The 71,357-nt window shown below is 49.0% G+C and overlaps 2 protein-coding genes across 4 annotated transcripts; one reads left to right on the forward strand and one right to left on the reverse strand.

Annotated features, from left to right (window-relative positions):
• Nucleotides 1–3,354: 3,354 nt before the first annotated feature.
• On the forward strand, nucleotides 3,355–59,412 carry LOC147096959 (uncharacterized). 3 transcript variants are annotated; one of them, XM_085972650.1, is made up of 9 exons: nucleotides 3,355–3,697; nucleotides 6,708–6,798; nucleotides 27,107–27,232; nucleotides 27,447–27,596; nucleotides 29,203–29,296; nucleotides 50,522–50,694; nucleotides 52,691–52,710; nucleotides 55,101–55,263; nucleotides 58,405–59,412. In XM_085972650.1, exons 1-9 carry the CDS (start codon nucleotides 3,668–3,670, stop codon nucleotides 58,476–58,478), a joined length of 921 nt encoding a protein of 306 aa, XP_085828776.1. In that variant the 5' UTR covers nucleotides 3,355–3,667; the 3' UTR covers nucleotides 58,479–59,412. The 3 variants fall into 3 exon arrangements, with proteins under 3 accessions (XP_085828776.1, XP_085828777.1, XP_085828778.1); XM_085972651.1 differs by having other exon boundaries at nucleotides 55,104–55,263; XM_085972652.1 differs by lacking the exon at nucleotides 58,405–59,412 and having other exon boundaries at nucleotides 53,505–55,194.
• Nucleotides 59,413–63,692: 4,280 nt separating this feature from the next.
• LOC147096960 (uncharacterized) lies at nucleotides 63,693–67,856 on the reverse strand. The gene is made up of 3 exons (XM_085972653.1): nucleotides 67,356–67,856; nucleotides 65,502–65,597; nucleotides 63,693–64,059 (listed from the first exon to the last, which is right to left on the reverse strand). Exons 1-3 carry the CDS (start codon nucleotides 67,633–67,635, stop codon nucleotides 63,770–63,772), a joined length of 666 nt encoding a protein of 221 aa, XP_085828779.1. The 5' UTR covers nucleotides 67,636–67,856; the 3' UTR covers nucleotides 63,693–63,769.
• Between the last annotated feature and the right edge of the window lie 3,501 nt (nucleotides 67,857–71,357).

Below are 71,357 nucleotides of genomic sequence, written 5' to 3' on the forward strand. Positions count from 1 at the left end.
CCATGGCCTCGCCCCTTCCTATCTCTGTAACCTCCTCCAGCCCCACAACCCCGATATCTCTGCGCTCCTCTAATTCTGGCCTCTTGAGCATCCCTGATTATAATCGCCCCACCATTGGCAGCCGTGCCTTCAGCTGCCTAAGCCCTAAGCTCTGGAATTCCCTCCCTAAACCTCTCCGCCTCTCTACCTCTCTTAGTCCTTTAAAACCTGCCTCTTTGACCAAGCTTTTGGTCACCTGTCAAACCCCAATCATGCCAGGAAGTTGTGCTTTAATGAGTGTGTAGAAATTGTCTTACACACAGATGCTATGCTGTCACCCAGTGGCCAGATTGAAATATCACAACATCAGGTGAAATGGTTCACCTGCACATTGAAGCTAAAATAAATGGGAAACACTATTTTAGCAGTCGTGCAACCACTCAATTGAAATTACTGAAAGAATTGCCTTTCGAATGTGTCAGGAGAGACTAAGGTATAACATTTATCTTCAGTTCCCTTTTTTCCCGCTCTATCCCATTACCGGGGCTAAAAGGGTTATATTATGAGGACAGGTTGCACAGACTCGACTTGTATTCCCTCGAGTACAGAAGATTAAGGCACGATATAATTGAGGTGTCTCAGATGATGAAAGGATTTGATAGGATAGATAGAGAGAAACTATTTCCTCCGGTGGGAGAGTCCAGAACAAGGGGGCTGACCTGTACTTGAACTCTATTTACCCGCCTTGGTTCGATATCCTTTGATACCTTTACCTATCAAAAATCTAGCAATCTCACTTTTAAACTTTCAATTGACCCCCAGCATCCACAGCATTTTTGGGGAAAGTTCCAGATTTCCACCACCCTTTGTGTGAAGAAATGTTTCCTGACATCACCCCTGAACGGCCTGGCTCTAATTTTAAGGTTCTGCCCCCTTGTTCTGGACTCCCCCCACCAGAGGAAATAGTTTCTCTCTATCTACCCGATCAACTCCTTTAATCATATTAAACACCTCGATACGATCACCTCTTAATCTTCTATACTCGAGGGAATACAAGCCTAGTCTGTGCAATCTGTCCTCATAATATAACCACTGGGATTCAGGTAAGGGTCTGTTCTACAGCTGAGGTAAACTTTGAACTGCTGAGAAGCAGGTACGTAAGCTTTGATACTTCGTCCTCTTCACTTGCACAGACAGACGTGCCCAAAAACATGATTTCTTTCATGAACAGGGTACATTAGGAATTCTTATGGCTGAGTCAAGGTCTGTCACGTAACGTTAGGAGCTGTCCCATTATACTCAATTAGTCACATGATGTTACGTTCACCTACAGGCGCAGTTCTTTTGGAACCTTGAGACCACTTACCGTTTTCTTACACATTGTGAGTGTTGAGTGGGATCCAGCATTCATATTTCCTAAACAGTGTAAAGTCCGACTCGCCATCAGCAACCCTGTTAATCTGTAAAGATATTTGTTGACATTAAATCTGTACCTTGCACGGAGACCTGTGAGGTTATTGGTCTTCTCCTCACAGCCAGGTTTCAGAAAGGCCCCACTGAAAGCCAAGCGAGGGGGGTTGACTTTGGGCTGGCCTGACAGCTAATTTGAAGCCATCTACCCTCAGGGACGCCTGCTACAGTTGGGGATGAAGAGGGCTTTTCAATGAACCCGCTTCAGGATGTCACGGAATGACTGATCTGCAAAGAGGTCTCTGTGTGAGGTAAAGATACGACATTTTTATAAAAAAAACACCAACAAAAATTTTCCTGAATATATATTTTGCCATATGAAAGGGGGAATAAAATAATCTCATGCACCCCCCCAGCTTCAATTAACTTATGACTATGAGAGGTGATTGGCAGAATCCTGGGTTGTGCAATGATCCATCTCATACACAGTCATATCAAATTCTACATTTTTGCACTTTGATTTATTTTTAATTTGCATTCAGTTCTGACACCTGTAACTCATTGAAAACAATGAAGTGTGGCAAAACCACTAAGTGACTTACATAATTGTCTGTAACCAATGTTATTACCTTTCAAGTTGGCTCTGGTTAAACAGAGCTAGATCGACAGCATCGCGATCTGACGCGATGACGTCACCACGTGGGTCACGTGACGTCCCCTTCGGCGGGAAACGTGATGACGTCAGAGGTAGAGGGCGGGACCAGCCAGTCCTCGTGTGGATTGAAAGAGAAAAGACCTGTTTTGAGCTTCTCCTGTAGTTTCTTGTTTTGTAAAGTTCTTAGACAATAAATTCAGTTTGTTAACTTCCAGTAAGTTATAGATTCTTTGTTAGGAGTGCAGAGACTCCTACATTGGTGACCCCGATTCCTCGCGATCATTTTTCGCGGTGAACGCCAAACACAGGCCAGTGATGGAGGCCAACGCAGTGGCCTTGAAGCTCCCCCAATTCTGGGAACAACAGGCAGCCGCTTGGTTTGTGCAAGTCGAGGCGCAATTTGAGCTCCGCAACATCGTTCAGGATCAGACCAGATATCTCCACGTGGTCTCCGCCCTCGAGAGCTCGACGGCGTCGAGAATCATCAGCCTGCTGGAGAGTCCTCCGAATGCTGACAAGTATGTCGCCGTCAAGACACGATTGCTGCAGGTATTTGGTCTTACCAAAGCGGAGCGCGCTCGCCATTTACTGACTCTACCAGGGTTAGGAGACTCCAAACCCTCAGAAATGATGAGTCATATGCTGACTCTCCTGGGGTCCGAGCCCCAGTGCTTTCTGTTTCGCGAACTGTTCCTTACTCAGCTCCCCGAGCAAGTACAGGCATCCCTCGCCAGAGCAGAAACCACAGACTGCGTCGCGCTCGCCGAAGAGGCGGATAAGATTTACGCGGTCCGGCAACAATACTGCGCCCTCGCGCAACGCCCCGCCACGAAGAGCCCGGCCCCGGCTCCGACAAAGGCGCCTCCGACGACCGGTTTCTGCTACTACCATGCTCATTTCGGCCCGAAGGCCCACTGCTGCCACTCGCCGTGCACTTTCGTTACCAGACCGTCGAATAGACCGCTGCGAGTCATGCACGCCGGTCCCGGTACTTCCCCCACTGCCGCGATGGCGATCGGTGCTTCCGGGAATTTCGGAGTCAGTCCAACAGACTTGTCCGACCTCCTCGGCGATTGACTCTTTTCGTTAAAGACAATCCTGGGGGGGCGTATGTGGCAAAACCACTAAGTGACTTACATAATTGCCTGTAACCAATGTTATTACCTTTCAAGTTGGCTCTTGTTAAACAGAGCTAGATCGACAGCATCGCGATCTGACGCGATGACGTCATCACATGGGTCACGTGACGTCCCCTTCGGCGGGAAATGTGATGACATCATGACGTCAGAGGTAGAGGGCGGGACCAGCCAGTCCTTGCGTGGATTGAAAGAGAAAAGACCTGTTTTGAGCTTCTCCTGTAGTTTCTTGTTTTGTAAAGTTCTTAGACAATAAATTCAGTTTGTTAACTTCCAGTAAGTTATAGATTCTTTGTTAGGAGTGCAGAGACTCCTACAGAAGTGTCTTTATATTTAAAATCAGTCAGCACACTTTAAAACAAGTATGAATTGGCCCGAGCATGACCCACAGCTACTTCCTCTTTCTTGCTGGTTTTGAAGCCAAATCTGAAAAGTTGCGTAATTGAAAGAATAAACGTTTTGTGCAGCGGGGCTGTTGGTGAAGAAAATGTTTAATCTGCAGATGCTTATCGTTATGGTTTGTAGTGTTTTTCCGAATTCATAAATACGGGCATGGTGTTTGTGTTTGTTTAGATTAATCACAGCCGTGGCAGAATGAGGGAGTTTGTTAATGCAGAAAACCGGCTTCCATTTATTCAACTTACTTTTTACCAGGCAAACTGTTTTGTTCTGATTCTTTCCTGGAAAGTCTCTCAGCATCGCCACTTCAGGACCAGTCCCATAACAAGCTTGCCCTCTTGTCCAGAATCAGCTTTGGGCTGATCTGGGGCTGGAACTGGAGCTGTGGCTAAGGCCTGAGCATGGGGCTGGAGCAAGAGCTGAGGCCGGAACAGTGACGTTTGGAGGGGGACAGATAGGTTAAAGACTTCCGTACTTGTGAAATAGTACAGGAAAGAATCAGAGTCTGGTCCCGGTACTCCAGAAGTCTGAACTGGAGTTTTATTTGTGGATTCGTAACAATGTCAATTTGTAACCTCAAACATACAAAATTTTATTTTATTTTTACATTTGTTCTTGTTCTGGTTTTTGTGGAATCTGTTGCTCTGCATTCTTTTGAGACCGGAGATGAGGTTTTTTTTATTAGTAAAAGAATCAATTAATGGAGTGCATCAAATGTTGTGTTTTTGAAAAATAGAAGGAAAATAATTTGCGTTATTGGAGAATCTGTGCCCAATGTATTGTAAAAAGTGATCATCTCATTGAATTGAGGTGTATAAAATTATGAGGGGCTGAGATAGCGTGGATAGGAAGGACCTATTTCCCTTAGCAGAGGGGTCGATAACCAGGGGGCAGAGATTTAAAGTAATTGGTCAGAGGTTTAGAGGGATCTGAGGAGAAATCTTTTCACCCAGAGATTGGTGGGGGTCTAGAACTCACTGCTTGAAAGGGTGGTAGGGGCAGAGACCCTCACCACATTTAAAAAGTGCTTGGATATGCACCTTGAAGTGCCGTAACCTACAGGGCTACGGACCAAGAGCTGGACTTTGAGATAAGGTTCTTTTTCGGCCGGCACAGACACGATAGGCTGAATGGCCTCCTTCTGTGCTGTAAATTGCTATGATTCTATGATATCAGAGAATGGAGTTGAGACACAGTGAGGCATTAAAAGGTAATAAGATAGATGCTTGAAAAGGTAATGGGTGAACAGGACAGTGGGATTAGACTGGGTGGGATAGTAAAGGGTATGGGTAGTGAGGGGAGAGTGCGATTAGACTGGGTGGGATATTAAAGGGCATGGGGAGTGAGGGGGAGAGTGGGATTAGACTGGGTGGGATATTAAAGGGTGTGGGGTGTGAGGAGAGTGGGATTAGACTGGGTGGGATATTAAAGGGTGTGGGGTGTGAGGAGAGTGGGATTAGACTGGGTGGGATATTAAAGGGTGTGGGGTGTGAGGAGAGTGGGATTAGACTGGGTGGGATATTAAAGGGTATGGGGAGTGAGGAGAGTGGGATTAGACTGGGTGGGATATTAAAGGGTGTGGGGAGTGGGATTAGACTGGGTGGGATATTAAAGGGTGTGGGGAGTGAGCAGGAGAGTGGGATTAGACTGTGTGGGATATTAAAGGGTATGGGGAGTGAGGAGAGTGGGATTAGACTGGGTGGGATATTAAAGGGTATGGGGAGAGTGGGATTAGACTGGGTGGGATATTAAAGGGTATGGGGAGTGAGGGGGAGAGTGGGATTAGACTGGGTGAGATATTAAAGGGTATGGGGAGTGAGGACAGTGGGATTAGACTGGGTGGGATATTAAAGGGTATGGGGAGTGAGGGGGAGAGTGGGATTAGGCTGGGTGGGAGATTAAAGGGTATGGGGAGTGAGGGGGAGAAGGGGATTAGACTGGGTGGGATATTAAAGGGTATGGGGAGTGAGGGGGAGAGTGGGATTAGTCTGGGTGGGATATTAAAGTGTATGGGGAGTGAGGGGGAGAATGGGATTAGACTGGGTGGGATACGAAAGGGTATGGGGAGTGAGGAGAGTGGGATTAGACTGGGTGGGATATTAAAGGGTATGGTGAGTGAGCAGGAGAGTGGGATTAGACTTGGTGGGATATTAAAGGGTATGGGGAGTGAGGAGAGAGTGGGATTAGACTGGGTGGGATATTAAAGGGAATGGGGAGTGAGGGAGAGTGGGATTAGACTTGGTGGGATATTAAAGGGTATGGGGAGTGAGGAGAGAGTGGGATTAGACTGGGTGGGATATTAAAGGGAATGGGGAGTGAGAGGGAGAGTGGGATTAGACTTGGTGGGATATTAAAGGGTATGGGGAGTGAGGGGGAGAGTGGGATTAGACTGGGTGGGATATTAAAGGGTATGGGGAGTGAGGGGAGAGTGGGATTAGACTGGGTGGGATATTAAAGGGTGTGGGGAGTGAGGGGGAGAGTGAGATTAGACTGGGTGGGATATTAAAGGGTATGGGGAATGAGGAGAGTGGGATTAGACTGGGTGGGATATTAAAGGGTTTGGGGAGTGAGGGGGAGAGTGGGATTAGACTGGGTGGGATATTAAAGGGTTTGGGGAGTGAGGAGGAGAGTGGGATTAGACTGGGTGGGATATTAAAGGGTATGGGGAGTGAGGGAGAGAGTGGGATTAGACTGGGTGGGATATTAAAGGGTTTGGGGAGTGAGGAGGAGAGTGGGATTAGACTGGGTGGGATATTAAAGGGTATGGGGAGTGAGAGGGAGAGTGAGATTAGACTGGGTGGGTTATTACAGGGTATGGGGAGTGAGCGGGAGAGTGGGATTAGACTGGGTGGGATATTAAAGGGTTTGGGGAGTGAGGAGAGTGGGATTAGACTGCTGGGATATTAAAGGGTATGGGGAGTGAGGAGAGTGAGATTAGACTGCTGGGATATTACAGCATCATTTCACAAAGGACCCTTCAAGTTAGCAGACAGCCCAGGCCCCAGGGATGAGAGGCTAGTGTCTGGTCACAGCACCATTACTCTTGTGATAATGCTGCAGTTGTAATTTCAGAATGTATATCTAACTGTGCTGAATTGTTAATCATTGATCTCCGTCTTCCTATACAGTTCACCGCTGCTCTGGTCTGTGGGCCCATTGACAATTGCATTGAGAAGCAGTATAAGCATAAAGATATCTGCTGTCCAATATGTAACCCTGGTAAGTCTGAGTTCTAAATCCACTATGTACTGACAGGTGTGAGGGCAGCGGTTGGGTTTTCTGAACTCTGGATGGGAGTTGATTGTATTGTAGGAATGTTTAGTTCCTATCAAAAGACTGAGGTCCACTCAGGCGATCAAATAAACGAGGTTTAATGAAAACTAACAGAGTTTAACGGATAATTACAGGAGAACATCGAATATCGGTCTAGTCAGTTCGGAGGCTCCACGAGGACTGCTTGGGCGGTCCCGTGACTGACGTCATGACGTCATCACGTTTTTCCCGCTTAAAGTGATCACGCTCTGTACATGTAAACAGTGAAAACAAAGATACAGACGCAGGCTGTAGCTAACATATTATTAAAGGGAATTATATACAATTGATCGGAGTCCCTTAGTGGCTCCGCCACATGCGCCCCCCCCCCAGAATTGTCTTTAACAGCAAAAGTAAAGCGGCGAGGAGGCCTGACAAGCCTGCCAGATCGACTTCTGTAGCCTTGAAGTGGAAGCTGATGGACGGTGGGCGAGCTGGCGGGCGGTTGCGTTTGATCTGGCACTGCGACTGTGGGCGGTCGGCCACGTTTCGGCAGTTGTGCGATCTCGACTGGGCGGTCAAGGTCCAAGTGAGCCGGCTTCAACCGGTCAACCGAAATGTGGTCCGGTTTACCTCCGATATCGACCGAAAAAGTTTTGTCTCCTGGCTCTATGATGCGGAAAGGACCAGTGTAAGGGGGTTTGAGCGGATCCCGATGAGCGTCGTGGCGGATAAACACATAGTCGGCGTACTTCAGCTCAGCTGGGACGTGGGAGCTCTGCAAGCCGTGATGCGACGTAGGCACTTGAGCGAAACTTCTGGCTGCCTCCTGGTGGCTGATGAGCTGCTGGGATGCGGACCATGGCTCTGTTGGAGTCGGAAGGAAATCCCCTGGTACGCGTAGCGGCTGGCCAAATACAAGCTCCGCCGAGAACGATTGAAGATCTTCTTTAGGTGCCGTACGAAGACCCAAAAGGACCCATGGAAGCCTGTCCACCCAGCCCGTGCATTGAAGGCTGGCTCGCAGTGCGGCTTTGAGCGACCTGTGGAATCGCTCGCACAGGCTGCTCACCTGTGGATGGTAGGCAGTGGTGCGATGTAGCTTGACCCCGAGCCCCTGAGCCACAGCGTTCCAGAGCTCAGAAGAAAACTGCGGCCCACGATCAGACGAGATGTCCACCGGTACCCCGAAACGGGCGACCCAAGCGGAGATGAATGCCCTGGCGACGTCTGCGGAAGTGGTGGATGACAAAGGAACCACCTCAGGCCATCTAGTGGTGCGGTCCACCATTGTAAGAAGATGAATAAACCCGTGCGAAGGCGGAAATGGCCCCACCAGGTCCACATGCACATGATCAAACCTACGTTCCGGAACAGCGAAAGTGGCCAATGGAGCCTTGACGTGACGCTGCACCTTGGCCTTTTGGCAGACCACGCAGGTGTTGGCCCAGTCGCGGACATCCATGTGCATGCCCCGCCACACGAATTTGGACGACATCAGCCGTTGTGAGGCCTTCATGCCAGGGTGCGACAACCCGTGTATGGCGTCAAAAACTTTTCGGCGCCAGGTGACCGGCACGATAGGGCGAGGATCTCCCACGGAGACATCACAGAGTGGCGTAGTGCCCGCGGCATGGAATTTGACGTCGGCCGCTTGGAGGCTAGAGGGGTTGGTTCTATAAGATTGTACTTCCGGATCCGAGGCTTGATCCGCAGCCATGAGGGCATAGTCGATGGACTGCATGAACGGTCGCACGGGAGAGGCAATCCGCCACCAGGTTGTCCTTACCGGACACATGCTGAATGTCAGTGGTGAATTCTGAAATAAACGTCAACTGACGTTGTTGCCGAGCTGACCACGGTTCGGCGGCCTTGGCCATAGCGAACGTTAGTGGCTTATGGTCCACAAAAGCCGTGAACAGACGGCCCTCTAGCAAGAACCGGAAATGGCGGATGGCCAGAAAAAGGGCCAGCAACTCCCGGTCGAACGTGCTGTACTTCCGTTCGTTTCGCCAGCGGTTGCCACGTCTCATTCACCCACTGTTCCTGCACTGCGCCGATGGCGTAGTCTGACGCGTCGGTGGTAAGGGCGATGGTGGCACCTGGCAGCGGGTGCGCCAGCATGGTTGCGTTGGCTAAGGCACCTTTTGTGTCGACGAACGCCCGGTCCATGTCGACCGTCCAGCTAATCGGATCCTTGCCGGACTTGCCCTTGAGGGCCTCGTACAGGGGTTGCATGAGCAGAGCTGCATTAGGGATGAACCGGTGATAAAAATTTACCATCCCGAGGAACTCCTGCAGGGCCTTGACAGTCTGCGGGCGTGGGAAAGAAGTAACTGCCTCCACCTTCGTTTGCAGGGGAATTGCGCCGTCCGATGTGATGCGGTGGCCTAAGAAATCAATCTGCTGCAGGCCGAACTGGCACTTGGCCGGGTTGATGATCAAGTCGTGTTGACTGAGGCGTCTAAAGAGGGTGCGTAAATGGCAGATGTGCTCCTCTTTATTAGGGCTGGCGATGAGGCTGTCGTCGAGGTAGACGAATAGAAACTTGAGGTCCCGAAGCACGGAGTCCATCAAGCGCTGGAAAGCCTGTGCAGCGTTCTTCAATCCAAACGGCATCCGCAGAAATTCAAACAGGCCGAATGGGGTGATGACTGCAGTTTTCGGGACGTCTTGCGGGTGCACGGGGACCTGGTGGTAACCACGGACAAGGTCGACTTTTGAAAAAAATTGTATTTCCCGCCAAATGGGCAGAGAAATCCTGAATATGAGGGATCGGGTACCGATCAGGAGTAGTGGCATCGTTCAGGCGTCAGTAGTCGCCGCAAGGCCACCATCCGCCGCCAGGTTTCGGAACAATGTGGAGAGGCGAAGACCAGGGACTATTCGACCGGCGAATAATCCCATGCCGCTCCATCGTGTCGAACTCCGCTTTCACAGCCGCGAGCTTGCCAGGTTCAAGGCGCCGGGCCCGTGCGTAGACCGGGGAGCCAGTAGTAGTGATGTGATGTTCGACACCATGTTTCGTGGCCGTGGAAGAGAAAGTGGGTCTGGTGCGGTATGGGAAATCCCCGAGGAGGCGAGTGAAGTCATCCGGAGGTGGGAACGCACAGGCATTACCACGGTGGCACGGGATGGAGTGAAAAGTGGCCGCATTGATCAACCGGCGGTGCCTTACATCCACCAGGAGGCCGTTGGCGCACAAAAAATCCGCCCCGAGGATGGCTTGAGAGACTTTGGCCGTGATGAAATCCCAGTAAAACCGCTGGCCGCCGAAGCACACCTGGACCCGCCGTCGTCCGAATGGCCCCGCCATTAGCCGCCTCGAGGGAGAGGCCGTGCCCCCCGGCTTGTATATCAAGATTTGACGTGGGTAGGATGCTACACTGCGCCCCGGTGTCGCAGAGGAAACGTCGACCAGATAGGGAGTCGGTGATGAAGAGGAGTTTCCCCAAATTACCAATTGCCATCGCAGCCGCGGGGCGCTCGTTATAACCGGTCCTCTTTCGACAGGGTGGCTGCTGTTGTTTTTTTTGAGCGAAAAGCTGCAGGGAGGGCGGCAGCATCTTGCTTTCGCGCCAAAACGGGCGTGGTAGGAGCACAACCCCGCAGGTTGAGCGGCTGGAGCAGCGTCTGTGGGGGATGGGCGCCTCGTGGCAGCGCAGTGCTGCTGCGTCACCGCGAAAATCTTGTCCGCTTCGGCAGCCAACTCTGCGCAGTCGGTGACTTCCGACCTGGCTAGGGCAGCCTGAATTTGCTCCGGTAGCTGGCTGAGGAATAGCTCCCTGAAGAGGAAGCATTCCGGTTCGGGGCCCAGGAGCGTGAGCATTTGGCTCATGAGCTCGGACGGCTTGGAGTCCCCGAGGCCGGGCATAGCGAGCAGCCGGCGGGCGCGCTCCGACTTCGTGAGCCCGAAGACCTGTAACAACCGCGCCTTTATCGTTTCATACTTGCGATCTTCTGGTGGATTACCAAGCAGGCTGACGATCCGCGAGGCTGTGGCGCTGTCGAGGGCGGAGACCACGTAATAGTAACGGGTCTGATCCGCAACGATGTTCCTGATTGTGAACTGGGCTTCAGCCTGGATGAACCACGCGGCTGGCTGTTGCTCCCAGAACTGTGGTAGCTTCAAAGCAACGGCGTTCGATTCCATGTTCAATAACTTCTGCGAAAACCGTTCGCAAAAGTCGGGGTCACCAATGTAGGAATGTCAAGTTCTTATCAAAAGACTGAGGTCCACTCAGGCGATCAAATAAACGAGGTTTAATGAAAACTAACAGAGTTTAATGGATAATTACAGGAGAACATCGAATATAGGTCTAGTCAGTTCGGAGGCTCCATGAGGACTGCTTGGGCGTTCCCGTGGCTGATGTCATGATGTCATCACGTTTTTCCCGCTGGTGGGGGATCACGTGATGAACGGCGTGACGTCATCGCGTTTACCCGCGCTATTAAAGTGATCGCGCTCTGTACATGTAAACAGTGAAAACAAAGATACAGACTCGGGCTGTAGCCAACATATTATTAAAGGGAATTATATACAATTGATCGGAGTCCCTTAGTGGCTCCGCCACAGTATATCGATTTTGAAGGTGGAACCGAGTATCCGAGCAGCATTGGGGAAGGGTTTATTATTGGTGCTCGGGACACTGGTAACACTGACAGGGTGGCATTTACTGCCCACCCCTATGGAAGGTGGCGATGGGCATTGCTAGCTGTTGAGTGGTTTGGCTTGCTAGATCATTATGAGTCGATTGTGTTATGTGGGCCTCCCGTGGCAGTAAATTCCTTGTGTCTGACAATAGAATACAGCTCCTCCTATTTGGAAGGAAGTAACAGTGTTAACTTGACCCTGATTTTGTGTACTGGTATTATAGGCAAAGGAAAAGTATCTTCTAAATTCAAAACCACTAATTACACCCACACTAAATAGGAAAGGAATACGTTAGAATTCCAACGTGTAACACATGTTAGCGAGAGGTTTTCAACCAGACCACTTGTTTCCCCTTCACTAATATCATAAGAACTAAGAAATAGTGCAAGAACAGGAGTTGGCCATTCGGCCCCTCGAGCCCTCAATAAGATCATGGTTGATCTTCTACCTCATCTCCACTTTCCCGCACACTCTCCATATCCCTTGATTCCCTTAATATTCAAAAATCTATCAATCTCTGTCTTGATTATACTCAGTGACTGAGCCTCCACAGCCCTCTGGGGTAGAGAATTCCAAAGATTCACCACCCTCTGAGTGAAGAAATCTCTCCTCATCTCAGACCTAAATGGCCGACCTTTTATTCTGAGACTGTGACCCCTGGTTCTAGACTCCCCAGCCAGGGGAAACATCCTCCCTGCATCTACCCTGTCTAGTCCTGCAAGAATTTTGTATGTTTCAATGAAATCACCTCTCATTCTTCTAAATTCTAGGGAATATAGGCCTAGTCTACTCAATCTCTCCTCATAGGACAATCCCCCCATCCCAGGAACCAGTCTGGTGAACCTTCGTTGCACTTCCTCTATGGCAAGTATATCCTTCCTTAGGTAAGGAGACCAAAACTGTGCACAATACTCCAGGTGTGGTCTCACCAGGGCCCTATGTAAATTCAGTAAGACTTACTTACTCTTATACTCAAATCCTCTTGTAATAAAGGCTCACAAACCATTTGCTTTCCTAATTGCTTGCTGTACCTGCATGTTAATTTTCTGTGATTCGTGTACATGGCATTCAGAGGGACATGGGTGTCCAACATTTTCCAGTCTCCCACCTTTTAAAAATATTCTGCCTTTCTATTTTTCTACCAAAGTGAATAACTTCACATTTCTCCACATTATATTCCATCTGCCACATTCTTGCCCACTCACTTAGTCTATCTATATCCCTTTGCAGCCTCTTTGCGCCCTCCTCACAGCTTACTTTCCCACCTAGCTTTGTATCGTCAGCAGACCTGGATACAGTGCACTCGGTCACCCTAGGCCAGATAAAGCAAAGCTCAACATTGAGTATCATCCCACGGAATGGAAAACCACAGCCTCAGCTGGACGCTGCCACTCGCCATCACAAAGAACGCATGGACATGAGGCTCTGAGGCAGATAACAAGGAAGCAAACACGAGGCTCAGCACTTCTATTTGTACAATATCAGAAAGAGCCCGTGGATTACAGCAACTTGTCATCATGTAGTTAAAATTTCAATTGGTGCATTGACATTACAACTACAGGAGTCAGGGTCTGGCCAGACTCCAGAGAGAAGTGATGCAGAGAGAATGTTTCCACTTGTGGGGAAGAGCATAACTAGAGGCCATCAATATAAGATGATCACCAAGAAATCCAATAGGGAATTCAGGAGAAACTTCTTTACCCAGAGAGTGGTGAGAATGTGGAACTCGCTCCCACAGGGAGTGGTTGAGGCGAATAGTATAGATACATTTAAGGGGAGGCTGGACAAGCAGATGAGGGAGAAGGGAATAGAGGGTTATGCTGATAGATTTAGATGAGGAAAGACGGGAGGAGGCTCGAGTGGAGCATAAACACCGGCATGGACTGGTTGGGCTGAATGGCCTGTTTCTGTGCCGTATATCCTATGCAATTCTCCCTGAAGGCAGTATTCTCACACCACTTCTATTTGATATCACAGAGCTTAAGTCCAATAGTATATGTCAAACTGGGTTTACAAAGTGCTCAGGGTGACCCTTGCAACCCCAAGCACTTTTAAAATCTACCTAAAGATCATTGAAATACTGAGATCATGCAGATACTGCGGCCCACAGCGCTTTACTGCCTGGCCGGAGCTGGAGCTGGAGCTGCAGTGTGAATACACGGCACAATCGCAGCTTCATGGCCACCTCTGGATTCCATTTGGTGCCGAACTGTGTTTTGATAGCTGCCCATAATCTGGAACAGTAATGAACAGCCCTGCCACAGTAAAAATTGATCTGAATACTTTATGTGTACGATTATATTTGTTTAAAAAAAAGTTTGCTGAAACAACTTTCAAGACAAACCTACAATACGTGATGTCAGCCGTGGCTCAGTGGGTAGCACCTTTGCTTCTGTGTCAGGAGGTCGAGGGTTCAAGTTCCTCTCCAGGGACTGGAGCACACAATCCAGGCTGACATTCCAAGACAGTGCTGAGGGAGTGCTGTACCTGTCGGAGGTGCTGTCTTTCGGATGAGACGTTAAACTGAGGCCCCGTCTGCTCTCTCAGGCGGACGTAAAAGATCCCATGGCACTGTTTTGAAGAAGAGCAGGGGAGTTCTCCCCGGTGTCCTGGGGCCAATATTTATCCCTCAATCAACATCACTGAAAAAGATTACTGGTCATTATCACATTGCTGTTTGTGGGAGCTTGCTGTGCACAAATTGGCTGCCACATTTCCTACATTACAACACTTCAAAAAGTACTTCATTGGCTGTAAAGTGCTTTGGGACATCCAGTGGTCGTGAAAGGCACTATAGAAATGGAAAACCTTTTTACCGCACCTTGAGCAACAGGAAGTGAAAAAATCCCTTTGTTTATTAACATTGAATTACCTCCCCATAGCAACAGAAAATTTGAACACAATTGGCTTAGCAAAGCCATGGACATTTGCATCAGATTATGCTAGTTACAAGGGGAAAAAAGTTAAAGTCAGCCATGTTGGAAATAATTTCTGAATGAGGTATTTGAAACGTTGGGGCAATTTTAACCTGACTCGCTCAGCAGAAACCTGGCGGGCGGGCAGTTAAAATCGCCCTGACTCTTACCTGTCCGAAAGCCGCCCTGATCGCAACATCTGCAATTTTAACCTGCTCTTCTGAGCAGGCAGCAAGGACACCCGCCCGGAGCCAACGGGGTCCTTCTTTACACGTGCATGTTGCAGCCCGATGACGTCATTGAGACCCGACTGTAATTTTAACTCCAGCCTGAGTGGGGAATAAGAACATAAGAATTCGGAGCAGGAGTCGGCCATTTGACCCCTCGAGCCTGCTCCGCCATTCAATAAGATTATGGTGATCTCCAACCTCAACTATCCCCATAGGGAACGGTAGCATGGTGGTAATGTCACTGGACTAGTAATCCAGAGGCCTGGACTAATGATCCAGAGACGTGAGTTTAAATCCCACCGCGGCTGCTGGGGAATTTAAATAAATCTGGAATAATTACTAGTGTCAGTAATGGTGACCATGAAACTATCGGATTGTCGTAAAAACCCATCTGGTTCACTAATGTCCTTTAGGGAAGGAAATCTGCCGCCCTTACCCGGTCTGGCCGATATGTGACTCCAGACCCACAGCAATGTGGTTGACTCTTAACTGCCCTCTGAAATGGCCCAGCAAGCCACTCAGTTGGATCAAACCGTGAGGAAAAACAAAAAAAACCTTCACTCCAAGGACTGCAGCGGTTCAAGAAGACGGCTCAACATCACCTTCTCCAGGGCAATTAGGGATGGGCAATAAATGCTGGCCTTGCCAGCGATGCCCACATCCCATAAATAAAAAAAGAATGGAATACAGGAGAGGAATTAGAAAATTAGCTTTAAATCATGCAAGACAACCCAGTGAAGTTAGACGCATGGCATGTTCATTCTCTTTTATTACATGAAGACGAGGCATTGATGGAAGCAAGTATTGGAAGAAGCAGACGGGGTCTCAGTTTAATATTTAATCCAATTATAAGATAGCACCTCCGACAATGAGACACTTGTACTGCACTCTAGTGTCAGCCTAGATTATGGGCTCAAGTTCTACAATCTTCTGGCTCAGAGGCAAGACCCAACAGAGCCAAGATGACAGTTTACTGCCTAATCCATTCCACATATGGGTCACTGGGTAAGGACAGGAGCTGGAACCCTGGCCTATCTGGGACTCCAGACCCACAGCAATGTGGTTGACTCTTAACTGCCCTCTGAAATGGCCGAGCAAGTCACTCAGTTGTAACAAACCGCTACGAAACACAATAAGAATGAAACCGGACGGACCACCCGGCATCGACCTCGGCACCGGCTACGGACACGGCAGCGGCACACCCAGCCCAGTCAACCCTGCAAGGTCCTCCTCACCAACACCTGGGGACTTGTGCCAAAATTGGGAGAGCTGTCCCACAGACTAGTCAAGCAACAACCTGACATAGTCATACTCACAGAATTATACCTTTCAGCCAATGTCCCAAACTCCTCCATCACCATCCCTGGGTATGTCCTGTCCCACCGGAAGGACAGACTCACCAGGGGTGGCGGCACAGTGGTATACAGTCAGGAAGGAGTGGCCCTGGGAGTCCTCAACATTGACTCCAGACCCCATGAAGTCTCAAGGCTTCAGGTCAAGTATGGGCAAGGAAACCTCCTGCTGATTACCATCTACCGCCCTCCCTCAGCTGATGAATCAGTACTCCTCCATGTTGAACACCACTTGGAAGAAGCACTGAGAGTAGCAAGGGCACAGAATGTACTCTGGGTGGGGGACGTCAATGTTCATCACCAAGAGTGGCTCGGTAGCCCCACTACTGACCGAGCTGGCCAAGTCCTGAAGGACATAACTGCCAGTCTGGGCCTGCGACAGGTGGTGAGAGAACCAACACGAGGGAAAAACCTATTTGACCTAGTTCTCACCAATCTACCTGTCGCAGATGCATCTGTCCATGACAGTATTGGTAGCAGTGACCACCGCACAGTCATTGTGGGGACGAAGTCCCGTCTTCACACTGAGGACACCCTCCATCAAGTTGAATGGCATGACCACCGTGCTAAATGGGATAGATTCAGAACAGATCTAGCAGCTAAAAACTGGGCATCTATGAGGCGCTGTGGGCCATCAGCAGCAGCAGAATTGTATTCCACCACAATCTGTAACCTCATGGCATATCCCTCAAGCCAAGGGACCAACCCTGGTTCAATAAGGAGTATAGAAGAGCGTGCCAGGAGCAGCACCAGGCGTACCTAAAAATGAGGTGCCAACCTGGGGAAGCTGCAACACAGGACTACATGCATGCTAAAAAGTGGAAGCAGCATGCTATAGACAGGGCTAAGCGATCCCACAATCAACGGATCAGATCAAAGCTCTGCAGTCCTGCCACATCCGGTCGTGAATGGTGGTGGACCATTAAACAACTAACGGGAGGAGGGGGCTCCATGAATATCCCCATCCTCAATGATGGTGGAGTCCAGCACGTGAGTGCAAAAGACAAGGCTGAAGCGTTTGCAACCATCTTCAGCCAGAAGTGCTGAGTGGGCGATCCATAGCGACCTACTCCCGAGGTCCCCACCATCACAGAAGCCAATTCGATTCACTCCACGTGATATCAAGAAACAGGTGAGCACACTGGATACAGAAAAGGCTATGGGCCCCGACAACATCCTGGCTATCGTGCTGAAGACTTGTGCTCCAGAACTAGCCACGCCTCTAGCCAAGCTGTTCCAGTACAGCTACAACACTGGCATCTATCTGACAATGTGGAAAACTGCCCAGGTATGTCCTGTCCACAAAAAGCAGGACAAATCCAACACGGCCAATTACCACCCCATCAGTCTACTCTCAATAGAAACATAGAAAATTAGGAGCAGGAGTAGGCCATTCGGCCCTTCGAGCCTGCTCCACCATTCAATATGATCATGGCTGATCCTCTATCTCAATACTATATTCCCGCTCTCTCCCCATACCTCTTGATGCCTTTTGTGTCTAGAAATCTATCTATCTCCTTCTTAAATATATTCAGTGACTTGGCCTCCACAGCCTTCTGTGGTAGAGAATTCCACAGGTTCACCACCCTCTGAGTGAAAAAATTTCTCCTCATCTCAGTCCTAAATGTCCTACCCCGTATCCCGAGACTGTGACCCCTCGTTCTAGACTTCCCAGCCAGGGGAAACATCCTCCCTGCATCCAGTCTGTCTAGCCCTGTCAGAATTTTATACGTTTCAATGAGATCCCTTCTCATTCTTCTAAACTCTAGTGAATACAGGCCTAGTCAACCCAATCTCTCCTCATACGATAGTCCTGCCATCCCAGGAATCAGTCTGGTGAACCTTCGCTGCACTCCCTCCATGGCAAGTATATCCTTTCTTAGGTAAGGAGACCAAAACTGCACGCAGTACTCCAGGTGTGGTCTCACCAAGGCCCTGTATAACTGTAGTAAGACATTCTTGCTCCTGTACTCAAATCCTCTTGCAATGAAGGCCAACATAACATTTGCCTTGCTAACTGCTTGCTGCACCTGCATGTTTGCTTTCAGTGACTGGTGTACAAGGACACCCAGGTCCCTCTGTACATCAACATTTCCCAATCTATCACCATTTAAATAATACTCTGCCTTTCTGTTTTTCCTATCTAAGTGGATAACTTCACATTTATCCACGTTATACTGCATCTGCCATGTATTTGCCCACTCACTCAACTTGTCTAAATCGCCTTGAAGCCTCTCTGCATCCTCCTCACAACTCACAATCCCACCTAGTTTCATGTCATCAGCAAACTTGGAAATATTACATTTGGTCCCCTCATCCAAATCATTGATATATATTGTGAATAGCTGGGGCCCAAGCACTGATCCCTGCGGTACCCCACTAGTCACCGCCTGCCACCCTGAAAAAGACCCATTTATTCCTACTCTCTGTTTCCTGTCTGTTAACCAAGTTTCAATCCATGCCAGTATATTACCCCCAATCCCATGTGCTTTAATTTTTCTCACTAACCTCTTATGTGGGACTTTATCAAAGGCCTTCTGAAAATCCAAATACACCACATCCACTGGTTCTCCCTTATCTATTCTACCAGTTACATCCTCAAAAAACTCCAGTAGGTTTGTCAAACACGATTTCCCTTTCATAAATCCATGTTGACTTTGTCTAATCCCGTTGATATTTTCTAAGTGTCCTGTTATCACATCCTTTATAATTGACTCTAGCATTTTCCCTACTACTGATGTTAGGCTAACCAGTCTGTAGTTCCCGGTTTTCTCTCTCCCTCTTTTAAATAGTGGGGTTACATTTGCCACCCTCCAATCTGCAGGAACTGTTCCATAATCTATAGAATTTTGGAAGATGACAACCAATGCATCCACGATTTCCAAGGCTACTTCTTTCAGTACTCTGGGATGCAGATTATCAGGCCCTGGGGATTTATCAGCTTTCAGTCCCATTAATTTCTCCAGCACTATTTTTTTACGAATACTAATTTCCTTTAATTCCTCCTTTTCACTAAACCCTTGGTTCCCTAGCATTTCTGGGAAGTTATTTGTGTCCTCTTCTGTGAAGCAAAGTGATGGAAGGTGTCATCGACAGTGCTTTCCAGCGGCACTTACTCACCAATAACCTGCTCACTGATGCTCAGCTTAGGTTCCACCAGGACCACTCAGCTCCCGACCTCATTACAGCCTTGGTCCAAACATGAACAAAGGAGCTGAATTCCCGAGGTGAGGTGAGAGTGACTGCCCTTGACATCAAGGCAGCATTTGACCGAGTCTGGCATCAAGGAGCCCTAGTAAAACTGAAGTCAATGGGAATCGGGTGAAAAACTCTCCATGGACTGGAGTCATACCTGTAGTGTATGTACCTTTAAGAGAGAACTACTTTTACAGCTTCTGTATACTGTAGTACCGGCAGTGACCACACCTGTATATAAGCATTGAGCATGCCCCTGTACCCCCAGTCTTGAGACTACCCTCCACCAGTAAATACCTGTTGATTGTTAAGTTACAGCATCCGTGTGGTTATTGAAAAACATCACACTCTCAGAATCACGGATCTAACAGTGGCGACGAGTGTCGATTCAAATCTACCTGCAACTCTGCATTTCCCTTCGAGGATTCGCTCCGGGAGGGCGGTGGAAGAAAGTCGAGGCCAGAAACACGGGTGTTGACCACGAGCAACCGCCCAGTCGTCAGGCAGAGAGTGAACATCGCAGGGGAGGCTGTGGAGAGCCGGGCTTGGATCCCCAGCCACGACGATCAGCAACAGACTGACGACAGGTACAGCGCAGACCCTTCCCGGACAGCGGCGGCTGGAGCCGACCGACGGCAGAGAAAAAGCCGAGCAGCGTCGACAGGGTAAGATAGAGGGTGAAGCGCACAGGGCGCAGCCGGGGGTTGAAAACCGAGCGGCGTCGAGGAAAAACAAAACGGAGAGAGAGAGGGTAAAGCAGCAGCCGGGTTCAGGACCAAACGGCGGAAACGGGAAAGGCGCACAGAAAAAGAACGCGCAGAGCACAGCCAGGGCTCAAGGGCTGAACAGTGTCCGCGGGGAGAAGAAGGGAGAGCGCGGGAGACGCCATTGAGCCGCGGAGAAGAAGGAAGAGTGCGGGAGACGCCATTTTTAGAAGCCGCAGCGGAGAAGAAGGGCAAGCGCGGGAAGAAAGGAAAGCGCGGGAGACGCCATTTTTGACAGTTAAATCACACCCAGGGATGCCAAAGAGTGGCAGTATCTCTACGTTCGACAATGAAGTCGAAGATTGGGCGACATATGTGGAACGTATTGAGGTGTACTGCAGGGCGAATGAAGTGCCAGATGCTAGGAAAGTACTGGTTTTGTTAAATTCCATGGGTGCAAAAACTTATGGGTTACTGCGAAACCTAATAACCCCAGAGAAGCCTGTGAATAAGAATTTCGAAAGCATAGTAGAAATCCTACAGGACCACTTAAACCCCACACCGCTGCTGATAGCAGAACGATTTAAGTTCCATAAAAGGAACCAACACAAAGACGAAAGCAATGCTGAGTACCTAACGGAACTGCGCAAGCTATCGAAACACTGCCAGTTTGGAGTGGGACTAGCAGATACGTTAAGGGACAAGTTTGTGTGTGGGCTTCAAAGTGAAGGAACCTAGAAACGGCTTCTATCAGAAAAGGATCTTATGCTGGACAAGGCTTTCAGTACGGCAGTATCACACGAAGCAGCCGCAAGGGGTGCTGCAGAGATACAACGGAGACCGCAAGAATATGGCACCAATGAAATGTCCTATGGAACAGGGAAGTGTTATCGCTGCGGCAGAACAACACACGACCAGAAGGATTGTTGGTTCAAGGACCAAGTGTGCAGACAGTGTGGAAAAGCAGGACACATAGCAAGAGTCTGCAGGTCTGGGACGAAAACCAACAGCACGAAATCTCCACAGGAGAAGTACAAAAAGGTACACAAGGTGATAGACAGTAGTTCAGATGAACAGAAAAGTGACACAGACTCCGGAAGCAAGGAGCTGGGTTGTCTGAAACTACATAAGGTAACCAAAATGGAGGATCACCAGTCTATCTGGGTTACGCTCGAGATAGACGGAGTCCAAGTGAAAATGGAATTGGACACAGGATCAGCCCTAACAGTCATAAACCAAAGGGACTACAAGCGGCTATTTTCACATATACCCTTGAAAGCTACAGAGATTGTCTTGAAGACGTACACGGGGCAAAAAGTCTACCCCAAAGGAAAAATAAGGGTGAAAGTGATATACAAAGGCCAGGAAATACCTAAAATGGACTTATATGTATTGCCAGATGGAGGACCACCACTGCTAGGACGTGAATGGATCCGGAAGATACAATTAGATTGGCATTCCATACAGGCACTGAAGGTTGAGGCCAAAAAGGATGACGACGTCACACCTGGACGACTGTCAAAAATGCTAACTGACGCAAAGGAAGTGTTCCAGGAGGGACTCTGAACACTAAAAGGAATAACAGCAACGATTAAAATAGAGGAAAATGCAAGCCCAAAGTTTCTTAAGGCCAGACCAGTGCCTTATGCAATCAGACTAGCCGTCGAAGCAGAGCTGGAAGGGTTGGAACATTCAGGAGTACTGTCCAAAGTAGACTGGAGCGAGTGGGCTACACCCATCGTTCCTGTAATGAAGAGGTCGTTGAGTAATATGCCTGGGGAACCAAAGAAGGTCCGCATCTGTGGGGATTTTAAGGTGACAGTGAACCCAGTCCTTCACACGGTACAATATCCGCTTCCACGAATTGAGGATATTTTCGCCTCGCTATCTGGAGGTAAACGCTTCACCAAAATTGATCTAGCCCAGGCGTACTTGCAAATGGAGGTAGAAGAAGCCTCGAAACAATACCTCACGATCAACACTCATAAAGGTCTCTATCAATACAACCGGCTGGTGTTCGGGGTAGCATCGGCTCCGGCTACTTGGCAAAGGGCGATGGATCAAGTCCTGCAAGGGATCCAGGGACCCAGTGTTATTTGGACGACATCCTGGTCACAGGCGAAAATGACAGTGATCACCTCGCCAACTTGGAGAAGGTGCTCACCAGATTAAAGGAATATGGGCTACGAGCTAATCGCCACAAGTGCGAGTTTTTCCAGAAGCAGATCTCGTATTGTGGCCACGTCATCGATGAAGAGGGGTTACATAAGTCCCCTGAAAAGATTGAGGCAGTAGTCAAGGCTCCAGCACCGGAAAATGTGTCACAACTGAGGTCGTTCCTCGGGCTGGTAAACTACTACCATAAGTTCTTACCAAATTTATCCACGGTATTACACCCACTGAACACCCTACTGCAAACAGGGGTACCATGGAAGTGGAATGACGAACGTAGACGAGCTTTCCAGAAGTGTAAAGAATTGATCACATCAAAAGAGGTGTTGGCCCATTTCAACCCAGCACTACCAATTCGTTTGGCATGTGATGCATCACCCTATGGTATTGGAGCGGTGCTGTCGCACAAATTCCCAGACGGGTTGGAGAGGCCAGTAGCCTTTGCGTCTCGGTCACTAACCTCAGCCGAGCGCAACTACACCCAGATTGACAGGGAGGCCCTCAGCCTAGTATGGGGAGTAAAAAAATTCAACCACTATCTGCATGGGCAGAAGTTCACCTTGCTGACTGACCACCAACCACTTGTCTCCATCTTTAATCCTAAGAAGGGCATTCCGGTGATGACTGCACAACGGTTACAAAGATGGTCCCTGTTTCTAGGGGTGAATCAATATGAAATAGAATATGAAGGCACGAAACAGCATGGAAACGCTGATGGGCTATCACGCCTACCACTGCCTACTGTGGAGGAAGCACCAGCAGTGCACCCTATCGAGATATTTTATTCGTCAATAATTGAACGATTGCCAGTAAGGAACGCGGATATAGAGAAGGAGACCCGCAATGATCCGACACTGTCTCGGGTATATGATTTGATGGTGAGGGGATGGCCAACACATGGCGACTCACTGTTGCCAGCATTCTCATCCAGAAGAGAACAGCTGTCAGTATGCCAGGGGACAGTGATGTGTGGATCCAGAGTGGTGATTCCACCCAAGTTAAGGGAGAGAGTGCTAAATGAGCTTCATGAAGGTCATCTGGGAGGGGTGAAAATGAAAAGCCTTGCTAGGGCTTATGTGTGGTGGCCGGGGATCGATCAACAAATCGAGGACCTAACCAAGAGCTGCTCAGGATGCCAGAAGGTCCAAAATGCACCACCACATGCCCCTCTACACCCATGGGAGTGGCCCTCCTCTCCATGGCAATGGGTGCATATTGATTTTGCTGGTCCATTCATGGACTCAATGTTCTTAATAGCAGTGGATGCTCACTCGAAATGGCCTGAGGTGATAAAAAATGTCCTCAACCACTACAGAGAAAATGATTGCAGTCCTATGGACCATATTTGCCAGGAACGGCTTGCCAGAGCAGATTTGCTCTGATAATGGACCACAGTTTGTGCCCGAAGAGTTTCGAAAATTTATGAGAAGGAATGGGGTAAGGCATTACACATCCGCCCCATATCATCCAGCCACAAATGGATTGGCTGAGAGGTTCGTACAAACCTTTAAAAAGGCGATAAAGGCCATGTGCGACGATGAAATTCCACTACAGCATAAGGTGGACAATTTCCTATTAGCCTACAGAAATGCGACACATGCAGTCACCAACCAGACCCCGGCCATGATGTTCTTTAACCGAAGGTTGAGATCTCGTCTGGATTTGCTCAGACCAAATGTGCGAAGAAATGTTGAGGATAAACAATTCCAGCACATCAATGAGAAGCCGACAAGGAGCTTCAATGTAGGACAACCAGTCTTGGCCCGTGACGACCGACCAGAGAAATGGCAACCCGGAACGATATGCACAAAGCAGGGGCCATTAATGTACACAGTGGATGTCGGGGAGAACATTGTGAGACGCCACGTTGATCAGATCTTAGTGTCACAGGAACGAGTCAACCCCATGTCTCGAGTACCTGGGGATGAACCCGACATACCGGTAGCATCTACCTCCGAACCAGTAGCAGTGGAAACCAATGAACTAACCAACGAAAAGGGGCCAGAATCGCCTCCGCACCAAGAACAAGAACCTCAGGAAAGGCGCTATCCCGAAAGGATCAGGAAGCCGCCCCAAAGACTGAATCTATAAATGGACTATTGTTGTTTAATGTACATGTTAAAGTGTTAATTGTTATTTGAATATTATGGGTACTGCTAATCTAAAAGGGGAGGAATTGTAGTGTATGTACCTTTAAGAGAGAACTACTTTTACAGCTCCTGTATACTGTAGTAGCGGCAGTGACCACACCTGTATATAAGCCTTGAGCATGCCTCTGTACCCCAGTCTTGAGACTACCCTACTCCAGTAAATACCTGTTGATTGTTAAGTTACAGCATCCGTGTGGTTATTGAAAAACATCATACTCTCAGAATCACGGATCTAACAATACCTAGCACAGAGGAAGATGGTTGTGGTGATTGAAAGTCAATCATCACAGCCCCAGGACATCACTGCAGGAGTTCCTCAGGGCAGTGTCCTAGGCCCAACCATCTTCACTTGCTTCATCAATGACCTTCCTTCCAACATAAGGTCAGAAATGGGGATATTTGCTGATGACTGCACAGTGTTCAGCGCCATTCACAACTCCTCAGATAATGAAGCAGTCCATGCCCGCATACAACAAGACCTGGACGACATTCAGGCTTGGGCTGATAAGTGGCAGGTAACATTCGCGCCACAGAAGTGCCGGGTAATGACTATCTCCAACAAGAGAGAGTCTAACCACCTCCCCTTGACATTCAACGGCACTACTGTTACGTCCGTGTATAATAAGAAACGGACTGCGGAGAACGGTACAACAGGTGTTTACTCAACGTGGCTCAAACTGCAACTGATCTGTACAGATTACTACTCAGTGTTATATACAGGTGTGGTCACTGCCGGTACTGCAGTATACATGAGCTGTAAAACATAGTCCCCCCCCTTATAAAGGTATATACATTACAACTACCATCACCGAATCCCCCACCATCAACATCCTGGGGGTCACCATTGACCAGAAACTTAACTAGACCAGCCACATAAATACTGTGGCAACAAGAGCAGGTCAGAAGTTGGGTATTCTGTGGCGAGTGTCTCACCTCCTGACTCCCCAAAGCCTTTCCACCATCTATAAGGCACAAGTGAGGAGTGTGATGGAATACTCTCCACTTGCCTGGATGAGTGCAGCTCCAACAACACTCAAGAAGCTTGACACCATCCAGGACAAAGCAGCCCGCTTCATTGGCACCCCATCCACCACCTTAAACATTCACTCTCTCCACCACCGGCGTACCGTGGCTGCAGTGTGTACCATCGACAAGATGCACTGCAGCAACTCGCCAAGGCTTCTTCGGCAGCACCTCCCAAACTCGCGACCTCTTCCACCTAGAAGGACAAGGGCAGCAGGCGCATGGGAACACCACCACCTCCGAATTCCCCTCCAAGTCACACACCATCCTGACTTGGAAATATATCGCCGTCCCTTCATCGTCACTGGGTCAAAATCCTGGAACGCCCTCCCTAACAGCACTGTGGGAGTGCCTTCACCACACGGACTGCTTCGGTTCAAGAAGGCGGCTCACCACCACCTTCTCAAGGGCAACTAGGGATGAGCAATAAATGCTGGCCTTGCCGAAGTTGCCCACATCCCATAAACTAATTTTTTTTAAAAGCCCTTGATTCTCTTGAGTCCAAAAATCTACCTATCTCAGCCTTGAATATACTCAAAGACTCAGCATTCACAGCCCCCTGGGGCAGAGAATTCTAAAGATTCACAACCCTCTCAGTGAAGAAATTCCTCCTCATTTCAGTCTTAAATGGCCGACCCCTTATCCTGAGACTGTGACCCCTGGTTCTAGATTCCCCAGTCGGGGGAAACAAGTTCTCAGCATCTATCCTGTCAATCCCTCTTCAGAATCCACCTGGAGTTAAAATCGGGGCCGTCCTCACCAATGTTCCCTCTAATTTATTTTGGGTGCATAGTCCCTTTAACGGGCTGCGCGGCCCATTCAAATTTCCGCGCATGCACGGTTTTTCCATTGTGAAGCCGGCAAGCGGCTTGCGCGGGACCTCCAGACCACTGCGTGGCCGCGTGGCAACCGTGGTGCTCAGCCTTCTGCTTGAATGGCATCGTTTTATTGATCACGTGTGCAGCATCTATTTGTCAATTACTGACTGCTCGGAGAGAATGGAGATGGGGAATTGTCCATCTCTGGAGTTAACGGGGGTAATTCCAAACTTTGTCACCTCAGCACGCCTGTTGTAGAACCCGGCTGACTTTCAGCCCATTGAGATCAAACAGTGAAACATTGGGTGCAATTTGCACCTGGGACTCAAGTGGGAGTAACAGCAGTTCTTTACCACTTAGAACTGATCTATCAGTTCTAAATCATCCCCTTTAGGTGCAGGTTGGCAGAGCGGAGGCTTCGGGAACCCCCCCGCTCCCGATCATTGATAAGCTTCCCATTGCTCGTCCAGCAAGGACCAACCTCGTCATTGGGGCTTTGGACTGCAGGAGCCGAGTGAGAAGAATCGTGTTCACTAACGGCCGCTTTACTTCTCCGGGTTTTGTTAATGAGCCTGGCTGGCTGGTCAGTCATTAACAGTGTCCTGGCACACTGCAGACCAGCCTGGATCAGGTATTGGGTCCCGGAGTCTACCACAGGAGGTGGACTTGATTCCAAATCTTCAGCACCTGGTCACCTTGACCCCAAAGAGACCCTGCCAACCCGCCCCAGAAAGAGAGTCACTGGTTGGTCATTATTCTTAAATTTGTTCTACCACACTTGATTGGGTCATTCTTCCCATGTGATTGGCTCCCAGTTCCTGCCACTTTCCACTTTCACAAGAGCTCCAGTAGACCAGTCAGTTAAAACAAACTAAAAACACCTGGACCCCTCCAAGCAAACCTTTTTAAACAAAGATTCTTACAGTTAGGGCCACTTACTCTTTCTACCTCCTGCCCTCAGCTCTCTTTCCGTCGGATTCCCAGCATTCACGGTTTTCTTTGTATGACTATTCTTTGCTCGGGTTTGTTAGTTAGCTCTCTCACTCTTGTTTTCTCTTCTAGGTCACCGAGTTCAGAAACATTGCGAAAATGATTCTGGGACAACATGCCACCCATGTGAGATTGACACCTACCAAGATTCTTTCAACGGCAATGAGAAGTGTATTCCATGCAGCGCTTGTGAAGAAGGTGAGCAATTAAAATACCACCTGAGATGGGCAGGGGCCTCGGCTCTTCCACCCACAGCAGTCGGACCCTGTGACAGAGGCAGCTGTCTGGTTGCCGGTGTTAACTGGGCGGTAAATCCACCAAACCCAATCTGAGGCCGTTACCGCCAATTTCGACAGGTTAAAACCGACCCGAAATTGTTAACAAGAATCTGTTGTTCTCTGGTCCGATTCAGGCACGTATCTGATCAATCATTGCACGATGACACGGGACACAGTCTGTGACTGCGTAGAAGGCTTCCACTGTGAAGACATCACCACCGACGGCTGCGAGAAATGTTTAAAGCACAGCACTTGCAAACCAGGGGAGATGCCAACGAGGAAAGGTGAGGTGTCATACCCACTCTCGGCCCGTCCTTCACTCTCGGCCCGTCCTTCACTCTCGGCCCGTCCTTCACTCTCGGCCTCACTCTCAACCCATCCTTCACTCTCGGCCTCACTTTCGGCCCATCCTTCGCCCCCGGCACACACCCTGCCCCCGGCACGCCCCCCCCCCCCCGCCCCGCCCCGCCCCACCATCCCCATGTGCACACAATGACAACAGTGAGCCCATCCAGAAAGAAGTTAACAGGATCGGTTTCATTTGATCATTAATTCGGTAATGCCAGCAGATAGCGTTGCATATCTGCTTTGCTTACAGTGTAGGAATGGCTAGATTCCTAACTAAAGGACTAAGGTCGAGTCAGTCTATCAAACAAACGATGTTTAATACTAATCAACAGAGTTTAAAACGAAAACACAGGAGAACTACATTACAGGTCTGTACTCTTTGCTGGCTCCACGAGGACTGGCTAGGGCGGCTCCCCAGCCTGACGTCATCACGTTTTCCCACCGCTGGAGGATCACGTGATCAACGTGATGACGTCATTGCGTTTGGTCTCATTCTTAAAGGGACCGCGCTATGTACATGCAATGATATGAACCAAGATACAGATTCATTCTGTAGCTAATAATTTGTTAAAGATAATTATGTACATTAGATCAGAGTCCCCCTGGTGGCTCCGCCACAACAGGCTAAAAGAGCAACAGGAAGCTTAGCAGGAACACAGGCTTCCATCTTAAAAAGCGCAGTGCCCTGGCCTAGCTCCAGTTTAAATGTAAAAAATAACATAGATAAGTCAGAACATGAGGCAGGGCAAGTGGCCATTTTTAGCACAACCCCCGCTGAGTAAAACTGTTCACCATTGCATCTGCCTGCCTATGCCCATGAAAAAGGAAGAAAGACTTGCCTTTCTATAGCGCCTTTCACGACCACCAGACGTCTCAAAGCGCTTTACAGCCAATGAAGTACTTTTTGAAGTGGAGTCACTGTTGTAATGTGGGAAACACTGCAGCCAATTTGCGCACAGCAAGCTCCCATAAACAGCAATGTGATGATGACCAGATAATCTGTTTTAGTGATGTTGATTGAGGGATACATATTGTCCCCGGATACCAGGGAGAACTCCCCAGCTCTTCTTCGAAATAGTGCCATGGGATCTTTTACATCCACCTGAGAGAGCAGACGGGGCCTTGGTTTAACGTCTCATCTGAAAGACGGCACCTCTGATAGTGCAGCACTCCCTCAGCACTGCACTGGGAGTGTCAGCCTAGATTGTGTGCTCAAGTCCCTGGAGTGGGACTTGAACCCACAACCTTCTGACCGGCTAACACCTGCTATGCTGCATTAGCCAAACTCAGCCGGGGCAGTAGTGGGAGTGTTCCAATTAACCTTGGCAATCCCAGAGTCCGAGAGGGTGGTGAAATTAGCCAAGGTTCCTGCTCATGATCATGAGCAACGACCCCTGTTGGAAGGTGCGTGTGTGGGTAAGGCCAGGGTCGTGCTTGTCTCCGTTGCTCAGTGATTCTCAGTGGGTCTCGGACTAGAATCGTGACACCAACCCCGTGTATTATTATTGGAAATATTCAATGCTTAAACTTTATATTTCTCAGGAAGCTACAGGAAGGACACAGTGTGCCTGCCTTCACCACCGGGGAGTAATGTACCTGAGGAAATGCCTACAAAACCACCTAAAGCAGGGACAAAGTGAGTAGGCTGTTACAGATCACTTTCAATCCAACACATTTGCAGTGACTACCTACCTATATACTGGCAGCACCACTCCTCCCTCCCCACCAGATCTCTCCCTTTCTCTCTTGAAGGTACTATATCCTGTTGGAGTGTAGTTCCATGGGTTTCAGCAGCCTTTCTTATCCCGTTTCAGTGCATGACCCTGAATAACAACAGTCAGCAAGGTCTTCTCCTGTAGTGGTTATCACATTCGATCCTGAACCTCGCCTTACCCAATGTAGGGTCTGATGAAAGGGTGGAACTGAAAGAAATCAGTATTTGTAGGGAAATGGTGTTAGGAAAATTGATGGGACTGAAGGCCGATAAATCCCCAGGGCCTGATAATCTACATCCTAGGGTATTAAGGAAGTGACCCTAGAAATAGTAGATGCATTGCTGGTCATCTTCCAGAACTCGATAGACTCTGGAACAGTACCCATGGATTGGAGGTAGAGAGAAAACGGGGAATTACAGACCGGTAAGCCTGACATCGGCAGTGGGGAAAATGCTGGAGTCCATTATAAAAGATGTAATAGCAGAGCACTTGGAAAACAGTGACAGGATCGGACAAAGTCAACATGGATTTACAAAAGGTAAATCATGCTTGACTAATCTACTGGAATTTTTTGAGGATGTAACTGGTAAAATAGATAAGGGAGAACCAGTGGATGTGGTGTATTTGGACTTTCAGAAGGCTTTCGATAAGGTCCCGCATAAGAGATTAGCGTGCAAAATTAAGGCACATGGGATTGGGGGCAAGGTATTGACTTGGATAGAGAACTGGTTGGCGGACAGAAAGCAAAGAGTTGGAATAAACGGGTCGTTTTCCGAGTGGCAGGCAGTGACTAGTGGGGTACTGCAAGGATCGGTCCTAGGACCCCAGCTGTTCACAATATATATTAATGATCTGGACGAGGGAATTGGATGTAATATCTCTAAATTTGCAGACGACACAAAGCTGGGTGGGAGGGTATGCTGTGAGGAGGAGGTCATGAAACTCCAGTACGATTTGGACAGGTTAGGTGATTGGGCAGAAACATGGCAAATGCACTATAATGTGGATAAATGTGAGGTTATCCACTTTGGTGGCAAAAACAGGAAGGCAGATTATTATTTGAATGGCAATAGATTGGGAGAAGGGGAAGTGCAAAGAGACCTGGGTGTTCTTGTGCACCAGTCGCTGAAGGTAAGCATGCAGGTGCAGCAGGCGGTTAAGAAGGTAAATGGTATGTTGGCCTTCGTAGAAAGAGGATTCGAGTACGGGAACAAGGAAGTCTTGCTGCAGTTGTACAGGGCCTTGGTGAGACCGCACCTTGAGTATTGTGTGCAGTTTTGGTCGCCGTATCTGAGGAAGGATGTTCTTGCCATGGAAGGAGTGCAGCGAAGATTCACCAGGCTGATACCTGGGATGGCAGGAATGACGTATGAGGAGAGATTGTGTCGATTGGGCTTATACTCACTGGAGTTTAGAAGATTGAGAGGGGATCTCATCGAAACCTATAAAATTCTGTCCGGCCTGGACAGACTAGATGCTGGAAGGATGTTCCCGATGGTCAGGGAGTCCAGAACCAGGGGTCACAGTCTAAGGATAAGGGGTAGGCCATTTAGGACTGAAATGAGGCGGAATTTCTTCACCCAGAGAGTGGTGAAACTGTGGAATTCTCTGCCACAGAGGGCGGTGGAGGCCGGTTCATTAAATATATTCAAGAAAGAGTTAGATATATTTCTTAAGGCTAAAGGGATCAAGGGATATGGGGAGAAGGCAGGGACAGGGTACTGAATTTGGATGATCAGCCATGATCTCATTGAATGGCGGAGCAGGCTCGAAGGGCCGAATGGCCTACTCCTGCTCCTATCTCCTATGTTTCTATGTCCACACACACTTTCCAGCAGGATAGTGATCAGAAGCAAGAACCCCAACTCATCTCCCCTCCTAGGAGCTATACCACCGCCCAAGTGAAAGAATGACTTGCATTTCTGGAGCGTCTTTCACAATATCCCAAAGCGCTTCACAGCCAATGAAGTACTTTTTCAAATGGAGTCACTGCTGTAATGTAGGAAACGCAGCAGCCAATTTGCGCACAGCAAGCTCCCACAAACAGCAATGTGATAATGACCGGATAATCTGTTAAAGTGATGTTGATTGAGGGATAAATATTGGCCAGGACACCGGGGAGAACTCCCCTGCTCTTCCTCAAAATAGTGCCCTGGGATCTTTTACATCCACCTGAGAGAGCAGACGGGGCCTCGGTTTAATGTCTCATCTGAAAGACGGCACCTCTGACAGTGCAGCACTCCCTAAGTACTGCACTGGCTTGTCGGCCTGGATTATGGGCTCAAGTGTCAGATTTTCAGTGTGCCATGAGGCGGGCTTTCAGGCGTGCTCGGGCAAAAATCCTGAATTCGGGGGTCCCGACACCATCCCGCCCAAAACCCGCCTCCACGTAAGTTTCAAGGGAGGCGGGTACCCGCCCCGCACTGGGACCCGCCTCCCCGAGGCGGGAAGGGATTAGTGCCAATTAACTGCCTGTTAACAGGTAGTTAACAGGCAGCTTTTAGCCTAATCCCTATTTTGAGGGGTGTCGTGTGGGATTCCCGACGGCGCCAAACCACGCCAGGTTAGAGCAGGTGGGCCGTCGGGTTGAAGGACTTGGAGGGGTCGAGATGTCGGTGTTCAGGTGAGTGATGGGTGCATGAGTGCAAAGGTAAGTGTGTTTGGTGTGTCTAAAGTGTGTAAAGAAGTTTAAATTACCTGTACTTACCTTAACAGCCTTTCTTCCTCTAGGTTTCGGGAGTCCATCACTCAGCCGGCACTGAAAGCTGAATGGCTGCGATCTGTCAAAAGTGACAGCCTGCAGCTTTCATTGCCGGTGACAGTTCTAACTGAGTCTGCGTAGAAGGACTCAGGTTAGAAGTCAGACTGTCAGTGTTTGACAGCTTCAAACAGCTGTGAAACACTGATATTTCATCTGTCAAAAACTCTTGACAGATGAAATTTCAGTCTGTGATGTCACCTGTTGCTGGGTGGCCCTTAATTGGCCTGCTGAGCCCGCTGGGCGGGCTCAACAAGGTCAATCAAGGGAAAATCGCGTCGATTGGCTGTACGTTGATGGAGGCGGGACTAAAACCCGAAAGTTGTAGTCCCACCTCCTTCCCGACAGCTTTATGAAAATCCAGCCCCAAGTCTCTGGAGTGTGACTTGAGTGTGATGAAGCAGAAACCCTCATCACATTTAAAACGTACTTGGAGTGCCGTAACCTGCAGGGCTACAAACAAGAGCTAGAAAGTGGGATTAGACTGGAGAGCTCTTTTTCGGCTGGCACAGACACGATGGGCCGAATGGCCTCCTTCTGTGCATTCATTTCTATGATTCTATGATAAAAGGATGTGATTGCTTTGGAGAGGGTGCAGAGGAGATTCACCAGGATGTTACCTGGACTGGAGCGCTTCAGCTATGAAGAGAGGCTGGACAGGCTGGGGTTGTTTTCCTTGGAGCAGAGAGGGCTGAGGGGGGACCTGATTGAGGTGTACAAAATTATGAGGGGCATAGATAGGGTAGATAGAAAGGAACTTTTCCCCTTAGTAGAGGGGTCAATAACCAGGGGGCATAGTTTCAAGGTAAGGGGCAGGAGGTTTAGAGGGAATTTGAGGAAAAACTTTTTCACCCAGAGGGTGGTTGGAATCTGGAACTCACTGCCTGAAAGGGTGGTAGAGGCAGGAACCCTCACAACATTCAAGAAGCATTTGGATGAGCACTTGAAATGCCATTGCATACAAGGCTACGACCAAGTGCTGGAAAATGGGATTAGATTAGACAGGGCTTGATGGCCGGCACGGACGCGATGGGCCGAAGGGCCTCTTTCTGTGCTGTATAACTCTATGACTCTATGAACCCACAACCTTTTGACTCACAGGGGAGAGAGAACTACCCACTGAGACATGACGAACACCTTGACACGGTGGAGAACAGCCTGTCACAATAAGACATGTTTGATTTGCAATTTGGAAAATCCATTGGGTTGGAGCAGCGAGACTGAAATGTCCAAGAGATTGGGACATTGCAAGTCTGGAACTCTCTCCCTCAAAAGGCTGTGGATGATGGGACTCAATTATAATTTCCAAGACTGAGATCAATAGATTTTTGTTAGCTAAGGATATCAAAGGATGTGGAGGTAAGGTGGGTAGATGGAATTAAGATACTGGTCAGCCAGGATCTAATTAAATGGTGTAACAGGCTTGAGGGGCAGAATGGCCTCCTCCTGTTACTATGCTCCTATAATTAGGCCTGCGACATACCATCGTACCATACACCACACCTGGTATTCTGGGCTGTGCTTCTGGGTGCGATGCTCTGTGCCAGCAGCTAATTCATATAAAACGACCCGTTACATGGGGCAGTTCACTCAGAGGTCACAGGGTACATGGTGTAGGAAATGGAAAAATGTCACACTAATGCTGTATGGGCAGTAGTCTGCGGTTGGGTTAAGGGAACATTGATGGGACAGTGTAGAGGGAGCTTTACTCTGCATCTAACACGTGCTGTACTTGCCCTGGGAGTGTTTGATGGGACAGTGCAGAGGGAGCTTTACTCTGTATCTAACCCGTACTGTACCTGCCTTGGGAGTGTTTGATGGGACAGTGTAGAGGGAGCTTTACTCTGTATCTAACCTGTGCTGTACCTGCCCTGGGAGTGTTTGATGGGACAGTGTAGAGGGAGCTTTACTCTGTATCTAACCTGTGCTGTACCTGCCTTGGGAGTGTTTGATGGGACAGTGCAGAGGGAACTTTACTCTGTATCTAACCTGTGCTGTACCTGCCCTGGGAGTGTTTGATGGGACAGTGTAGAGGGAGCTTCATTGTGTATCTAACCCGTGCTACACCTGCCCTGGGAGTGTTTGATGGGATAGTGTAGAGGGAGCTTTGCTCTGTATCTAACCCGTGCTGTACCTGCCCTGGGAGTGTTTGATGGGACAGTGTAGAGGGAGCTTCACTCTGTATCTAACCCATGCTGTACCTGCCCTGGGAGTGTTTGATGGGACAGTGTAGAGGGAGCTTTACTCTGTATCTAACCTGTGCTGTACCTGCCTTGGGAGTGTTTGATGGGACAGTGCAGAGGGAACTTTACTCTGTATCTAACCTGTGCTGTACCTGCCCTGGGAGTGTTTGATGGGACAGTGTAGAGGGAGCTTCATTGTGTATCTAACCCGTGCTACACCTGCCCTGGGAGTGTTTGATGGGATAGTGTAGAGGGAGCTTTGCTCTGTATCTAACCCGTGCTGTACCTGCCCTGGGAGTGTTTGATGGGACAGTGTAGAGGGAGCTTCACTCTGTATCTAACCCATGCTGTACCTGCCCTGGGAGTGTTTGATGGGGCAGTGTAGAGGGAGCTTTACTCTGTATCTAACCCATGCTGTACCTGCCCTGGGAGTGTTTGATGGGACAGTGTAGAGGGAGCTTTACTCTGTATCTAACCCGTGCTGCACCTGCCCTGTGAGTGTTTGATGGGACAGTGTAGAGGGAGCTTTACTCTGCATCTAACACGTGCTGTACCTGCCCTGTGAGTGTTTGATGGGACAGTGTGGAGTGAGCTTTACTCTGTATCTAACCCGTGCTGTACCTGCCTTGGGAGTGTTTGATGGGACAGTGTGGAGGGAGCTTTATTGTGTATCTAACCTGTGCTACACCTGCCCTGGGAGTGTTTGATGGGATAGTGTAGAGGGAGCTTTGCTCTGTATCTAACCCGTGCTGTACCTGCCCTGGGAGTGTTTGATGGGACAGTGTAGAGGGAGCTTTACTCTGTATCTAACCCATGCTGTACCTGCCCTGGGAGTGTTTGATGGGACAATGTAGAGGGAGCATTACTCTGTATCTAACCCGTGCTGTACCTGCCCTGGGAGTGTTTGATGGGACAGTGTAGAGGGCGCTTTACTCTGTATCTAACCCGTGCTGTACCTGCCCTGAGAGTGTTTGATGGGAGAGTGTAGCGGGAGCTTTACTCTGTATCTAACCCGTGCTGTACCTGCCATGGGAGTGTTTGATGGGACAGTGTAGAGGGTGCTTTACTCTGTATCTAACCCGTGCTGATCCTGCCCTGGGAGTGTTTGATGGGACAGTGTAGAGGGAGCTTTACTCTGGATCTAACCCGTGCTGTACCTGCCCTGGGAGTGTTTGATGGGACAGTGTAGAGGGTGCTTTACTCTGTATCTAACCCATGCTCTACCTGCCCTGGGAGTGTTTGATGGGACAGTGTAGAGGGAGCTTTATTGTGTATCTAACCTGTGCTGTACCTGCCCTGGGAGTGTTTGATGGGACAGTGCAGAGGGAGCTTTACTCTGTATCTAACCCATGCTGGACCTGCCCTGGGCGTGTTTAATGGGACAGTGTAGAGGGAGCTTTACTCTGTAACTAACCCGTGCTGTACCTGCCCTGGGAGTGTTTGATGGGACAGTGCAGAGGGAGCTTTACTCTGTATCTAACCCATGCTGGACCTGCCCTGGGAGTGTTTAATGGGACAGTGTAGAGGGAGCTTTACTCTGTAACTAACCCGTGCTGTACCTGCCCTGGGAGTGTTTGATGGGACAGTGTAGAGGGAGCTTTACTCTGCATCTAACCCGTGCTGTACCTGCCCTGGGAGTGTTTGATGGGACAGTGTAGAGGGAGCTTTACTCTGTAACTAACCCATGCTGTACCTGCCCTGGGAGTGTTTGATGGGACAGTGTTGAGGGAGCTTTACTCTGTATCTAACCCGTGCTGTACCTGCCCTGGGAGTGTTTGATGGGACAGTGTAGAGGGCGCTTTACTCTGTATCTAACCCGTGCTGTACCTGCCCTGAGAGTGTTTGATGGGAGAGTGTAGCGGGAGCTTTACTCTGTATCTAACCCGTGCTGTCCCTGCCCTGGGAGTGTTTGATGGAACAGTGCAGAGGGAGCTTTACTCTGTATCTAACCCGTGCTGTACCTGCCCTTGGAGTGTTTGATGGGACAGTGTAGAGGGAGCTTTACTCTATATCTAACCTGTGCTGCACCTGCCCTGGGAGTGTTTGATGGGACAGTGTAGAGGGAGCTTTACTCTGTATCTAACCTGTGCTGTACCTGCCCTGGGAGTGTTTGATGGGACAGTGTAGAGGGAGCTTTACTCTGTATCTAACCCGTGCTGTACCTGCCCTGGGAGTGTTTGATGGGGCAGTGTAGAGGGAGCTTTACTCTGTATCTAAGCCGTGCTGTACCTGCCCTGGGAGTGTTTGATGGGACAGTGTAGAGGGAGCTTTACTCTGTATCTAACCCGTGCTGCACCTGCCATGGGAGTGTTTGATGGGACAGTGTAGAGGGTGCTTTACTCTGTATCTAACCCGTGCTGATCCTGCCCTGGGAGTGTTTGATGGGACAGTGTAGAGGGAGCTTTACTCTGTATCTAACCTGTGCTGCACCTGCCCTGGGAGTGTTTGATGGGACAGTGTAGAGGGAGCTTTACTCTGTATCTAACCCGTGCTGTACCTGCCCTGGGAGTGTTTGATGGGACAGTGTCGAGGGAGCTTTATTGTGTATCTAACCTGTGCTACACCTGCCCTGGGAGTGTTTGATGGGATTGTGTAGAGGGAGCTTTACTCTATCTAACCCGTGCTGCACCTGCCCTGGGAGTGGTTGATGGGACAGTGCAGAGGGAGCTTTACTCTGTATCTAACCCATGCTGGACCTGCCCTGGGAGTGTTTAATGGGACAGTGTCGAGGGAGCTTTACTCTGTAACTAACCCGTGCTGTACCTGCCCTGGGAGTGTTTGATGGGACAGTGTAGAGGGAGCTTTACTCTGTATCTAACCCGTGCTGTACCTGCCCTGGGAGTGTTTGATGGGACAGTGTAGAGGGAGCTTTACTCTGTATCTAACACATGCTGTACCTGCCCTGGGAGTGTTTGATGGGACAGTGTAGAGGGAGCTTTACTCTGTATCTAACCCGTGCTGTACCTGCCCTGGGAGTGTTTGATGGGACAGTGTAGAGGGAGCTTTACTCTGTATCTAACACATGCTGTACCTGCCCTGGGAGTGTTTGATGGGACAGTGTAGAGGGAGCTTTACTCTGTATCTAACCTGTGCTCTACCTGCCCTGGGAGTGTTTGATGGGACAGTGTAGAGGGTGCTTTACTCTGTATCTAACCCGTGCTGTACCTGCCTTGGGAGTGTTTGATGGGACAGTGTAGAGGGTGCTTTACTCTGTATCTAACCCATGCTCTACCTGCCCTGGGAGTGTTTGATGGGACAGTGTAGAGGGAGCTTTACTCTGTATCTAACCCGTGCTGTACCTGCCCCTGGAGTGTTTGATGGGACAGTGTAGAGGGAGCTTTATTGTGTATCTAACCTGTGCTACACCTGCCCTGGGAGTGTTTGATGGGATTGTGTAGAGGGAGCTTCGCTCTGTATCTAACCCGTGCTGTACCTGCCATGGGAGTGTTTGATGGGACAGTGTAGAGGGTGCTTTACTCTGTATCTAACCCGTGCTGTACCTGCCCTGGGAGTGTTTGATGGGACAGTGTAGAGGGAGCTTTACTCTATATCTAACCTGTGCTGCACCTGCCCTGGGAATGTTTGATGGGACAGTGTAGAGGGAGCTTTACTCTGTATCTAACCTGTGCTGTACCTGCCTTGGGAGTGTTTGATGGGACAGTGTAGAGGGAGCTTTACTCTGTATCTAACCTGTGCTGTACCTGCCTTGGGAGTGTTTGATGGGACAGTGTGGAGGGAGCTTTACTCTGTATCTAACCTGTGCTGTACCTGCCCTGGGAGTGTTTGATGGGACAGTGTAGAGGGAGCTTTACTCTGTATCTAACCCGTGCTGTACCTGCCCTGGGAGTGTTTGATGGGGCAGTGTAGAGGGAGCTTTACTCTGTATCTAAGCCGTGCTGTACCTGCCCTGGGAGTGTTTGATGGGACAGTGTAGAGGGAGCTTTACTCTGTATCTTACCCGTGCTGTCCCTGCCATGGGAGTGTTTGATGGGACAGTGTAGAGGGTGATGTAAGAAAAAGGAGACTTACCATCAAGTAACTTTAAAGTAAGCTTTAAGTAACTTATAAACACACTATATACACAAGAGAGGTCTTTACCATGCCTCTGGTAGAAGCCTCTTACAATACTGAACAGACCAGTATTTATACCAGTCCAACAGGAAGTGACATGACAGGAAGTGAGGTATGTACACAGTTCATCGTTCATAGTTCACAGGAAGTGATGACATAACTTCCCGGATGTTATCATTTTTATCACATTCTTCCCTCCTGCAGGATTAGGAGGCTGTGGTCTACCTTTTGGTCCGCAGCCGCCGAACAAGGAAGAGTCGCACCCGTTTGGATTCCCGTCGTAGAGGGTCGCTGGTCCGCTTACATGCGGTTGGCCATTGGTCAGAGTCTGTGTGGCCTGGATTGCCCTGTGAAGGGTCGGGGAGATCATGGCTTCGAGTACGAGCCCCAATAGGTTCAAAGTCGGACTGCCTCTGTTCAGAGGGAGGTGCAGAGCTGGTCTGTGGCGGATCAGTACTTTCATGCGCGGTACTGGGAGGGTCGCAACCTTGAGCACGGGGTTCTACCGGCACCAAGCTAGTTGGTGTCCGATCAGGATCCTGGAGAGGGGTACCCGATAGGTCCCAAGAGTTTCCTGGTGAAATGCCATCACCCGATGTCCCACTTGGTCCTGGTGGGCAGGGAGCCAGATCCCGTAATGATACGGTAGATTCTCGGCCGTCGGAATATCGTATGTTTGCATAGGTGGGGTTGGCATCGGTTAGTTCGACCTCGTCTACAAGAGGGTCATTTTTAGACGTCCGAACGTATCTTCGGAGTAATACAGGTCCAGGAGTAGTTAGCCATGACGGGAGTGATGTCCCATGAGATGAGCGACGCTGGAATCCAAAGAACCGCTCATGAGGTGTAGTATTTGTGGCTGTAGAAAGCAGGGACCGTATAGAGTGCAATGCATCCGGAAGCACTGTTTCCCATTGCTGGTCTGGTAGGCCCCGAGATCTTAAAGCGAGACGTACGGAATTCCAGATGATACCGTTATACCTCTCTACCTGCCCATTTCCGATGGGATGGTATGGTGTTGTTTTGCTTGTAGCAATTCCCCGTTCTGAGAGGTAGTCCTTGAGTTCCCTTGACATAAAGGATGGACCCCGATCTGAGTGAATATAAGCCGGCATGCCACAGAGAGAAAATACCTGCTCAAGGCAGCAGATTACTGTGGACGCCAGCATATTGGAGCAGGGGAAGGCAAACGGAAAACGTGAATATTCGTCGATCATGGTGAGCAAATATGTGTTCCGAGTTGAAGAGGGCACTGGGCCCTTAAAATCGATGCTAAGTCGTTGCATCGGTTGGGTTGCATGTATGAGTATACCATCTGAGGGGCGGAAGAACTGAGGTTTTAATTCCGCACAAAGCCGGCATTCTGAGCATATTTTCTTTACATCTCCAGTGGAAAAAGGGAGATTCCGTGATCGTACGAAATGTAGCATGCGCGTAACGCCAGGATGACACAAACCATTGTGGACATCCATGAGAGTGGAGGATGACATAGTGGAGCAGAATGCCCGTGTGAGGGTGTCCGGGGCCACATTCTCCTTGCCAGGCCGATAGAGAATGGTATAACCAAAAGAGGCCAGTTCCATCCTCCAAAGTTGTATTTTATTATTCTTAATTTTGGTTCGTTTTCGATTATCGAGCATGAAGGCGACTGATCGTTGGTCCGTGATCAATGTAAAGTGCTGGCGAGCTAGAAAATGGTTCCACTTCCGTACTGCCTCTATGATGGCTGTGGCTTCTTTCTCAACCGGAGGATAATGTAGCTCGGCACCTTGTAAGGTCCTGGACATAAATGCTACAGGACGACCTTCCTGATTCAGAGTAGCCGAGATCGCCACCTCCGAGGCATCACATTCAACCACGAAAGGGAGATTCTCATCAATGGAGTGAAGAGCCGCTTTCTCCAACTGTTTTTTGAGAAGGTTAAAGGCTGCAACAGCCGCTGTTCCCAGTGGAAATGATCTAGCATGCAGCAAGGGTTGGATTTCGTCCGAAAAATGAGGAATCCATTTAGCGTAGTATGCAAACAGACCGAGAGCCCGACGTAAAGAAGCCGGATTCTTAGGTGACGGGAGCTCTTGGAGCGGGCGAAGTCTTTCTGGGTCTGGCTTAATGATACCATTGCCTACGCAGTAGCCAAGGATGTTGATGGTCGGTTGCGACTCAACAGATTTGGATTCATTCAGGGTCAAACTACGGCGATGGAGGGCATCCCGAAATTTTTGGAGGTTGGAGTCGTGTTCCTGTTGATCGTGACCTGCAATGGTAATGTTATCAAGATAGGGAAAAGTGTCCCTTAGGTTTTCCTGCTTAACCAGGCCATCCATTGCCCGTTGAAAGACAGCCACTCCATTAGTAACCCCGAATGGGAGGCGACGAAATTGGTACAGCCGTCCATTAGCCTCAAAGGCTGTGTACTGCTTATCTGAGACCTTCAAGGGTAACTGATGATAGGCACTTTTTAAATCGTAAGTTGAGAACACTTTGTATTCGGCCAGTTTATTAACCATATCATCAATGCGTGGCAATGGGTAGGCGTCCAAGTCGGTATATTGATTGATGGTTTGCGAATAATCGATGCATAGTCGCTGTTTGTGAGGTTTTAGAGGGTTCTTGACAATGACGACTTGAGCCCGCCAGGGCGACGAACATGGTTCAATGATATCCTCTGCTAGAAGTCGAGAGATTTCAGCCGCAATAAAAGATTGGTCTTCCTGATTAAAGCGCCGCGATTTCGTTATTATCGGTTGGCATTGAGGCGGAATACTGGCAAATAATGAGGGTTCATCAAGTGAAGCTGCTGATAATGCACAAAATGGTAATTTAGATGGTATATTAGAAATAGTAAGTCCGGGTTTGGATCCACCAAACTCAATGGTGAGTTTCTTATGCTGTTTTTGGAAGTCCAGCCCTAAGAGGAGATCACTACATAAGTCTTTGAGCACCGAAAGTCGGGTGGAGGGATACATACGACCATGAAGTGTCATATCAACAACACAAAAGCCGGAGATTCTGGTATTAAGTGATGACTGGGCCATCGCAATTGCCTGGTCCGATGGGAAGACATGTAGTTTCAATTTCGCAACAATCTGTTCCTTAATGAAACTGTCAGTACTTCCTGAGTCAATTAAGGCATCTAAGGTATGCCCTTTAATTGAAATTTTTGTGGCTGCCTGAGACAGGTTCTGTGGGCAAGCAGCTGTAATTGGTGTCGTTGCACAGAGAGTGGCTAAAACTCTCGGTGTGCTTCTTCGGGAGAGAGCTCGAGAGGAAGCTTGATAGGTCCTAGCTGGAGCATCTTGATAGGCCCTAATTGGGGCAGTTCGGTAGGCCTTAGCTGGATTGGCCCTCGTAGAGGCCCTTGATAGGCAAACTTTAGCAAAGTGTCCTTTTTTCCCGCAATAACTGCAGATTGCATTGCGAGCAGGGCAGGTTTTCCTAGGGTGAAAAGCATCTCCACAAAAGAAGCATTCCTTCCTAGATTGCCAAGAGGCTGCTAAAGTGGGGTCGTCCTCCTCTTCTTCATCAGAATTATCAGAATTAGATTCCCCCATGATAGGGTTCACCTGAGACCGCTTGAATTGTCTGGTTGCAGCTACAGCAGCAGATCGAGATCTGGGCAGCTGATAGAGGTCTGCATTTCTCTTTGCCAAATCCAGTGAACAAGCTAGGTCAAAAGCTTTTTGTAGCTCAAGTGTTTTACTTTCTAGTAGACGCTGGCGTATAAATGGAGAGGCAATCCCGCAGATGAAAGCATCACGAATCATTTCTTGGCGGTACAGCTCAGCTGAGGCTGCCTGAAAGTTACAATCTACGCTGAGCCTGCGAAGTTCTTGCAGGAATTCGTCAATTGATTCCCCTGGCCCTTGTCGGGCTGTGGCCAGTAGATGTCTAGCATAGACCTCATTTGGGGTCTTCGCATACAGTTTCTTAAGTGCCCGAATCACCTCTTCGTAACTATCCCAGTCATCAACATATTCGAACACTTTTGGGGTCACATAATTGACAAGTATCTTCAATTTAGCAGGAGCATCCGCTTTACATTCATCCAGAAAATTCTCAAAAGTACGATACCAATGCTTCCATACCCTGCCAGCTGCTGGTGTATTCGGGTCCAAGTCCAGACGAATAGGTCTAAGGATTTTCTCCATGATGGGTGGTTCCCTGGATCCTTAACTTCCGAGTTTGTCTGAAGGTCTAGTATTTGTCAGTGTAAATACTAAGTTACTTAAATTGATGTAAGAAAAAGGAGACTTACCATCAAGTAACTTTAAAGTAAGCTTTAAGTAACTTATAAACACACTATATACACAAGAGAGGTCTTTACCATGCCTCTGGTAGAAGCCTCTTACAATACTGAACAGACCAGTATTTATACCAGTCCAACAGGAAGTGACATATGACAGGAAGTGAGGTATGTACACAGTTCATAGTTCACAGGAAGTGATGACATAACTTCCCGGATGTTATCATTTTTATCACAGAGGGTGCTTTACTCTGTATCTAACCCGTGCTGATCCTGCCCTGGGAGTGTTTGATGGGACAGTGTAGAGGGAGCTTTACTCTGTATCTAACCCGTGCTGTACCTGCCTTGGGAGTGTTTGATGGGACAGTGTAGAGGGTGCTTTACTCTGTATCTAACCCATGCTCTACCTGCCCTGGGAGTGTTTGATGGGACAGTGTAGAGGGAGCTTTACTCTGTATCTAACCTGTGCTCTACCTGCCCTGGGAGTGTTTGATGGGACAGTGTAGAGGGAGCTTTACTCTGTATCTAACCCGTGCTGTACCTGCCCTGGGAATGTTTGATGGGACAGTGTAGAGGGAGCTTTACTCTGTATCTAACCCGTGCTGTACCTGCCCTGGGAGTGTTTGATGGGTCAGTGTAGAGGGAGCTGTTGAGTCTGTGTATCCCAGTTATGTTTAGGATCAATCACTGGACACAGACAACAAGAATAACTTTTAACAGGTCTTTACTCTTCGGAGGTCAGGGCTGAACTGCCCAGCAGATCCTTACACAACACTTATATACCGGTGTGGTCACCACCGGTATTACAGTATACAGCAGCCAAGAGAAAGTAGTACATCTCTTAAAATAGTTCTCTTAAGGTGGAACAGGTTACATACACCACAATCCTCCCTTTTTAGCTTAACAGTTATATCCCCATTTAACATACATAATATATATACAACTTCATGCAAAACAGTTCAAAGATTCAGTCTCTGAGGAGGCCTCCTGATTCGAGTTGGATAACGCCTTTCAGGGGTCTCTGATTCTCGTTGCTGGGGTGACTCATCTAGTTGGTCTCTTATGGATTGGACATCATCATCAGGTACATTCACTTCTGAGGTAGATGCTTCAGATTCACTAACTTCTTCCACGGTTGTCTCTGCCGTAACCATGGGTTCGACCCTTGTTTTCGATTCTACCAGTTGGTCAGCATGACGCCGTATTACATTTTCACCAACATCTACTGTGTACATCAGGGGTCCTTGTCTGGCCCGAATTGTTCCAGATTGCCATTTCTCGTTTTTATAATCCCGGGCTAACACTGGTTGTCCTATTTCGAAACTCCGAGTGGTCTTGTTATTTATATGCTGGAACTGTTTGTTTTCAACTTCCCTCCGCACATTTGGTTTTAACAAGTCCAACCTGGACCGCAACCTCCTGTTATAGAACATCATGGCAGGACTTTGGTTTGTCACTGCATGGGTGACGTTTCGATATGCCAGTAGGAATTTGTCCACCTTGTGTTGTAGTGGAATCTGATCTTCGCTCATGGCCTTTATCGCTTTTTTGAACATTTGTACAAATCTCTCAGCCAACCCGTTTGTAGCCGGATGATATGGGGCAGAGGTATAATGTTTCACCCCATTCTTCTTCATGAATCTCTGGAATTCTTCTGACACGAACTGCGGTCCGTTGTCTGAACATATTTGTTCTGGCAATCCATTTCTTGCAAATATCGTTCTTAACACCGCGATCGTCTTTTCCGAGGTAGTGGTAGTCATCTTAATCACTTCTGGCCATTTAGAATGTGCGTCCACCGCAATTAAAAACATGGAGTCCATGAAAGGACCAGCAAAGTCAATATGTACACGTTGCCATGGGGTTGAAGGCCATTCCCATGGATGCAGCGGTGCAATCGGAGGTGCATTTTGCACTTTTTGGCACCCTGAGCAGCTTTTCGTCAGCTCCTCTATCTGTTGGTCGATACCCGGCCACCACACATAAGCCCTAGCAAGGCTTTTCATCTTGACTCCCCCCAGATGACCTTCATGCAGTTCCTTTAGAACTCTCTCTCTTAACTTAGGAGGAATAATCACCCTTGTTCCATACATCAATGTTCCTTGACAGACGGACAGCTGTTCTCGTCTTGCTGAGAATGCCGGTAACAGTGGATCACCATGTGCTGGCCATCCCTTCACTGTCACTTCGTAGACTCTGGACAGTGTCGGGTCGTTCCTGGTTTCTCTTTCAATACTTGCATTGGTGACTGGTAAACATTCGATGATGGTCGAGTGAAATAACTCAACAGGGTCAACCGTCGGTGCCTCCTCCTCTGTAGGTAGTGGCAGGCGCGACAGCCCATCAGCATTACCATGCTGCTTTGTACCTTTGAATTCTATCTGATATTGATGTGCCCCTAGGAAAAGGGACCATCTCTGGAGTCTCTGTGCTGTCATCACCGAAACACCCTTCTTAGGGTTAAAAATGGATACCAACGGCTGGTGGTCTGTCAGAAGCGTAAACTTTTGGCCCTGCAGGTAATGATTAAACTTCTTTACTCCCCACACAAGGCTGAGAGCCTCCCTATCTATCTGAGCATAGTTGCGCTCAGCGGAGGTCAATGATCTGGATGCGAACGCAACTGGCCTCTCCTGGCCATTTGGCAACTTGTGTGAGAGTACTGCCCCAATACCATATGGAGAAGCATCACAAGCCAAACGAATAGGCAGCGTTGGGTTGAAGTGAGCCAACACTTCCTCTGAGGTGATCAATGCCTTGCTTTCGCGAAAGGCCCTCTTACAGTCCTCGCTCCATTTCCATGGTACTCCCTTCTGCAAAAGAGCGTTCAGCGGGTGCAGCACCGTGGATAAATTTGGCAGAAACTTATGGTAATAGTTAATCAACCCTAGAAACGACCTCAATTGGGATACATTATCCGGAGCGGGAGCCTTCACAACAGCTTCGATCTTATCAGGAGACTTATGAAGCCCCTCCTGGTCAATGACATGACCACAGTACGAGATCCGCTTCTGAAAGAATTCACATTTCTGGCGATTAACTCGAAGACCATATTCTTTCAATCTGGTGAGCACCAGTTCCAAGTTTGCAAGGTGTTCCTCGTCATCATCTCCTGTAATCAGAATATCGTCCAGGTAACATTGTGTACCTGGAATTCCCTGTAATACCTGCTCCATGGCCCTCTGCCAAATTGCTGGAGCCGATGCCACTCCAAAAACCAGTCTATTATACCGGTACAAGCCTCTATGCGTGTTGATCGTGAGATACTGGCGTGACTCTTCCTCAACTTCCATCTGTAAGTACGCCTGCGCCAGGTCTATCTTGGTGAAGTGTTTCCCGCCAGACAACGAAGCGAAGATATCCTCAATCCGCGGAAGTGGATACTGCACCGTGTGAAGCACCGGATTAACAGTGATCTTGAAATCTCCACAGATGCGAACCTTCCCCGGTTCCCCCGGCTTGTTGCTCGATGAACGCTTCATGACGGGGACAATGGGCGTGGCCCACTCACTCCAGTCTACCTTAGACAGTACTCCTGAACGTTCTAGCCCTTCCAGCTCAGCTTCCACAGCAGGTCGTATTGCATAAGGTACCGGTCTGGCTTTGAAAAATTTCGGGTTTGCATGTTCTTCAACCTTGATGTTTGCCGTAATTCCTCTCAGTGTTCCCAGTCCCTGTTGGAACACCTCTTTAGCATCGTCCAATATTCTGGAAAATCGTTTAGGTTTGACATCTTTTGTACCGGAATCTACCGTTAGTGCTTTTAAGGAATGCCAGTCCATATTTATTTTCCTAATCCACTCCCGTCCCAGTAGTGGTGGACCTCCCTCAGGTAGCACATATAAGTCCATTCCTCGGCTTTCTTTGCCCTTGTGGACCACCTTTACCTTTATCTTCCCGATGGGGTATACTCTTTGCCCCGTGTATGTTTTCAATACAATCTCCGTATCCCGTAGGGGAATATGTGGGAATAACCTTTTGTAATCTTTCTTATTCATGACCGTCAATGCCGATCCAGTGTTCAATGCCGATCCAGTGTCCAATTCCATCTTCACTTGGACTCCTGCTATCTGAAGTGTGACCCAAATTGTTTGGAGGTCTGCTTCCTTACCAACATTGTGTACTCTTAGACTACCCAGTTCATTACTGCTGGAGTCTGAATCTGACTTCTGTTTGTTCGAACTGTTCTCTGTCACCTTGTGTACCTTTCTGTACTTTTCCTGCGGTGACTTTTTGTTGCTGGTCTTCTTTCCTGACCGGCATACTTTAGCTATGTGACCAAGCCTGCCACATTTTCTGCAATCCTGATTTTTGAACCAGCACTGGTTCTGATCGTGCGTTGTCTTTCCACAACGATAACATTTTACTGTACTCAAGACCATTTGATTGGTGCAGAGTTCCGGTGACCGTAGCTGCATTTCCGCAGTGCCTCTCGCTGCGGCTTCTTGCGATGCTGCAATAGTGACCGCTTTATCAAGCGTAAGATCATTCTCCTCAAGCAGTCGCTTTTGTGTTCCTTCTTTTAACAATCCACACACAAATTTATCTCTCAGCGCATCTGCTAGTCCTGTTCCAAACTGACAGTACTTCGATAGCTTACGTAGTTCAATTAAAAATTCAGCGTTGCTTTCGTCTTTCAACTGCGTTCTCCTGTCAAATTTAAATCGTTCCGCTATCATCAGCGGCGTGGGGTTTAAATGATTTTTCAGGACAGTAACAATATTCGCGAAAGTCTGATCCGTCGGTTTATTTGGTGATAGAAGGTGCTTCAATAGCCCGTATGTCTTCGCACCCATTGAGCTTAATAAGGTTAGTGCTTTCTCATCATCTGGTACCTTATTTGCTTTACAATAAACTTCCATGCGTTCTACATACGTGGTCCAATCTTCGATATCACTATCAAAGGTATTAATGCTCCCATGTTTAGGCATCCTTGCAAGTTTTTAAATTTTTCTTTTTCTCAAAATGGCGGCTTCCCGCGCTTGTCTTCTTCCCCCGCCTACTAAAATGGCGGCTTCCCGCGCTCGTCTTCTTCCCCCGCCGACTACAATGGCGGATTCCCGCGTTTGCCTTCTTCCCCCGCTGGCTGCAATGGCGATTGCCTTGCTGCTGCCGTTCTCGCCTTCCCAGCGGTTCTCACTCCCTGACGCTGCTTTGCCTCGCAGCCCTGCTTGCAGCCCGGTCCTGTACACCGGCTGCGTTTGAGTTCTCCGCGGCTCTCGAGCCTTAAGTTGCCCCAGTCGCTGCGCCTCTCGGCCTCGATTGCAGCCTGGCCCTTTCTACCGGCCGTGGTCGAGCTCTCCGCCCTTATTCCTCCGTTTTCCCTCCCCTACTCCACAGTCAACGCGGCCGACTTTCTGCTCGTGTCGCTGATCGGCTTACCCACCACCGTGGTAGAAGGGATGATCACTGCCTGTCGCTGATGGAGGGCTTCGTGGTCAGAATTATTTTTATTTTTAACCTGGGTTCTCGATGCCTCCCGTGCGATGGTGCTCAGCAGGATGATGAGGGCGGATGCCTCTTCTCGACGCCCGTTTTGAGGACGAAGCTGCCTTGGATGTAAAATTGGCGCAGGGTAAGATCGGACTCGTCGCCACTGTTGAGCCTGTGTGTCCCAGTTATGTTTAGGATCAATCACTGGACACAGACAACAAGAATAACTTTTAACAGGTCTTTACTATTCGGAGGTCAGGGCTGAACTGCCCAGCAAATCCTTACAAAACACTTATATACCGGTGTGGTCACCACCGGTATTACAGTATACAGCAGCCAAGAGAAAGTAGTACATCTCTTAAAGTAGTTCTCTTAAGGTGGAACAGGTTACATACACCACAGGAGCTTTACTCTATATCTAACCCGTGCTGTACCTGCCCTGGGAGTGTTTGATGGGTCAGTGTAGAGGGAGCTTTACTCTGTATCTAACCCGTGCTGTACCTGCCCTGGGAGTGTGTGATGGGACAGTGTAGAGGGAGCTTTACTCTGTATCTAACCCGTGCTGTACCTGCCCTGGGAGTGTTTGATGGGACAGTGTAGAGGGAGCTTTACTCTGTATCTAACCCGTGCTGTACCTGCCCTGGGAGTGTTTGATGGAACAGTGTAGAGGGAGCTTTACTCTGTATCTAACCCGTGCTGTACCTGCCCTGGGAGTGTTTGATGGGACAGTGTAGAGGGCGCTTTACTCTGTATCTAACCCGTGCTGTACCTGCCCTGAGAGTGTTTGATGGGAGAGTGTAGCGGGAGCTTTACTCTGTATCTAACCCGTGCTGTACCTGCCCTGGGAGTGTTTGATGGAACAGTGTAGAGGGAGCTTTACTCTGTATCTAACCCGTGCTGTACCTGCCCTTGGAGTGTTTGATGGGACAGTGTAGAGGGAGCTTTACTCTATATCTAACCTGTGCTGCACCTGCCCTGGGAGTGTTTGATGGGACAGTGTAGAGGGAGCTTTACTCTGTATCTAACCTGTGCTGTACCTGCCTTGGGAGTGTCTGATGGGACAGTGTAGAGGGAGCTTTACTCTGTATCTAACCTGTGCTGTACCTGCCCTGGGAGTGTTTGATGGGACAGTGTCGAGGGAGCTTTACTCTGTATCTAACCTGTGCTGTACCTGCCTTGGGAGTGTTTGATGGGACAGTGTAGAGGGAGTTTTACTCTGTATCTAACCCGTGCTGTACCTGCCCTGGGAGTGTTTGATGGGACAGTGTAGAGGGAGCTGCACTCTGTATCTAACCCGTGCTGTACCTGCCCTGGGAGTGTTTGATGGGGACAGTGTAGAGGGAGCTTTACTCTGTATCTAACCCGTGCTGTACCTGCCCTGGGAGTGTTTGATGGGACAGTGTAGAGGGAGCTTTACTCTGTATCTAACCCGTGCTGTACCTGCCCTGGGAGTGTGTGATGGGACAGTGTAGAGGGAGCTTTACTCTGTATCTAACCCCGTGCTGTACCTGCCCTGGGAGTGTTTGATGAGACAGTGTAAAGGGAGCTTTAATATGTATCTAACCCGTGCTGTACCTGCCCTGAGAGTGTTTGATGGGACAGTGTAGAGGGAGCTTTACTCTGTATCTAACCCGTGCTGTACCTGCCCTGGGAGTGTTTGATGGGACAGTGTGGAGGGAGCTTTACTCTGTATCTAACCCCGTGCTGTACCTGTCCTGGGAGTGTTTGATGGGACAGTGTAGAGGGAGCTTTACTCTGTATCTAACCCGTGGTGTACCTGCCCTGGGAGTGTTTGATGAGACAGTGTTGAGGGAGCTTTACTCTGTATCTAAGCCGTGCTGTACCAGCCCTGGGTGTGTTTGATGGGACAGTGTAGAGGGAGCTTTACTCTGTATCTAACCCGTGCTGTACCTGCCCTGGGAGTGTTTGATGGGGCAGTGTAGAGGGAGCTTTACTCTGTATCTAACCCATGCTGTACCTGCCCTGGGAGTGTTTGATGGGACAGTGTAGAGGGAGCTTTACTCTGTGTCTAACCCTGTTAACATCCTTCACTTTGATGAGCACTAAATTCACAAATTAACTGATGCCGTTGAAGAGACACTGGGTAATATTCATGATCAATCTGATAATGTGTCTGTGTGAAATTGCTTGGATGGTACAAAACCCTGTCCCATATCTAGAAGTCAGTGATATTACATGGATCTGCAGTTTTGTGGATTGCATCGAGCTTCTGTGTGTCAGGTGACCATCCCAACTTCTGATAAATTGGCTCAGTGGGGTCATTAAAATAACAAAGAAACAATTGATCGAAATGCATTGAACAGTTCATTACTAAGATTGCACAGTTCAATTTCAACCCACGTTATTCCTAGACAGCAACACTTGTAGCCGCTATTCCTTTGATGAATTTGTTCAAATATTAAATTTATATTTCTCAAATTACATCTTGCTTCCACAGTGGTGATGAGAATGGCCAGACTGGGCACACACCTGGGAGTTCCCCTGCAGACATGCCATGCTCTGCTAACACTACAGTTATCATTTTATCAATCTTCGTTCTTTTTCTAACCATCATCTTGGTCATCGTAATGTTCTCAAGGAGAGAATACATATTCAATTGGTTCCGCTCAGGTATCTATGAAACTCCAACAGATTGTGAAGCACATTTTGCGTACTCTGATTGCTTACATGTCGTGCTGCTATGGCGGGATTGTTGGGGTCAAAGTCACAGTTAAAGAGCTAGGGAGAGAGCTGGTCTCATTCTGAGAGAGAATTGCAGAAAGCAGGACTGTTGTGACTGGCAGTAAAGTGTAGAAACAGCAAAGATTCAGAGGGAGTGAGGGTGTGGCCTGGAACATGGGAGAAGATCGCTCAGGTAGGGCAGAGGGGCTGTGGAGGCTTTTGAAAACCAGGACAAGGTTCAAGAAGTCGATTCGCTCTGCAAAAGGGAGCCCATGGAGCAGGGTGTGGAGGGGGCATGTTGGGTGTGTAGTAGAGATTCTGGATCAGTTTGGGGAGGAGTTGGAGGGCTGTAGGAGTGGTGCGAGGGGAAGTTTTGGGGGGAGCGTTGAGAGGGGGAGTGGGAGGCGGAAGCGGTGGGAGGGGGGGAGAGGAAGCGAGGGGGAGGATAGGATGGGGAGGGGGAGCGGTGGGGAGGGGGAGGTTAGGATGGGGAGGGGGAGTGGTGGGGAGGATGGGAAGGCAAGCAGTTGGGGGGAGCGGTGGGGGGGGGAGTGGTGAGAGGATGGAAGGGGGAGTGCTGGGTGGGAGGGGGAGGATGGGGAGGGGGAGCGAAGGGAGGGGGAGGCTAGGGGGGAGCGGTGGGGATGATGGGAGGGGGAAGTTATTGTTGGAGGAGGTGGCAGAATGTGCTCTTGATGATGTACTGGATGTGGGGTCGAGCAGGTCGTCCAGATCCTCCATCACTGGCTTCAGCCCGAGCAGACAGCCAGTTAATGGATTCATAGTGAAATGGACATAGCTACAAGTGAGAGCTGAAAAGGCTGTCTTTGTTTTTCTCAATGTTTAACTGCAGGAAGTTCTAACTGACCCAGGGCTCCATGCTAGACAGGCAGGTGGATGGTAATGTGTCACAGACTAGCTCACCATTTTTATCAGGTGGCAGGAGATCGACCTATTCTGCTGTGTTCCATTCCGGACTCCTAAGGGGGAGTTTTAACCCCAAAGAATGGGTGGATTTGGGTCAGTTGGGAGGTTAAAGTTTTTGAAATCGGAATCCCGACCCCAACCTCCCAAGGCGGGACGGGGGGCGGGCAGCCAACCGGCTCCCAGGAGGTGGGTTGGCACTTTAAATATTATAATGAGGCTGCATGCTCATTTTGAAGCTTTTTAAATTTAACTGTGGCCGGCCGGGTTTCTCGGGTCTCGGGAAACCTGACAGCTAAAGCAAAGCGAGGACTGCTGGATCCAGGAGGTAAGTGCCTTCCCACTTAGCTGCTAGATCCAGAGTTCCTATCTCCAACCCTCTCCTGGCCTTCCTAACCCCCACCCCGATCTCTGGCCCCCTCCAATCCCGGCCTTCCAACTATCACCCCCCGCTCAGCCTCCGATCCCTCTCTCCCTCCCACCCTTCTCTCTGCTACCCATCCGACAGCCAGCTAGCCTCTCTAGAGGGAAACAAAGAAAGAAAACGTTAATCAGGCCCTGTTGTTAAATTCGGCAGGGCCTGAGGGAAACCTGTTCTCCTGGGTTCCCCCATGCTCCCTACCCACCTCCAAGTTAAAATTCCAGCCCTAGTCACCCGCTCAGAGCAACAGCCTGTAGAGATCCCCCGAGCCACCTTTGCTGGGATCAGCTGGCATGGCACAGATTGGGGGATTGAAGCTGGGACCTGGGTGGTGCTGTGGCTGGTCCTGGGACTATGCCAGGGGGCGTGTGCGTTCACTAGGGCCAGTTTTATGGATGGGTGCTGCTGGCAGGGGCCTCTGCCATTAACGACACAAATACATTGGCTCAGCCGAACAACCAATCCGGGGAATGGTGATGTTTTGTGAATAAATTGAAAGGAATGATGATACCTGGTTCATGATTATCAGCAGTTTGTTATGTGTGACTGTTGTTAAAATATTAATAGTATTACTCATAGTTTTTTTTTTATGTCTTTTAGATTTTGGAGCCTGTTCAAAGGTAATGCATTTTTGTTTTTTGTATGAAGCTCAATGTTTATCGTAATCTGGCATCAAACAAGGGGGGGTAAAATTCACGTTGGGTGGGAGCGAATCAGGCATCCGTTTTACACCCAGCTCAGTTTTCTTTTCCATTGAACTGAACGGAAAAAAAAATAGTGTGCACTGTTAAATGGACTGCCGATTCACGACCACCCAGTGTGATTTTCAATCCTGAGCTGTCTTCACTTCCTTGTGCAATCATCTCCTACAATAACATTTAGATATCGCTTGGTGTTTCGATCCCTTCGAGCATCTTCCAATAATGGATGTCAGGCTGATAGGCCTGTAGTTCTCTGGCTCTGATTTATTCCCTTTCTTGAAAATAGGAACTACATGAGCTAGCTTCCAGTCTAAGGGAACAACCCCCGACTCTATTGAACCATTGAAGATACGGGCAAGGGGCTCACAGAGTTCCTGTCCCATCTCTTTAATCACCCTTGGATGGATATTATCCGGACCTGGAGTCCTATCAATTTTGAGATTTCCTAATCTATCCAAGATGGCATTACTATCTATTTTAATATTGATAATGCTTTCAGTACTGAGCACCTCTCACCGGTAACATAAGCATCATCTACAAGAGTAGAGACTGATGTGAAATAGTCATTCAGCAGCTCTGCCATAACCTGAGAATCAGTTTGAATCAGTGTCCTTTCGTGGCCCTATACCATCCTTAATGGTCTTCTGACCTCTGACATTGCTAAAAAAGCCTTTGCTGTTCCTGTCACAATTACACACTGTCTTCTTTTCCAGAGATTGCTTGGCTACTCTTATGGATGTTTTGGTCTCCCTCAATTGCATGCGATCCTTTTCCCTGATCTCCTGTGAGTTAAACGCCTTAAATGTGTGGAATGCCTCCTGTTTCAATCAAATCTGCCTCTGCACATTTCTTGTGAGCCAGAATGGTTTTGCTTTGCCAGGGGCCCTTCTTTTAACCATTGGGACATCCATGGCTTCATCCTGTTTGAGAATGGTTTGAAACAGACCCATTTACCCTCCAGTACAAAAGCAAAATACTGCGGATGCTGGAAATCCACAATTAAAAACAGAAAATGCTGGAAATGCTCAGCAGGTCAGGCAGCATCTGTGGAGGGAGAAACTGGAAAAAGTTAGAGATATAACCGGCTTTAAGCAAGTGTAGGGGCAGGGAAAGGGGAGGGGAGGAAAGAACAGAAGGGAAGAACAGAAGGGAAGGTCTGTGATAGGGTGGAAGGCAGGAGAGATTAAATGACAAAAGGGATGATGGTGCGAGACAAAAGGAGATGGTAATGGGACAAGTAAAGAAACAAAAGATGGGACTAGAGGAGGTGTAAATGGGGATGGCAGAATCATCAACAGCTGCCATGTGAAAAAATGGGGGCCGAGGTTATTGTCTGAAATTGTTGAACTCGATGTTGAGTCCAGAAGGCTGTAAAGTGCCTAATCGAAAGATGAGGTGCTGTTCCTCGAGCTTACGCTGAGCTTCGTTGGAGCAGTGTAAGCAGCCAAGGGTGGAGAGGTCAGAGCGGGAGTGAAGCGGAGAATTAAAGTGACAGGCGACCGGAAGCTCGGGGTCACCCTTACGGACTGAACGGAGGTGTTCCGCAAAGCGGTCACCCAATCTGCGTTTGGTCTCCCCAATGTAGAGGAGACCGCATCGTGAGCAGCGAATACAGTATACTAGATTGCAAGAAGTACAAGTAAATCGCTGTTTCACCTGGAAGGGGTGTTTGGGGCCCCGAGTACTCGATTGTCTATCTAGTAGGGTTGCCCAATCAATGTTTGCCAGATCTTCAGCTATTTTTGTAAATTTAGCCCTCTTAAAATCTGGGACCAGCATTCCATTATCTGCAGCCTTTGCTTCGCCAATAAGATTAAACCTAATGATATTATGATCGGAGTTGGCCAGGAGTCCCCCCGCCGCAACATGGAGGTTTGACACAGCACTAGGATCGCTGCTAAAAACCACATCTAGAATTGGTCTACCCGAGTTGCCTCACCAGCATGTAGTGTAAGGAAACGGTCATTGATTGATTGAAAGGGAGAGGGCCACAATAGCCTCTCTAGATATAGGAGCGGCGTTCAAGACTCGGACGCACTGATTTGAAATATCACACAGGTTTTGTGTTTATTGAAAAGCTATTGGCGTTGATTTCACAGCCTGAAGCTCCGAGCTGGGAGCACACATGTGGAATTTCGGGAGCGGGGGAATCCTGCACGACTTTCTCTCCGCTGATATCAAGGTGTGGAAACTCGTGCGGTGCATGGCGATTTCCGTGCACGGATTCCCCACAGATAATCCCGTGATTTCAGTGACTTCTCATTGGTGTGAAGTTGTCTCGGTCACTAACTCACTCTGTTCTCTCACAGCAGCATACAGAGAGTGTCGAGGCAGGTCTCCAGAAACCCGTGCAGGAGGAGATTCAGGAGCACGGACAGGATCTCCCTGTTTCCATCGAGGAGGTGTCACCAGAGACTCACCCCGGGCCAATCCACGACCTCGCAGACGACAAGCTACTGAGCGAGAAGGGCGGTGAGTACAGGCGGCGCACCGGCTCGGCGAGAGGACAAACCAGGCCCGGCCGCCGGCGGTATGAAATGGACACTGGTCAATTTCCCGGGGTCGGCAATATTCTGATACTGGGCGGTAACTTGCTGCAAAATCAGGACGCGTTTACAAGGCACGCTGTTACTAATGCCCAAATCGGCTAGCGCGTTCAGGGGGATGAAGAGATCTGGCGTGAGTTGCCAATCTCCCAGAACTTGCTGGATTTGCACATTAATTGCCCGTTAAACTCGTGGCCGAGTTCGAGCTGGTAATTAAGAGCGTAATTCGCTATTTAACCACATGATAATCGTGAATGCAATGTCAATCTGAGTTAAAGGGTGCAGGAAAAAGTCTAACTAACGGTGAACGCTGCGAGATCCTCCCCTCCAGCAAGATTTGACCAATGTAAGAGGACCAATTAGTTTTAGCATTTTAAAGTTTGGTTTCTCGCCACAACACAATCAACGACACTCCCAGAGGGTGGACCTTTACATTTTAAACCCCTTCCCGCCCACCAGACTGGTTGCCAGTCCCTTATGTCCAATGTTGCCATGGCAATAATGATGCAAAATCCAACCTCTCACATCATTCAATCATTACTAGGTAGCTAAGGTGGTTAAGAAGGCACACGGGATACTTGCCTTTATTAGCCAAGGCATAGAATATAAGAGCAGGGAGGTTACGCTTGAACTGTATAAAACACTAGTTAGGCCTCAGCTAGAGTACTGCGTGCAGTTCTGGTCACCACATTACAGGAAAGATGTGATTGCACTAGAGAGGGTGCAGAGGAGATTTACAAGGATGTTGCCTGGGCTGGGGAATTTTAGCTATGAGGAAAGGTTGGATAAGCTGGGGTTGTTTTCTTTGGAACAGAGGAGGTTGAGGGGAGATTTAATTGAGGTGTATAAAATTATGAGGGGCCTAGATAGAGTGGATAGGAAGGATCTATTTCCCTTAGCAGAGAGGTCAATAACCAGGGGGCACAGATTTAAAGTAATTGGTCAGAATTTTAGAGATAATTTGAGGAGAAATGTTTTCACCCAGAGGGTGGTGGGGGTCTGGAACTCACTGCCTGAAAGGGTGGTCGAGGCAGAAACCCTCATCACATTTAAAAAGTACTTGGATATGCTCTTGAAGTGCCGTAACCTACAGGGCTCCGGACCAAGAGCTGGAAAATGGGATTAGGCTGGAGAGCTCACTGACGGCCGGCACGGACACGATGGGCCGAATGGCCTCATTCTGTGCTGTAAATTTCTATGATTACCGTCCACGTTGAACTCGCCGACTCTGCCCGCCCACCCCACCTCTACCCAGAATTGGGTGGTGAATCAGCAGACATTGATATCCTATTTGTGAATAGAGCGGAAAGTCTTTTTCGGTCTGATAGCTGTAAGGATGGCAGGTGAAAGGTGTTTGGGCAGTCTCGATCCAGGTCCGAGTGGGCAAATCTGGCAGCAATATAGCCTTGTTATGCTGTGTGTGGAGTGGTACCAGTGATGGGAATCTTACTCAGAGACGCCACAGGATGGCTGACGTGGGAAATGGAGCTAATGTCACATGGTCGAAGTATGGGATGCTCTTCGGAGGGTGGGACTGTCCTTTCACACTCTGGGACTGGGTGGTACAGTGGGTTATCACACTGTCCTTTCACACTCTGGGACTGGGTACAGTGGGTTATCACACTGACCTTTCACACTCTGGGACTGGGTACAGTGGGTTTTCACACTGACCTTTCACACTCTGGGACTGGGTACAGTGGGTTATCACACTATCCTTTCACACTCTGGGACTGGGTGGTACAGTGGGTTATCACACTGTCCTTTCACACTCTGGGACTGGGTACAGTGGGTTATCACACTGTCCTTTCACACTCTGGGACTGGGTACAGTGGGTTATCACACTGTCCTTTCACACTCTGGGACTGGGTACAGTGGGTTATCACACTGTCCTTTCACACTCTGGGACTGGGTACAGTGGGTTATCACACTGTCCTTTCACACTCTGGGACTGGGTACAGTGGGTTATCACACTGTCCTTTCACACTCTGGGACTGGGTACAGTGGGTTATCACACTGTCCTTTCACACTCTGGGACAGGGTGGTACAGTGGGTTATCACACTGTCCTTTCACACTCTGGGACTGGGTACAGTGGGTTATCACACTGTCCTTTCACACTCTGGGACTGGGTACAGTGGGTTATCACACTGTCCTTTCACACTCTGGGACTGGGTGGTACAGTGGGTTATCACACTGTCCTTTCACACACTGGGACTGGGTACAGTGGGTTATCACACTGTCCTTTCACACTCTGGGACTGGGTACAGTGGGTTATCACACTGTCCTTTCACATTCTAGGACTGGGTACAGTGGGTTATCACACTGTCCTTTCACACTCTGGGACCGGCTACATTGGGTTATCACACTGTCCTTTCACACTCTGGGACTGGGTACGGTGGGTTATCACACTGTCCTTTCACACACTGGGACTGGGTACAGTGTGTTATCACACTGTCCTTTCACACACTGGGACTGGGTACAGTGGGTTATCACACTGTCCTTTCACACTCTGGGACTGGGTACAGTGGGTTATTACACTGTCCTTTCACACTCTGGGACTGGATGGTACAGTGGGTTATCACACTGTCCTTTCACACTCTGGGACTGGGTACAGTGGGTTATCACTCTGGGACTGGGTACAGTGGGTTATCACACTACTTTCACACTCTGGGACTGGGTACAGTGGGTTATCACACTGTCCTTTCACACTCTGGGACTGGATGGTACAGTGGGTTATCACACTGTCCTTTCACACTCTGGGACTGGATGGTACAGTGGGTTATCACACTGTCCTTTCACACTCTGGGACTGGGTACAGTGGGTTATCACACTGTCCTTTCACACTCTGGGACTGGATGGTACAGTGGGTTATCACACTGTCCTTTCACACTCTGGGACTGGATGGTACAGTGGGTTATCACACTGTCCTTTCACACTCTGGGACTGGGTGGTACAGTCGGTTGTGCAATCACTTTAACGGGCTGTGCTGGGAAAGGTTTTCAGTTCTTTGTGTGTGATAGGTAGTGTAGTTTGACAGGAGATTCTGAACTTGAACCCTTTGTATTTCAGTGATCGAGCATAAGGTTTTTGGAGAGGCCGTCTACATGAGCTCAGTGAAAATAATTGTCGATGATGCTGAATAAACAGATGTTTTGCTGCAGTGAAGAGCCTCTTTGACCTTGTACCTCACCCACGATAAATGGGACCTTTCCGATAGTTCGGACAGCTGCTTTTACTCCTTTATCATGTCCGAACTCTCAAATCTTTTTGTTTTGTTATTTAAACTCTTTAATGCAGTAATGAGAGTTCATTTTGCGTCATTTGTTTTAAATATGATGAAGGAAACTTTTTTTTATTCGTTCCTGGGTTGTGGGCTTTGCTGGCAAGGCCCGCATTTATTGCCCATCCCTTGTTGCCCTTGAGAGGGTGGTGGTGAGCTACCTTCTTGAACCACTGCAGTCCGTGTGGTGAAGGTTCTCCCACAGTGCTGTTAGGGAGGGAGTTCCAGGATTTTGACCCAGTGACGATGAAGGATCAGCGATATATTTCTGAGTCAGGGTGGTGTGTGACTTGGAGGTGGTGGTGTTCCCATGCGCCTGCTGCCCTTGTCCTTCTCGGTGGAAGAGGTCGCGGGTTTGGGAGTTGCTGCCGAAGAAGCCTTGGCAAGTTGCTGCAGTGTATCTTGTAGAGGGTACACACTGCAGCCACGGTGCGCCGGTGGTGGAGGGAGTGAATATTTAAGGTGGTGGATGGGGGAGCTTGCTGTGTGCAAATCAGGTTACTGTGTTTCCTACATTATAACAGTGACTACAGTTCACTGGCTGTAAAGTGCTTTGGGATGGCGTGAGGTGGTAAAAAGTGCTATACTGTATATATGTGTGGTAAACCACTGTTTGTATTCCTGTTTGTCCTGTTTGTATTCCACTGTGTACATGCCTGGACATGCCTCGGCTGACTCCTCCCACAGGTCCTAGTATAAAGGTGACTGCTCCCCAGCCCTTGGTATCCTGGACCGGTCGACCACTCGAGGCAGACCTCCATTCTGTTGTTAATAAAAGCCTTTAGTTACTCTTCTAACTCTCAGTCTTTTATGAGTAATTGATAGCGCATCAATTTTATTAACAACATTTTTATAATGGAGAAGATCCTCACACCAGCATGCCTGGACTTAGATCATCGGGAGGCGGACTCATCCACCAAGTTTACTCACTGGCTTAAGTGTTTCGAAAAATTCCTGACCGCCTCCGAAGCAATCAAATCGGACGGGGACAAACTGGATGTCCTGACCTCCAAAGTGAACCACCGAGTGTACTCGGTCATCCAAGACGCGACCTCGTACGCGGACGCTATCAAGCTCCTCAAGGACCAGTACACGCGCCCAGTGAACGAAGTGTACGCCAGGCACCTCCTGGGGAGTCGTAAACAACAACCTGGGGAATCGACCGTGGAATACCTTCAGGCACTGTCTGTGCTTGGCCGGGCCTGTGGTTGTAAGGATGTAAAGGCCGCCGTGTACACAGAGGAACTTATCCGGGACGCTTTTGTAGCGGGCCACAGATCCAATTACACACGACAGCGACTGTTGGAGCAGAGTAACCTCGACCTCAACAAGGCCTCTGAACTCGCACTATCGTTGGATGCAGCCTACCAGGGCATGGATGCCTACTCCTCTGCACCGTGGACGCCGCGGGGAATGACAGCCTGGGACACGGTAGGACCGCCTCATAGCGCCGTGCCACCCCAGCCACACCCCAACAACGGCCCAACTACCGCAGCAGTGTCCCAAGGCCAGACAGCAGTGCCCCAAGGCCAGAAATGCTACTTCTGTGGCCAGGCAAAACACCCCAGAGCGCGCTGCCCGGCGAAAAACGCGATCTGCTCGGGCTGCGGGAAGAAGGGACACTACGCTAGCGTCTACAGGGCCAAAGCCACCCCGAACCCCAGCAGCGCCGCGTGTGGGCCATGCGGGCCGCCATTTTGGACCTCCCCGGCCGTATGCGAATCACCGGTACAGCAGCCATTTTGGACGCCTCCAGCCACATGGGGATCATGGACGCCGCCATCTTGGACGACAGCCGGGACGCAGCAGGCCCCCGACACCGCCTCATCTGATACCCGCAGCGACACACCGACCCCTACGCTGGCATCCGTTACACTGGACCAAGCGAGACCGCACCAACTGGCCAGTTCCACAATGGACATTAAGGTAAATGGTCACGATACAATCTGCCTTTTTGACTCTGGGAGCACGGAGAGCTTCATCCACCCCGACACGGTGCGGCGTTGCTCTCTCCCAGTCCTGCCTGCGCAACAGCGGATTTCTATGGCCTCCGAGTCCCAGTCGGCGGACATCGGCGGCTACTGCGTGGTGACACTCGTAGTAGACGGGACCGTGTACGATCATTTTAAACTTCTGGTCCTGCCTGACCTCTGCGCTGCCGTCCTGCTGGGGTTAGATTTTCAGTGCCACCTTAAAAGTGTTACGATGGCGTACGGTGGACCCCTACCCCCACTCACAGTCCGCAGCCAGCAGCTTCCAAATTGCCCGCCGCGCACCAGGTGCAACCTCTCCACACTCAGAGTCACCCCCCCACCACTGTTTGCTAACCTCACCCCCGACTGTAAGCCCATCGCCACAAAGAGCAGGCGATACAGTGCCGGGGACAGGGTTTTCATTAAAACCGAAGTGGAGCGGCTCCTGAAAGAAGGGATTATTGAGGGCAGCACCAGCCCCTGGCGAGCCCAGGTTGTGGTCGTTAAGACCAGCGAGAAGCAGCGCCTGGTCATCGACTACAGCCAGACAATAAATCGCTACACCCTGCTGGACGCCTACCCACTCCCCCGTATAGCTGATATGGTCAACCAGATCGCGCAGTACCGCGTCTTCTCGACCATTGACCTGAAATCAGCGTACCACCAGCTCCCCATCCGCCCTGAGGACCGCCAGTACACTGCCTTTGAGGCAAACGGCCGCCTCTATCACTTCCTTAGGGTTCCCTTTGGCGTCACCAACGGGGTCTCCATCTTCCAAAGGGAGATGGACCGGATGGTAGATCAAAATGCGTTGCAGGCCACTTTCCCATATCTGGACAATGTGACCATCTGCGGCCGTGACTTGCAGGACCATGACGCAAACCTCGAAAAATTCCTCCGCACCGCCCAACTCCTAAACCTGACATATAACAAGGAGAAGTGCATATTCCGCACAAACCGCCTCGCCATCCTTGGCTGTGTTGTGGAACACGGAGTCATCGGCCCCGACCCCGACCGGATGCGTCCCCTTATGGAACTTCCACTGCCCCACTGCCTCAAGGCCCTGAAGAGGTGCCTAGGGTTTTTCTCCTATTACGCCCAGTGGGTCCCCTACTATGCGGACAAGGCCCGTCCGCTGATCAAGTCCACCTCTTTTCCCTTGACGGCAGAGGCCCGCTTAGCCTTCCACCGTATCAAGGAGGACATTGCCAAAGCCACCATGCACGCAGTGGACGAATCCATCCCCTTCCAGGTGGAAAGCGACGCGTCCGACTTTGCCCTGGCCGCTACCCTCAATCAGGCGGGGAGACCCGTGGCCTTCTTTTCACGAACCCTCCAAGGCCCGGAGACCAGACACTCCGCTGTTGAGAAGGAGGCCCAGGCGATTGTGGAGGCTGTGCGTCATTGGAGGCACTACCTGGCCGGAAAACGATTTACCCTGCTCACTGACCAGCGTTCAGTTGCTTTTATGTTTAACAACAAGCAGAGGGGCAAAATCAAAAATGACAAGATCTTGAGGTGGAGAATCGAACTTTCCACCTACAACTACGAGATCTTGTACCGGCCCGGGAAGCTAAATGAACCCCCGGATGCGCTATCGCGTGGCACCTGCGCCAGCGCGCAGATCGATAGACTACGGGTCCTCCACAATGACCTCTGCCACCCGGGGGTCACCAGGTTCTTCCACCTCATCAAGGCCCGCAACCTGCCTTACTCTATTGAGGAGGTCAGGACCATGACCAGGAACTGCCAAGTCTGCGCTGAGTGCTAACCACACTTTTATAGACCAGACAGGGCCCACCTGATAAAAGCCACTCGCCCCTTCGAGCGCCTGAGCGTTGATTTTAAAGGGCCTCTCCCCTCCTCCGACCGCAATGTGTACTTCCTCAATATTATTGATGAGTACTCCCGTTTCCCGTTCGCCTTCCCCTGCCCGGACATGACCAGTGCCACGGTCATTAAATGTCTGAACAACCTCTTCACCCTGTTCGGCTTCCCCAGCTATATCCATAGCGACCGGGGCTCATCGTTTATGAGCGACGAACTCCGTCAGTACCTGCTAACTAGGGGTATTGCCACAAGCAGGACCACCAGTTACAACCCCCGGGGGAACGGACAGGTGGAAAGAGAAAATGCGACAGTTTGGAAGGCCGTCCTGCTAGCCTTAAAGTCTAGGGGCCTTCCAACCTCCCGCTGGCAGGATGTGCTCCCCGATGCGCTCCACTCTATTCGGTCACTGCTCTGCACTGCCACTAACGCCACCCCTCATGAGAAAATGTTCGTCTTCCCAAGGAAGTCCACATCAGGGACATCGCTACCGCCATGGCTGACATCCCCAGGGCCGGTCCTACTGAGAAGACACGTGAGGACCCATAAAACGGACCCCCTGGTCGAGAGGGTCGACCTCCTCCACGCCAACCCCCAGTATGCTTACATCGCATACCCGGACGGGCGGGAGGACACAGTCTCCATAAGAGACCTTGCACCCTCGGGGACCACAGTAACCCACTACCCACTACCACCCCCCCCCACGATCCGATATCCAGCCCCAGCAGACGGCAGGCCTGGGCCCCGCGACCCGCTCGACATCTACGAGGACGACACGCCTGTGCCACAGCCTACGCTGGACTCGACGCCGGAAGCTTCACTACCCCTGCCGTCGCCACGCCGATCACAGCGGCAGACAAGACCTCCGGAGAGACTCCAATACACTAACTTTTAATACACTTCACCCCGCCGGACTCAATTTTAAACAAGGGGTGAATGTGGTAAACCACTGTTTGTATTCCTGTTTGTCCTGTTTGTATTCCACTGTGTACATGCCTGGACATGCCTCGGCTGACTCCTCCCACAGGTCCTAGTATAAAGGTGACTGCTCCCCAGCCCTTGGTATCCTGGACCGGTCGACCACTCGAGGCAGACCTCCATTCTGTTGTTAATAAAAGCCTTTAGTTACTCTTCTAACTCTGTCTTTTATGAGTAATTGATAGCGCATCAATATGCAAGTGCTGTATTTCTTACAATTGATCCCAGGGGCTTTGATTGAACCACTGCATGTTGCATTGTAGATTTGTAAATAAACTAGTATTCTGTTAATGCAGACAATCGTGGACAGTTTTTTATTTATAAAAATGTTTGTTTATTTTGATTTAAAATTAAGAAAAGAGAAATTTGTCTTTGGTCAATGGTTTCCTTGCAGAAGACAATCAAATTGTTCCAAACTGATGGGGCAATCCTTTGTTTCAAGAATGGTGTGCAGTCGGAGATCAGTCGCCGCTGCTTTTTCCCGGTTCCTCCAGAGTTGGAGCATATTAAAGATTTTCATGACGATGTCCTGGTTCTGTGATTCGCAGTGCTCGATTTCATAGCTTTTCAGCTCCAGGAACTCGATCCCAATTTGCTTCCAACTATGTCCCATTTTTCTGGCCAATTGCATCAGTGTTTTGTCCGTCAGTGTCTTTGGCTCCAGTTCTGTAGACAATGAGATGCAACACTGGAATAAAACGTTGGCTTATGGTTTCCCTGATGGCCTCTGAGTGTGTGAATGTATGGCCTGCGTGTGGTACTGAGGGTCCTGGCTTTGGTCAATAGTTTAAGTGAGTGACAACTGGTCTTCGTGTCGCTGAGCGAGACAGTGAGAGAAACACAAAAATCAAACACTGTCCCGGTGGCTGATCATTATCCAGTGACTGCTGCTGGAATGTCCATGTATGTGGATGTCAGGGGTGAGGGTAGGATTGGGCTCAGCTATGATGCACTCCACAGTTGAATATCCCGCTGATAGTCAGGGCTGGATGAGAGGTGGAGCGGTGGGATTTCCACTCACTGCCTCAACACCACCCCCCCCACCCCGGATCCATTTTCCCGGTCATTAGTTATGCAGGGTGGGATTCCCACCACAAAAAGGGAGGTCACCACTGCCGGCCAGAGCCATGTGGCAGTTCTGCGGCAGGATCATCCTCTGCAGCGACAGAGGAGGGAGGGGCCATGCTTGAAAGGGGGTTGGTGATGGGTCCTGAGGAGAGGGTGAGCTACCAGGCCTTCTTGCCTTCAAAAAAACCACCGCTGTACCAAGGTCTGCCACTACTCCTCTCCCAGCGGTCACTGGCAGGCGGGTAAGTGGGTTCCCCGACTCAGCTGTCGCTTCTGTGCAGTGGGGCAACCACCGACCAGTCGATTCCCTGCTGCAATTGTGGGGGGGGGGGGGGGGGGGGAGAGAGAAAGAATTGCGATTAACCCAAGAACCCTTTCTGCCTTATAGTTCTGTAGCTTGATTGCAAGCTGCAACATTATACTGAGGAGGAAGTTAAGATGGAGACAATATTGAGGACTGTTTGATTATGTGTATCATTACAATAAGACCATTGTGTTGGCTGACCATACGTCCTCGCTTTCCGGGGACAGTCCCTGGATGAGGGACTGCGTGTCCGGGCAAACGACGTCCCCGGTTCACGAAACTCGTCCCCGAATAGACTGGAGCCCTTCGTTGGAATATATGGATATTATACCGTTGGAATATATGGATATTATACCATTGGAATATATGGATATTATACCGTTGGACATAATCGCAGTTTCAGGTCAATGGACTGAACAGTGTTGTATTATTTATAAACGGTGTCTGAATGCACTTCAATAGTGTGGCGTCACATCCGCGGTAATTATATGCACATTTGTTTTGCATTTGTGTGTGTATATGTGCAACTGTTAAAAATATAGGCTGCTAAAAAATCTTGCCTCACTCCATTTTCTGTCCTGCCTACCTTACTGTGTTCCCACCCTGTGTGTCCCCGGATTCGGTTTGGAAAATATGGTCCCCCTACCATTGTGGCCTCTGTCACTTCTATGTCCTGTTTGAAATATTCCACAAAGATTTTAATTTTAATGGGATACTTGAGCATGATTTTACGTACTGCTTTTCTTTACGTTGAGCTTCTCGTTCACTGAAGGATCAGACACCGTTCCAGCACAGTCATGGCCCTCGGGTCTCATCCTCTTCTTTCTCTGTGCTAAGTAAAGGAACAGGTTATTAGAACTCGGGCCTAGTCAAGTCTGAAGCCAGCAGCAGTGACTCACGTCTGCCTCCAGCTTGGGAATCCCCTGAACCTGACACCAGGTACTGACAGGTTTGAAATTGATTCTCTCAACACCAATCCTTTGAAAATCTCAGCAGGTTCACCAGGGATGGTTCACAGCCCCCTCCAGTCTACCTCAATCAGTTCCAGTGCCTCAAAATCTGTTCATCATAGTATCAAGGAAACTACTGAACGACGCACAGCTCTGACAGCCAAAATGTCCACTCTAAATAATCAGAGGTAGAAATGCCGACAGCGTTATTGTGTCATCAGAAGTGTGCAGGGTCAAACTTCTGCCCAGTGTCGTCTCCCTACAATCATCCCACATGAGGTTAGGGTTATTATCATATTAGGGGTGGGTGCCCACACCAACAGGACGGCCGGAATGTCAGATTGGCACCTTGCCACTCCGGAGGAAGATGACACGGGTCAGTCTGGCTGAAGATACAAGGGGTTTCCATGCGAGGGTTTGTTATTGCCTCGCTGGTGGGCCCATATATTAACAGCAACCACACCCTCTGGGGTCGCTGGCCACTTGCTTTCTTCCCAGTGGATCCCACAATTAGCCCAGTATGACACCTACCCCTGCCTTCCACGGCTGGGCACAGTGCTGGCTTATCCGGCTGATTTGCAGGGATATGTACCCCCATACATATCCTCCAATGTACACCCAGTGTACAGACTGTTAGTCCCAATGTACACCCAGTGTACAGACCGTTAGTCCCAATGTACACCCAGTGTACAGACCGTTAGTCCCAATGTGCACCCGGTGTACAGACTGTTAGTCCCAATGTACACCCAGTGTACAGGCCGTTAGTCCCAATGTGCACCCGGTGTACAGACCGTTAGTCCCGGTGTACAGGCCATTAGTCCCAATGTGCACCCGGTGTACAGACCGTTAGTCCCGGTGTACAGGCCATTAGTCCCAATGTGCACCCGGTGTACAGGCCATTAGTCCCAATGTGCACCCGGTGTACAGGCCATTAGTCCCAATGTGCACCCGGTGTACAGACCGTTAGTCCCAATGTGCACCCAGTGTACAGACAGTTAGTCCCAATGTGCACCCGGTGTACAGGCTGTTAGTCCCAATGTGCACCCGGTGTACAGGCCATTAGTCCCAATGTGCACCCGGTGTACAGACCGTTAGTCCCAATGTGCACCCGGTGTACAGGCCGTTAGTCCCAATGTGCACCTGGTGTACAGACCGTTAGTCCCAATGTACACCCAGTGTACAGACCGTTAGTCCCAATGTGCACCCAGTGTACAGACCGTTAGTCCCAATGTACACCCAGTGTACAGACCGTTAGTCCCAATGTGCACCCAGTGTACAGACTGTTAGTCCCAATGTGCACCCAGTGTACAGGCCGTTAGTCCCAATGTACACCCAGTGTACAGACCGTTAGTCCCAATGTGCACCCAGTGTACAGACCGTTAGTCCCAATGTACACCCAGTGTACAGACCGTTAGTCCCAATGTGCACCCAGTGTACAGACTGTTAGTCCCAATGTGCACCCAGTGTACAGGCCGTTAGTCCCAATGTGCACCCAGTGTACAGGCCGTTAGTCCCAATGTTGATTTTGGTCCGGCCCCGGCCTATTTATTCGTTCAATGACTGGGTTGCTCGGTGCAATTTCATTCACCCGTGTCAATTTCCAGTCGCCCCTCCGTGTAACTGACACGCTGTGTTCTTACCCTGTGTTCTTCCTTCTGATCCGCTCCTCTCCTCGTCTCCAAACATCTTCACCAGATCGTGCCTGGGGATTTGGTGGAGGATCTTTCTGACGATGTCCGGGGCCTGCTCGGCATAGTATTCCACTAGTAGAGATGCTATTTCCACACGCGATTTGCCCTCCAGCCGACCACTCGGTATCGGTTTGCACTTCGTGTTGTCCTTAAGATAGAAGGTGAACCGTTTAACGTCTTCTTCATTCAGTTCATCAAGGACTTTGAGCAGAAACCGCGCTGTTGTCATGATGGTTTTTCATTCAATGTGATCCAAATCCGTTTCTTCGCCGCAACACGCAGAGACTCGGGGACAGGTCAACTCCATTCAGGCACACTTGCTGAATGATGCAGTCCTCGGGATTCACACGGAACTGCTCTTCGGATCCCAGCTAAACTTCAGCAGCTCACAGCTGAAAACCACTGCCGGTTACTTTCGCTTTCCCTCGCACTCCTGCACTCTGAATTTGCATATGAATAAAGCCCAGATCTCGGTTTTTACTTCCTGGGTCAGCAATCCTCCTCCGAGCAAGAGAAAAAAAAAACAAAAAAACCTCCTGCTGTCACAAGCAAACCTCCAGCTTCGAATTCATCTCAGGTCAGGGCAGCTGTAACCGAATTAAATTCTAATGATACTCTCTCTGAATTTGTCAGAGTTTAAGATCCATGGATATGAAAGCATAAAATGACAAAGAAAGCATAAAATTACAAAGGGATGTTGATAGATTAAGTGAATTGGGCAAAATTGTGGCAAATGGATTTCAATGTAAGCAAATGTGAGGTCATCCACTTTGGACCTTTAAAGGATAGAACAGGGTTAGAGTACAAGGGGGTAGAAGTTATGTTACAGCTGTACAAAGCCCTGGTTAGACCACACCTGGAGCACTGTGAGCAGTTCTGGGCACCACACCTTCGGAAGGATATACCGGCCTTGGAGGGAGTGCAGCGTAGGTTTACCAGAATGATACCCGGACTCCAAGGGTTAAGTTACGAGGAGAGATCACACAAATTAGGGTTGTATTCCCTGGAATTGAGAAGGTTAAGGGGTGATCTGATCGAAGTTTTCAGGATATTAAGGGGAACAGATAGGGTAGAGAGAGAGAAACTATTTCCGCTGGTTGGGGAGTCTAGGACTAGGGGGCAGAGTCTAAAAATTAGAGCCAGACCTTTCAGGAGTGAAATTAGGAAACACTTCTACACACAAAGGGTGGTAGAAGTTTGGAACTCTCTTCCGCGAATGGCAATTGATGCTCGGGGGTCAATTGTTCATTTTAAATCTGAGTTTGATAGATTTTTGTTAACCAAAGGTATTAAGGGATATGGGCAAAGGCAGGTATATGGAGTTAGGTCGCAGATCAGCCGTGATCTCATTGAATGGCAGAACAGGCTCGAGGGGCTGAATGGCCTCCTCCCGTTCCTGTGTTCTTATGTTAGGGAAGGGATAGCAGAGGCACTATTACATATCTCTAAAAATTCAATAGAAAAGGGAATAGTGCCAGACAATGTTCCCTCTAATTTTTTTTGTGCAAAGTCCCTTTAAATTTGCTGCATGGTATCTCTTCCAGTGGCAGGAGCTGGTGAGCGGACTGAGTGGGTCCTCCCGATTGGTGCGCGGCCGCGCACCTTAGGGGGAACATTAGTGCCAGAGGACTGCTAATGTTATTCCTATATTCAAAAGGGAGATAGAACAAATCCAGGGAACGATAGACCAATTCGCTTAACGTCAGTAGGAAAGATAATGGAATCCTTATTCAAAGATGCAATAGAAAAACATCTAGAAACTGAAAATATAATGAAGAATAGTCAGCACAGATTTCAAAAAGGAAGGTCATACCTTATTTAATTATTTGAAGTAGTAACAGAAAGAGTAGACAAGGGTAATGTAGTCAATGTAATATACATGGACTTTCAAAAGGCATTCAATAAGGTAAACTCATGACTAAGGTCAGAACATACGGAGTCAAAGGACAAATAGCAGAATGGATAGCAAGCTGGCTACAAAACAGAAACTCGGGTTAAAGGTAGTTACACAGACAAGCAGAAGGTGGGAAGTGGTGTTCCACAAGGACCAGTGCTGGGACCACGTTGTTCACTATTTACATAAATGATTTGGACTCAGGAATCGGAAGTACAATATCAAAATTTGCGGATGACACCGAATTGGAGGGTAGAGTTAAAAATTAGGACGACTGCAACAAAATACAGCAAGGCATTAATAAACCAGGCATGTAATTGGCAAATTAACTTCAATAGAGATAAGTGTGAGGTGTTACATTTTGGTAGGAGGCCACGTACTCCTTGGAAAATAAGTGTCTAAATGGTGTAGAGGAGCAGAGGGATCTGGGGGCACAGATAACTAAAAATAGCAACACAGGTTAACAAAGTCAAACAAAGCACGGATTCATTTCTAGAGGAATAGAATTCAAAACCAGGGAATTTATGTTAAACTTATATAGAATCTTTTAGACCACATTTAGATTACTGTGCACAGTTCTGGTCTCCATATTATAAAAAGATATAGAAGCACTGGAGAAAGTGCAAAAAAGATTTACTGGAATGATACCAGAACTGAGCGAGTACAACTGTGAGGAAAGACTGAACTGGCGGGGGATCTTTTCTCTAGAGGTGGCCTGATAGAGGTCTTTAAAATCATGAAGGGGTTTGATAGGGTAGGCATAGAGACGATGTTACCACTTGTGGGGAGTCCAAAACTAGGGGCCATAAATATAACATAGTAACGAATAAATCCAATAAGGAATTCAGGAGAAACTTCTTTACCCAGAGAGTGGTTAGAATGTGGAACTCGCTACCACAGGGAGTGGTTGAGGTAAATAGTATAGATGCATTTAAGGGGAAGATAAGTAAGTACATGAGGGAGAGAGGAATAGAGGGATATGTTGATGGGGTGCGATGAAGAGGGGTGGGAGGAGGCTCGTGTGGAGTGTAAACACCAGCATGGACCAGTTGGGCCGAATGGCCTGTTTCTGTGCTGTACATTCTATGTAAATAAATTATATTAGCTACTATATTATATTATAGATTGATGTAAATGGAGAGACAAACAGCAGCAGAAGAAAGAATAGTGTAGAAAGAGCAGGAATTAGATGGAGGAAGAAAGCAAAGCAGACTAGCAGGGCGTCAGAATGCATATGTTTTAATGCGAGGAGTGTTACAAATAAGGTTGACAAACTGCAGGTACAAGTTGCCACATGGGGTTATGATATAGTGGCTATAACATAGACCTGGCTTAAACATGGGTAGGAATGGGAACTAAACATTCCCAGCTACAATATCTTCAGGAGGGATACAGAAGGGAAAAAGACAGGAGGGGAGGGGGTGGCAGTATTGATCAAGGATAATAAACCTGGTAACTATAGGCCAGTCAGCCTAACATCAGTTGTCAAGAACAAAATTAATTCTCACTTGAAGAAACATGGGTTAATAAGGGACAGCCAGCACAGATGTTAAAGGCAAATCATGTCTGACCAACCTGATTGAGTTATTTGATGAAGTAATAGAGAGGGCTGATGAAGGTAGTGCAGTAGATGTTGTATATATGGACTTTGAAAAGGCATTTGATAAAGTACCACATAATAGACTTATTCAGATAATAGAAACACGTGGGATTAAAGGGACGGTGGTAACTTGGGTACATATTTAGCGAAGGGATAGGGTGCAGAGAGTAGTGGTGAACAGATGTTTTTCTGGCTGGAGAGAAGTATGCAGTGGGGACCTGGACTTGGGTATAAGGAGTACAATTTCAACGTTTGCGGATGATACAAAACTTGGAAACATAGTGAGCAGGATAATAGCAGACTTCAGGAGGACTTGGATATACTGGTGAAATGGGCAGACAGATGGCAGATGCAATTTAATTTGGATAACTGAAGCAATGCACTTTGAGAGGGACAACATGGAGAAGCAGTATAATCTAAATGGTACTATTTTGAGGGGGGTGCAAGAGCAGAGGGA

Source organism: Somniosus microcephalus, chromosome 33 (assembly GCF_052327205.1).
Source record: "Somniosus microcephalus isolate GS21.2 chromosome 33, FLI_Smic_1.0, whole genome shotgun sequence".
In the NCBI taxonomy this organism is placed as follows: Eukaryota; Metazoa; Chordata; class Chondrichthyes; order Squaliformes; family Somniosidae; genus Somniosus; species Somniosus microcephalus.

Bases quoted from the DNA above. Each gene is read 5' to 3' on its own strand.
- LOC147096960 (XM_085972653.1), bottom strand. From the start codon at position 67,635: ATGACAACAGCGCGGTTTCTGCTCAAAGTCCTTGATGAACTGAATGAA. The intron at 65,598-67,355 runs GTAAGAACACAG...TCCTTTACTTAG, and splicing joins ATCAGAAGGAAGAACACAGG to CACAGAGAAAGAAGAGGATG. The intron at 64,060-65,501 runs GTACGTAAAATC...CATTGTCTACAG, and splicing joins GCTCAACGTAAAGAAAAGCA to AACTGGAGCCAAAGACACTG.
- LOC147096959 (XM_085972650.1), top strand. From the start codon at position 3,668: ATGTTTAATCTGCAGATGCTTATCGTTATG. The intron at 3,698-6,707 runs GTTTGTAGTGTT...CTTCCTATACAG, and splicing joins TGCAGATGCTTATCGTTATG to TTCACCGCTGCTCTGGTCTG. The intron at 6,799-27,106 runs GTAAGTCTGAGT...TTTCTCTTCTAG, and splicing joins CTGTCCAATATGTAACCCTG to GTCACCGAGTTCAGAAACAT.